This window comes from Adiantum capillus-veneris, chromosome 16 (assembly GCF_014529385.1).
Source record: "Adiantum capillus-veneris isolate H3 chromosome 16, ASM1452938v2, whole genome shotgun sequence".
Taxonomy (NCBI): domain Eukaryota; kingdom Viridiplantae; phylum Streptophyta; class Polypodiopsida; order Polypodiales; family Pteridaceae; genus Adiantum; species Adiantum capillus-veneris.
Window position 1 is genome coordinate 66726358 of NC_140946.1, and position 66645 is coordinate 66793002.

Here is a 66645-nt window from a genome sequence, read left to right on the forward strand (position 1 = left end):
TCCATGCGGCAAGTCCTTCAGAAGATGCAAAAGGTAGCAATGCATTACTTAAGAATACTACCATTCCTGAGTTTCACAATGAAGAGCGTGATCGCAACAAGGATGCGGTCTCTACATTCTTACACAAATGGAATGATATTCATAGACTGTGACACACCCCAGATATTAAGATAGTGGTGGAAACAAGTCTATCTCTTAAAGGCAAGGCCTATAAGTGGTGGATGACATTTCCAGTAGATGCTCGTCCTCCATCTTGGGCCGCGTTTTGAGCTTCTTTTTTTAAAGAATTTTTGGACTCCAATGAAGAGGATAAGAATTTGGTTAGCATGGGATGCATGCCGCATGTCTGGGGCTTTCTCACTCAGTATCTTTCTAAGTATCAAGAAATCATATTAAAACTAGAAGGTCTAGATGAATTCCAAAAGATATGGGGTTTTAATAGGGATATTGATAAAGACTATCGTCTTCATGTCAAGACCCAACATCCTAAAACTTTTGAAGAAGCCATCGGTCATGCCCAAAGGTATTTTGATGACCAAGAAAGGAAGGGAAATGTTCCCTACTCTAAGAATACTTTTTCTAAGAGCAATCTGGCTTAGAGCCAACGGCAAGGAAGATTTTTCACATGTTCCAAGAGGAACAATAGATAAGAGGATAAGATTCTTAAGCAGTCCCGAGATACTCTAGGTGGATCTCTCACCACTCTTGATTTTGAGCGTGCAAAGAACATAATTTGTGTTTCAGATGTCTTTCGGACCAGCATAACAAGAAGGATTGTCCTCTTTTGCCAGGCAAAGAGAAGGCCATGAACATGGTGCAACACCTCACATTAGATTCATCTCCTAAATATTGTGTTGTAAGGATCTTCATATGGAAGAAAAGCACAAGTGTTGTGTGTCTGCTTCAATGTGGCAGCCCACCTTTGGCCCCCATGAGTTGATTTTCATGCATGACACTATTAACAGACAATGTGTTCGTATTTTAGTGGATGATGGTGCAACTCATAACTTCTTGAACTATAAGCTAGTCAAGAAATTGAAGCTTACACAGACTCCTTGCTCCCACAAGTATGTGGTAGAGTAGATGTCTGGAGACGATAAAGAAGTATGGGACATGGTAGTTCAAGGGGTTGAGCTTATTGTTCAAGATCATACAATGACCCTTGACTTTCAAGTTATGAATATGTACCATCTTGATATAGTTTTAATACATGAGTGGCTCCATGGATTAGGAAACACATTGCACACTAGTTATGAACACAACTCCTTATCCTTTATGGCCAATGGTAGATATGTGCTTTTGTTTGGTGAGAAAAATATACCATCTGCACCTCTTATATGTACAGTTGAGCTTTCTACTTTACAGAAAGCAGATTTAATAGATGAAGTCTTTTTGTCTTACTTATAGTCTCCAAGTCTTGTGAATTCTCAAGAGAAAGGTGTTGTGGATTCTAGTAATGGTATGCAAAGTGTAATGAAAAGAAAATTTCTAACAATTCTAAAGGCAAAGTGCTCTTAATTGTAATTCTATTGAGCAACGTGCAACTATTGTAAAAAAAATATTAAAGGAACTACAAGATTCTCCATCCTAGCATAACTCTAGTTTACTTTCTCCTTTTGCATGAAAAAAGTTGATTCATTTACTCACGGAGTATAGTGATGTATTCTCAAATGATTTATTGTCGGGTTTATCCCCTACACGTGATGTGCATCATGGCATAGATGTCCTGCCGGACACTAAACCGGTGAGTAAACCACCTTATCGTATGAGTGGCAGTGAGACCAAGGAGGTTGACAGTCAATTGACTGACTACCTCACTCGTGGTTTCATTAGACCTAGCACATCTCCTTGGGCATCGACGATTCTATTGGTAAAAAAGAAAGATGGTACTATGCACATGTGCATAGATTATCGTGGATTAAACACCATAACCATCAAGAACAAGTATCCTCTGCCTCAAGTGGATGAGTTGTTTGATCAACTCCATGGGGCAAGATACTATATAAAGATAGACCTTCGTTTTGGATACCACCAAGTGCGTATCCTTTATAAAGATATCTTATATTTCCTTTAAAACATGGTTTGGGCATTTTGAATTTTTTGGTTATTTCTTTTGGTTTAATTAATGCTCCAACTGCATTTATGACACTCATGGATAGTGTCTTACGTCCCTATCTTGGAAAATTTTCTTTTCCTTGATGATATTCTCATTTACAGTAAGAACGAAGATGAACACATAGAATACTTATGATTAGTGTTTGAACAAACAGATACAAACTCACGCCCTATATGCTAAGCCAAGCAAGTGCAATTTCTTTAAAATAGAGATACATTAACTCAATCATGTGATCTCTTATTCTAGTATCAAGATGGACACTGACAATGTCGCTTCCAGTCTTTGATGGCGATATCCGAAGATGGTTGAGGAGCTTGAAATAGTTTTAGGAATGGCTAGAGTTTATCGACAATACATGATTATGCCAAAATTGTTGCTCCTACGATGGATCAACTTCAAGAAAAAGGTAAGACCTTTTCTTGGAAAGAAGCCCAACAACACAATTTTGAACAACTCAAGGTAGTTGTAGCCATTGCTCCCATCCTAGCAATCATTGACCCACTTAAGCCGTTTGTGGTAGAGACCGATGCAAGTGATAGAGAAATTGGTGTGCTCTTGGTGTGATAGTTCTCCAGGAGGGAAGACCTATAACCTTTGAAAGTAAAAAGTTGGATAGAGCTCAACATAATTATTTTGTCTATGAGAGGGAGCTCTATGCCATAGTTCATGCTTTACAAAAGTGGCGACAATATTTATATGATGCCGACATTGAAATAGTTTTTGACCATAAGAGTATAAAATGGTTTACTACTTAAATGGACTTCAAGGGTCATAAAGCTAGATGGGTAGAGATCCTTCAAGATTATGATTGTAAGCTACAATCTCGCAAGGGGGGGTGATATAATGTTGTAGCAGATGCACTAAGCCGGATGCCTCAAATTAATTCACTTGCTTTCAGGGAAATAAACCATAAATTTTTGGAGTCATTACATGGCAGGTGTGCACAAGATCAACTATATGCTTGTTAAGTGAGTCAACGTCAGTTAACAGAAGCTACTAAAGACTGAAGACGTACAAATGCACATCGAAGATCAACAGGAAGGAGCAGTAAAGATTGGAGTTATGCATTTTCCACATTTTTCCAAAATGCTCATGTATTGTAAATTTCCAATTTGTGATATTTTAATGTGTTACGGGCTTAATGGGAGTTCCAAGATGTAAATAACAGGTCAGTTAGTGTGCCTTTCAGTAAGTGGTGGAGCCCTAAAGGCCTTGGGTGCCCGAACATTGCATATTTTTACCCTAGGTATATAAGGCAGTGTGTACAAGAAATTAGGGTTCTCAAGCTCATTTGTTGAGAGCACTCTTTGGTGAGAGCTCTTGAGTTGTGTGGCTATGGAGTCCTTGAGATTCTCCTTGCTCGTGAGACTTGTTTAACACTAATCAATGATTCATTCTCTTTCACTATGCCTCTGTCATGCTTCTTATGATTGCCTATGATGCTTAGATTAGTTAGATCGTAACTAATTAGTTGTTCATTCCTCTCTAATCTTGTGTGATTTCCCTCTTTTGCTTGTGTGTGCATGTAGGTTTGATTGGAGTGTGGTGCTCGATATCTCTATGTGTGTGTGCTTGCGATTAGTGTGTTGCATGATAGAAATAGTGTTGTGTGCGTCTCCTTACAATCGTTAGTGTGTGTGGCTGGGTTGATTAGAGGTGAAGAGAAGTGGATGTGGATATTGCCCTTCATTGCGGCTTAGCTCCTCCATAGGCCAAGAAGCTCACCTCATAGAGTTAACCATTCGTGTTGCCATGATTAGCTCACTAACCGTGTGAGTGTTGGCATGCCCTAGCCGGGTAGCTCATCCCTCTAGATTGATAATTATGTTGGTCATTGGAGCTATGCAATGATGGTTCCCCCAAAATTGGTGCCGCTTCCGGGGATAATGGCCTACGCTAAGTGTAATTGGGGCATAATTGAATGTACTACCTCACTAATTTCACATGTGTGTTTATGTGTTTGTGGATTTTGGATGTGTGTACATGAAGCAATATGTTCATAATTTCCTAATTTTTCATGGTGTCTACCAATTGTGTGTTTACACACTCTAATTTCACACTAACCCCTTGCTAATTTCACTAATTTTTCTAACCTACACACTAATTTGCTTCTACGGATTGGAGCATTCAACCATTCAATCGATTTTCAATGGAAAGGTAATCAAGGTGGTATTCTCAATCTCCGTAGAATCTAAAGATGTGTCGAATTGTGTAGAGACTCCACAACGATGCAATGTTGATGCTATGTTAGATTGAAATTTTTTGGATTGTTCGTTTTCATGCCGTCGTAATGCCGAAATTTTTAAGATTTGGTGGCGTATGAATTTAACAAGTTTAATTGCTAATTGGTGATTGCAAATTGCTAATTGGGTGCCTAATTGAGTTAATTGCATGCTTGGATGGTCAATTGCAAGTGTCAGTGCACTAAAATCAAGTGTCTGTGCATTCTAATTGAGTGTGTGTATGCCTAATTTTAGGTGTGTGTGCACTATTTTGCCCATGTTTCTGCACCTTAAAATCAATGTGTGCTTAATGATTTTTCAATTGTGAGGATTGATTTGTGTTGTGGTATTTCCAATTAATGATTTGTGAAATCACATTGCAATTTAGACAAGGTTAACCTTTTTGTGTGCGCACCTAAAGATTGATAAAAACTGCCAATTATTAGTGTGTGTGCCCCTAAAAAGTGTTTAATTTGCATGATTGATTCAATTTTTAATTGCATATTTGATATGTGTAATGGTTAATTGCTGTGTTTTTTAGCTCAAAACAGGGATTTACACACTTCAATTGCATCAAATTTTCACCTAATTTTGTCGCTAATTTTGCCGGTTTAATTGCCTAGTCTTGATTTTATTGATGAAATTGTGTGGTCATTTAATTCATGTGATTTTTGTTATTCTATTTTTTTGCACTAATCCCCTATGTTTGAAGAATTTTTAGAATATTTTTTGGATAATTTTTGTAATTTTTTGGCATTATTCTGCTAATTTCTGCATTAATTTTTGCTTAGTTCCATAAAAATTTGATTTCTTGCAATCTTTACAAGATGTTTTTTGTGCGTGTTTACAGCTTGATTTCAAATGCATTTGGCCAAGCTTTTGCTTGCCAAATTTTGGGCGTTCTACTATTTTCGGGGTCGGGGTGATGATTTTGTCGAGTCTGGCATTTTCGGTAAAAACTATTATTTTTGGTGTGCTTTTGCATGTTGAAAGTGTTTGATTGTAATTGCGGATGATTTTTAAAATTTTTTGGAAATTTTTTTACAATGTTTCGGATTTTTTGGATTTTCGAGTGATTTTTGGTCTATTTTTTGCATTTTTGGCATTTTTGGAAATAAAGAATAATAATAAAAGGCCGGTTTTGAGTTCAATGTCCGTCATTTGCAGCGCGTAATATTCCTCGATGGATAGATCTTTACGGTCTGCTGGATAATTCTCGCCGACATTAAAATTCTCTTCTTGTTCTTCCCTCTCCATGTGAACCCACCCCAACACACTCTAACTCATCTCCCTCTCTTCTCTTACTCTCTCTCCTCCCCCTGCCAAAACTTCGATTATTAACATTATCTCACCTCCCCCTCACTCTCTCACTAACTCCTTTCTCTCTCCTCGTTGACACTCTCTCTCCCCCTTTTTTTCTTCCTACCACGCCTGACCACTCTTTCTCTTCTCTCTCTCGTTGTTTCGCTGCTGCACGCATGTACCTTCACTCTTTCTCTGCCACCTCTACCCGTGATTGGAGGCGCTTCCTTGTCCTTTTCCACACTCCACTCCACTTGCCCGCTGGCTGCGTCCCACGCGTGTGTACGCACTCACACACAGACACACACACACACACATGTGTCTCTCTGTCCTCCTGGCGCTATCAAGGTGACTACCCACCATGCCCGCATTCACTCTCTCTCTCTCCAGCGCACGAGGCAGCACGTCAGTGTATCACTCTCGCTTTGAGTCTCTACCCGCTGTGAACGCCTCCTCTCTTCGTCTTCTCTCGTCTACCACATGGCACGCAGTGCGTTGCTTGAATCAGGCCACAGTCAAAACTCAACGTCAGCCCCACCATCTCCATCCCCCTGCAGGTAAGTCCAGGTTAAATATTTATTTATTTATTTATTTATTGTTTTTTATTATTCTATTTAATTTAGATGTTTATTTATTAAAAACATATAAAAATCATTCAAAACCATAAAAATTTAAAAATATCAATCACAAAATCCAATAAAAAATCAAAAAAGAGTTTAAAAATTCTTTAACGAAAAAAATCACAGAAAAATAGAAAAAAAAGCTCACAAAAAACTCAATAAAAAGTCCAAAAAAAGAATAAAAATTTACAAAACAATAGAAAAAACCTCATAAAATTTTCATAAAAAGGATCAAAGTTCATGAAAAATTCACAAAAAAATAAAAATTCATCAAAAACTTTTAAACAAAATCATAGGTGAGTTTTAGAAATAGTAGAAAATTCCTAAAGCACAAAACAAATCCACTAAAAAGCAAAAAGTGTCCAAAAAAATCAAAATAAATCACAAAAAATTCAAAAAATCTTTAAAAACCCAATTTTTTTTAACAATACACAATAAATTTTTTTTAAATCAAAACTTTTCTCAAAAAATCACAAAAAATACTAATGTTTTCCAAGAAAATTCAAAATTCCACAAAAAAAAAATAAAAAATTAAAAAGAAAGTCGTAGAAAGTGCCAAAAATACCCAGAAAAGCAAAAAGCAAAGCTGGGAAGTGTACCGCACACCGAACAAACGGTGAAAAAGCCAGAAGAGCAGTAACTCGAGCAAATTGTGCAAAAGTGAATCAGATCAATCGAACAAAGTGAGAAAACAGTCAACTCAAAGCCGTGAGCGGCAAAAAAAATTTAAATTTGTCAAAATCAAGCATGTAAATTAGCTTCCAATTGGATGAACAGGGGCACAACTCACATGTGATTTATAGATTAAGCTATTCAAGGCCCAGGTTTTCATCATTTCAAAAGATTGCAATTAATTTTCAAACTGTCAAGCTAGAGTTAATCAACTATTGTGAGTCTGAAGAGCAATCAACTGCAAAAGTGCTTTGGCTAAAGCAGTTCAATCAAAATCAAGCAGCAAAAATTTTGCTAATCAACACCAAAATCTGCTAGGAAACAGTTTTTACAGAAACAATTGACATGGACTCAAATCAAGCCGAGAATTCAAGTACAGCAGAGCAAGTCAGTAGTAGTGGCAACACAAGTACAACTGCAACAGACCAAATTTTACAGCTATATGGCTGCAATGGGGGTAAATTTTTGTACACAAATTCAGAAGGCTATAGATACTTGATGAGCAGTAAAAGCAGCTCTGGAGCCAAGATCCTATTGATCATATTAAAGCCAGATCTAGAGAACTCCCAAATGTTCACAGACTGCTTCAGTGGAGCCAGGTATTGCAAGCTCAAAGATGAGGTGCAGGTAGAAGTTCAAAAACTCAACCCAAGTTTTTATCTAGAAATCTACACAAGCCAGCCAAACATACAATTGGAGAAGCACCAGTAAAAGCACTGCAAATTCAAAATGAGCATAAAGATGCACTGACACCTGAAAAGCTTAAAATTGATTCTTTGAACAACAAATTCTTGCATAAATTTGGTCAAGGTGTCCCGATATCGTCGAAGGTTGAAAAGAATGTTAGGTTTGCAAATAATTTTGCATCCACTACCACAAGTGTGCAATCATTCACGAGTCTAAGGGACACATCAAAAAGAATGATGTTAGCATTGTATGGCACACATAATTCATATGCACACTATGTAGACAAAAAAGGGCAACTGTACAAAAAGAATCAACAAGCGTTTGAACGGCCCACATACCAGCTCATAGAAGTACGTCCAGTGATAGATCAGAAAGCATGGTTCATTTCAGAAGAAAGAATCTATTTAGCCCATCCTCTCTAGAGCTGAAGGATATTACCCAAGTGAACCCAAAAATCTGTTTAGAGCCAAACTCTCCTCCATCGGAAATCAAGCTTCGATGTTGTGACCAAACGAGCATATACTTTGATCAAAACAATCGTAGATATAGATGAGAGTCTAGCATCTATTACGCCTTGGGTCCTGAAACCACGGAAGTTCATATCATAGGAGACCCATGTAATAGACAATATCAAGGAAAAGATAATGCTATTTATAGTTATAGCTTGACTTGGGGAATAATTTGTCATGTTTTAAGGAGATACATAGGAAACTATGCAGAAGGTTTGCAGATGCCAAATATCAACAATGCTACCCAAAGTGTGACTTCACATCCCCAAAAGGTGAGACTAAACCGGAGCCAAACAATTTTGAGCTCTTACAATGAAGCAGGCTGTAGTGATCACCCTATGAAGGGGGGAGCTATAAATCCAACTAGCTCAGCTTATGTATCAGGAAATGCTGCACCAGTTAGAAGCCCTAGAGCCTCTAGCCAACAGACATCTTCAAAGCAGAAACCATTGAAAGATCATATGGTTGTTGGAGGTTTCCAATTGACCCAGATTCTCTCAGAATTTGCAGACAAATGCTTCTATGAAGATAATCAGGGACAAAAGTTTCTGCTGATCTCCACAAGTCAAAGCCAGAAGTCGATAAATCCAACAGTGTTCAAGCAGTTACATGTGATCAAGCTCACATATGCATATCAAGATGCACATGGTAAAGAGTATCAGCAAAATCAAGACCTTGTACAAACCCATATGGATGGTACGGCTGATGTCAAAGACTATCTGAACAAGAGAAGTAAAGCTGGATTCTTCAGCTAGAAAAGAACCTCATTGAAGGAGTACGAGCGGAAGTGTGACGCGAGAGAGAGTGCAAGAAGAAGAGCACGACGATATGGTGAACTCGCTCTACTGTAATGTGTAGAGCATAGTGAGTTCTTATTAGGTTTTTACAAAAGAATATGTGTACATAGCTCGCGGCCCGCCCACTTACTGGGCGAGCACATTGGGCTTTATACCCCAACACTCATGTCTTTTCTCACTTGGAAAAGATGTAGCCAACCACAATTGGGAGATGCTCCTGAATTTGTGAGCATATCAGGAGACAAATGAGTAGAATGCTGGGGAATCATCTCCACCATCATTGTGGTAAGTTCACAGATCATCATAGCTCAATTCCATGTAATGACAACAAAAGATCTTACAGATAACATCATAATGGGAATGTCAATGGCTCAGAAGATGTCAGCGATACAAAATACAAACAAAATGCAGTCTTGAGAGACAACAAAGAATGAAGACCAAGATTTGTCACTCACCGACGACAGCACAAGGTCCTCAAGCACAATTCAAATGGAAGACCTTGTTGAAGATAATTCATAATGCTAATACTCTCTTTTCAAAGAGGTAGCAAGCAACAATTACAGGTACCATTAATGTTGGAATCAAAGTTGCAAAAGTTTCACATGAATTTAAGACAAATCTTGCAGACAAAGGTAAAGCTAAAGTGCAACCTCCATTGATCAGCAAAGAAGGTGTTACAGCATATGCCTCTACATCTAAGAACCCCCATGGATCAACTTTTTCAAGCAAGTCAAGCTTTCAAAACTTCAAGTCAATTGCTAACCCAACTAAAACCTCTAAGGAGACACCCAAAAAAGCAAAGATATTTCAGCCAAAGTACTCAAGAAAGCAAAGGAAAGTCAAGCAAGTGTTTGTTTCGAGCAGTTTAGTCAAAATCAATGATCCGGTTTGGATTAAAGACAGGAAATCAACACAGAAAGAGAAACACATGGGATGGATAGCATCACAATGGAGCTTAAAATAACAAAAGTACTATGGAGGTAACAGACAAATATGGGTACCAAAACCGCATGTTAGAGCATACGAAGTGGTCAGGACCCTCCCAAGAAAGAAGGCCCACAAGGTATCAACCTCGACAATATCCTAGGCTACCTAAGAAGCAGGTATACAACAGAACAACATTGAAAGATGCTAAAGTCTATCACAACTCACAAGAGGATACAGAATAGAGACAGATCTCAAAGAACCTTCCGCTTAGTCAAGGATTCGACACAAATTATACAAAGATTTGACTACCAATAAACCACAAGCCAACTGTAACTACACTAGACCTGCATGAAGATCTCAAGAACTCAACAAGACCTCGAGCTAAGCAAAGTCACAATGGAGATACAAAGGTCCTCAAAAGATTTGGATTCCGAAGTCTTCCAATGCTCCTAGTCAAAAGACAAATGCCGACATTGAACAGAGGCCTACAACAACATCAAAGTTTTCTTACAACATGCCTAATTGGAGAATCAAACAGATAATGGAGTCTTCACAGTCAAAGAAGGACAACCCAACCAACGCAAATGCAGATTCGAAGAATATAAAACAAGTATGGCAAAAGAAACCTTTAATGACAACTTGGTCCTTCACTAATCCTCTTTTTGAGGATTCAAGCTTACTTCTACATGAAGAAATGTTTGTAGTAAGCACAAGAATGTAAAAAATCAAGTCGCCAAGGTGCAAAAAACGCTCTTTGGCATAGTCAAAGTCGGGCTGCTGAGCCATAAAATGAGCAAAGTATTAGTCCCAAAGCTTCAAGTCATATTAAACTCTCTGCTAAGAGTCGTAGTTATTAGGCTTATGCTAAGGCTGGAAGAGTTGAGAATATCTAAGTCGTGTCGTTCATGCTGGATGAGATGAGCATAAGAGTCGAAGTCTATTAACTTACAATTGGTGGAGTGTTGTAGAGTCCAACACTCATGCACAATGCACAGTAATATGAGAGCACATATCCTTGTCAACGAAAACCATTGTGAAGAACCCCTCAAAATATTTCTTGCACATCATATTTTTTTCCATGCATTTCTGTGTATGCATAAATAAGATGTTGCACCATTAGACATATGCATTAGACACTCTTTTTTGCTTCCACCTATGCACCTTGAGTGGACTACAACATGCAAACCAATGTTTCATCATGCTACCATTTCATATTTGCTGTTTTTTTAATTTCACGTCTATCAGCAAATAATCCCTTGAGTAATTTATTAATATTTTCAATGCTAATAAGTACCCCAATAATGTGTGTATACCAAAGGCACTTTTTTTCCCACTAGGTTTTGTCCCTTTGGTCATCCAGTTATTAGACCCTATTTAGAACCTCATCATTCTACTTCCTTGTACATACTTTTCATAAATAAACAGAAGCGTCATCATTAAGCTATTACAATGGACAAATGCAACATCATCTCTCACATCATATATGTTCAAACCAGTCAAAATGCTGTATCAAATTGAACCTCATCAACAAATTCAACTACAAATGAAGACAATCAGCCCATCAACAACCAATCAAAACCTTCCCTTGCCTCCACGGACACTTTTCAACAGTGCCCGAGGACGGGCACTAAAATCGTAAGGGGGGAATATTAAATGAGTCAACCTCAGTTAACAGAAGCTGCTAAAGACTGAAGACGTGTACGGATGCACATTGAAGATCAACATGAAGAAGCAGTAAAGATTGGAGCTACACATTTTCCACATTTTTCCAAAATGGTTACGTATTGTAAATTCCCGATTTCTTTCAAGCCATTGTAATATTTTAATGTGTTACGGGCTCAATGGGAGTTCCAAGATATAAAGAACAAGTCGGTTAGTGTGCCTAACTAGTAGATTCAGTAAGTGGTGGAGCCCTAAAGGCCTTGGACGCCTGGACATTACATATTTTTACCCTAGGTATATAAGGCAATGTGTAAAAGAAATTAAGGTTCTCAAGCTCATTTGTTGAGAGCATTCTTTGGTGAGAGCTCTTGAGGTGTGTGGCTATGGATTCCTTGAGCTTCTCTTTGCTCATGAGACTTGATTAACACTAATCAATGATTCATTCTCTTTCATTATGTCTCTCTTATGCTTCTTATGATTGTCTATGATGCTTAGATTAGCTAGATCGTAACTAATTAGTTGTTAATCCCTCTCTAATCTTGTGTAATTTCCCTCTTTTGCTTATGTATGCATGTAGGTTTTATTGAAGTGTGGTGCTCGATAGATATATGTGTGTGCTTGCGATTCGTGTGTTGCATGATAGGATTATTGTTAAGTGTGTCTTGCAATCGTTAACGTGTGTGATTAAGCTGATTAGAGGTGAAGAGAAGTGGATGTGGAGATTGCCCTTCATTGTGGCTTAGCTCCTCCATAGGCGGAGAAGCTCACCTCATAGAGTTAACCATTCGTGTTGCCATGATTAGCTCACTAACCATGTGAGTGTTTTCATGCTCTAGCCAGGTAGCTCATCCCTCCAGATTGATAATTATGTTGATCATTGGAATTGTGCAACGATGGAACCCCCAACAATGCTAAAGTGTGGTGTGCAGTTTTAAGAAGGGATCCCTCACACTCACATGTTTGTGCACGGCCATATCAACATGTTTTTGATGAGTAGATAAAAACTCCAACACACAGAGCTCCACCCCTACTCAGAAAGAGCTTAAGCGATGGAAGATTTTTTCCATTGAATATGGATACTTACTCCACAAGGGTAGAGTATGTGTGCCAAAGAACTCAGGCACTAGGCGCCAAATATTTTTTGAATGTCACCATAGTCCAAGTGTTGGGCATTGAGGTATTCACAAGACGTATGTCTTAGTTTGATGGCAATTTTATTGGCCAAGCTTACATCATGATATTCAAAAGTACGTACTAAACTACCAATAGTGCCAAGTTAATAAGGTAGAGCGCCTGAAGGTAGTTGGCCTTTTACATCCTTTAGATATTCCACAAGGTAAGTGGGAAAGTATCTCTATGGATTTTATAGTAGAACTACCTAATACAAATTGTGAACATACCTAACTGTGAACATACCTAACTGTGAAAAGTGTGTGCAGAAATGTATGCGTGCTTGGCATGCTTTGCAAGTAAGGAGAACGCAAAGAGTCTGGGTGGAGTACTCAGTGAGGATTGGAACACCTCACTAATCCTATAGTAGTATAGTCAGTGATGGGTGTCTGGCTAGTTGGCCTGAACCCTCACAGTTAATACCTCCCTCTATGAAATTTCTAAATGCTTCTTGACACTAGAGGAAACAGGAAAAAGACCACCTGGAACTAGATGCAATTAAAGTGTACATTTTAATAAAAACTATACAGATTTTGGAAATTTCCTCCTTGGCAAAGTATAAAAAGGGAATTTTCTTTCTAATGCATTACTTTTAGTCATCATAACATGTAGTGAAAACACTTGTAAGTGGCATTACTTTTGGGGGTCCCATCATTGCAATAGCTCCAATGACCAACAAAATTATCAATACAGAGGGATGAGCTACCCGGCCAAGGCATGAAACGGTTAGTGAGCTAATCATGGCAACACAAATCATTAACTCTACAAGGTGAGCTTCTTGGCCTATGGAGGAGCTAAGCCACAATGAAGGGCAATCTCCACATCCACTTCTCTTCACCTGTAATCAGCCCAATCACACACACTAAAGATTGCAAGATGCACACAACACTAGTCCTATCATGCAACACACTAATTGCAATTACACACACATAGATCTATCAAGAACCACACTCCAATAAAACCTACATGCACACACAAGCAAGAGAGGAAAATCACACAAGATTAGAGAGGATTAACCACTAATTAGTTAAGATCTAGCTAGTCTAAGCATCATAGGCAATCATAAGAAGCATGAGAGAAGCATAATGAAAGAGAATGAGTGATTGATTAGTGCTAATCAAGTCTCATGAGCAAGGAGAAGCTCAAGGACTCCATAGCCACACACTTCAAGAGCTCTCACCAAGGAGTGCTCTCAACAAATGAGCTTGAGAACCCTAATTTCTTTTACACACTGCCATATATACCTAGGGTAAGAATATGCAATGTCCGGGCTCCCAAGGCCTTTAGGGATCCACCACTTACTGAATTTGTAACCTAGGCACACTAACTGACCTATTCTTTACAGCTTGGAACTCCCATTGAGCTCGTAACACATTAGAAATATTACAATGGCTTGAAATACATCGGGAATTTACAACACGTGACCATTTTTTAAAAACATGGAAAATGTGTAACTTCGATATTTATTGCTTCTTCATGTTGATCTTTAATGTGCAGTCGTACGTCTTTGGTCTTTAGCAGCTTCTGTTAACTGGCGTTGACTCAGTTAACATTCCCCCCTTCCGATTTTACTGCCCGTTCTTGGGCACTGTTGAAAAGTGTCCGTCAAGGATGTGAAAGGTTTTGATTGGTTGTTGATGGGCTGATCGTCTTCATTTGTCATTGAATTTGTTGATGAGGTTGAAGTTGCTGCAGCATCTTCATCGGTCGAAATATGTCTGTTGTGAGAGATGATGTTGCATTTGTCCATTTTGTAATAGCATAATGATGAAGCTATTGTTTATTTATAAAAAATATGTACAAGGGAAGTAGAATGATGAGGTCCTAAATTAGGGTCGAATACCTGGATGACGAAAGGGAAAAAACCCAGCCTTTCAAGGAAACATACATTATTGGAGTACTTATTAGCATGGAAAATGTGAATAAAGTACTCAAGGGATTATTTGCTGATAGATATGGAATTAAAAAAGGTAGCAAATATGAAAGGGTAGCATGATGGAACATGGGTTTGCCTCTTGTGGTCCACTCAAGGTGCATAGGTGGAAGCAAAAAAGAGTGTCTAATGCATATGTCCAATGATGGGACATCCTATTTATGCATACACAAAAAATGCATGGAAAACAATATGCTGTGCAAGAAAGATTTTGAGGGGTTATCCAAAAATATAGTGTAGCTATAAAATCATATGACATGTTCTTGCAAGCTGGCACCCCTTTAAGAATGGTTTTTGTTGACAAGGATATGTGCTCTCATCCTACTGTGCACTGTGTGTGAGTTTTGGACCCTACGACACTCCACCAATTGTAAGTTAATAGACTTTGACTCTTATGCTCATCTCATTCAGCATGAGCAACATACTTAGATATGCTCAACTCTTTCAGCTTGAGCGTAAGCCTAATAACTATGACTCTTAGCAAAAAGTTTAGTATGACTTGAAGCTTTGGGTCTAATGCTTTGCTCATTTTATGGCTCAGCAGCCTGACTCTGACTATGCCAAAGAGTGTTTTTTGCACCCTAGCAACTTGACTTTTTACATTCTTGTGCTTACTACAAACATTTCTTCCGGTAAAAGTAAGCTTGAATCCTCAAAAAGAGGATTAGTGAAGGACCAAGTTGGCATTGAAGGTTTCTTTTGCCATACCTATTTTATCTTCTTTGAATCTGCATTCACGTTGCTTGGGTGGTCCGTCTTTGTCTATGAAGACTCAAGTATTTGTTTGATTCTCTAGTTACGCCTGTTGATAGGACTCTTTGTTGTTGTTGTAAGCGTCTATTGGCTTGGAGCATTGGAAGACTTAGGAATCCAAATCTTTTGGTTGAGGACCTTTGTAACTCCTTTGTTGACTTTGCCTCGTTCTAGGTCTTGTTGAGTTCTTGAGAACTTCATGCAAGTTTTTTGTAGTTGCAATTGGCTTGTGTTGACTCGTAGCCAAATCTTTGTATAACCTGTGTAGAATCTTTGTCTAAGAGGAAGATTCTTTGAATGCGTCTTTGTTCTGTATCCTCTTGAAAGTTGTGGTTGACTTTAGTACTTTTTGCTCTTGTTCTGTTGTAGACCTGCTTCTTAGGTATCCTAGGATATTGTCAAGGTTGATATCTTGTGGGCCTTCTTTCTTGGGAGGGAGTTGACATTACTTCATATGCTCTAACGTGCAGTTTTGGTACCCATATCTGTCTATTACCTCCATAGTACTCCTATTCTTTTAAGCTCCATTGTGATGCTATCCATCCCATGTGTGTCTTCTTGTGTTGATTTCTCATCCTTACTACAAACCGGATCATTGACTTTGACTAAACTGCTCGGAACAAACATCCTTTGCTTTTTGATATGTCTTTGCTTTCCTAGGTGGCTCCTTAGAGGTTTCAATTGTGTCAGCAATTGACTTGAAGTTTTGAAACCGTGGTGGTCAACCGTGGCGGTGGCGTAAAGAAGCGAAGAAGAAGAAGAAGACCAGCGGTCATTTTTTCCACAATCTACACAAGGGTGAGTTCAAGCTTCTTCAAAGCTTCACCATCTCAATGATTCTCTTTTAATTCACCCCTCTTCCTTCATCAAATCAACTCATCCTACCCATTGTAAATGTATCACTAACAATTCTAGTGATTATTACCACTAACAACTAACTTCTCTTGTAAAAATGCACCCACACTATCAACATATGGAGTAGGCAACTGCACAAGTAAACCAAATTCACTCACTCCCATGGAAGCTTCTCTCCTTTCACCACATCAATAATTCTCTTACTTGAGCCCACATCCATGTGACTCAAGAGATAAGAGAGACCCCATTCTCATTTGAAATTCATAAAAATTCATAATCCTTGATCTTTCCTAATAAAATTGATTAGGCTTAATTCTAATCAAGGCTTCTAAAACCTATAAATAGAACCCATTCCTCCTTGTAAAAGACATCACTATACCATTGCACACTAGATTGAGCATACCACACGCCAGTTCTATCGTGGTTGTAAAGAGAGAGTAAGCTTTTTATACACCATCACCTTGGTGCATAGAAAAGCTTGAGCTAGTTTGAGTGAGTGCGAGTAGAAGATATCCTTCCTACCATTGTTGTATCTACCCCAACATCAATGAATTGGTAGTTTTGGGTGCAATTCATGTCCAAAGGCTCACGCTTCTCCTCCAATTTGGCTTGGCAAACTCATTCAACTTCATAAGGTGACTTGTTTCATTGAAGGTTGTTGTTTTGTTGCTTGTGATTCATTGGCTATTGTTTGGCTACCATTGTAAGAGGGTGGATGGTGAGAGGGCTCCCATAACCCTAAGACAATGTGCTAGTGATGCTATAACCAAATCTTGTCACTTGATTCCGCAAGCTCTAAGTTCCTTTTTGTGCAAAATATAAAGTTGAAGCTAAGTTGTACACCATCTCGCTCTCTCTCTCTCTCTCTCTCTCTCTCTCTCTCTCTCTCTCGTGTTTTAGTGTGTGAGAGTGTTCCATTGGTGTTAGGGTTAGTGTAAATTCCTTGCTTGTTTGTGGGTTGCTCTAACGATTATCCTCTTTTGCGTCCTAGTTCGCTCTTAAACTAGGTGGTGCCCCTTGTGTAGTTGGGATTTGGCTGTGGGTTTATTGTTTTGGTTTGGGTTGTGTTGTGCCCCAGCCCCATTGAGCAGCACGGGAGCCTTGAAGGGTGTCTAGAGGTTTCTCTTCTTGTTGCCCGCCCCGGACCGCCTCAATTTTGGTGCCCCCACTGAGGAACAGGCTTGTGTATGTTTTGTGAAGGCTCAACCTTTAGCATAATCAAGTAGCTTGCATGAATCACGAGAATTTGTATGATCCCTTCATTCCCATTGCAAGGCAAAAGGTACACAGAATTGTTAGTACTAAGTTGCAATTTCAGCGAGTAATTCGTAGAATTTTAGGTCCTCTTAGGTTGGTAGAGATAAACGCATCAGTAAATCCTTTTATTTTTCCTCTTATTAGGTACGACCTTAGTTTGGACGTCTATATTTTTGTTTTGTTTTAAGAATTAGGTCATGCATAGACCATGGATAATGGCCCAGGAATACAGGTTTTTCCCTTTCATTTCACTCCACACATTAGAGTAAACATTGCAATTAGTAGAAAAATCCATTTTCAACAACGTATGGTATTCATGTTTGGTGCCCAAAGAGTAGGAGAAATTCTCGCGTCACCAAACCCTGTCATTCTACCTCTTATTGATTATCATAGGTCATTTGATGTGAATATTTTTATTTTGTTGTAGAATAGATTGCAATTTAGAAAATATTATTGTGTAAATCTTTTAAAGAAAGAAAAAACAAAAACGCGTCACTTTGAAATCAATTCAATGGAGAGCCAACGCCAAATGTCTGGATATCCTCTTTTGTTTGGAGAGCCTGGAGAGGATGCAGAATTATTTCTAGCGAATTTCAAGATGTCTTGCCGTATCAAGAGGATAGTAACTGATCAAGAACGTGTAGAAATGTTTGAGGTGGTCCTTAGGAAAGATGCTAGCACTTGGTTTGACTCTTTGCCTGAGGAAGTTAAAGGGAATTACACGGAAGTTTTGAATCATTTCAAGAAATACTTCTTTGATCCCCAAAACACTCAGAAATTATGGCAAGACATTGTTTCTCATAAGCAAAAAGACTTAGATGACTACTACTTGTACAAGCAAGAGTTCCTACGTCTTTGGGCTTAATGGATACGAAATGTTGCTAACCCTGGTGATGGTGCAGAATTTCTAAAGAAGGAGAGGTTCATAGCCGGACTCTTTCCTGACCTTAAGGTAAAAGTTGAGGCGGGTGCACCTGCTACCTTTGATGCAGCTGAAACTAGGGCTGCTGAGAAATATAGGAAACTCAAGTGCTTAAGGGGGGAGGTTCCAATAGAAGGTCTTAGACCCAAAGGTAAGTCACGAGCATCAACATGTAAGGAGCTTCCTGAGGTAACGACGGAAGTGATTGAGAAGTTAAATGAATCTTTAAGCAGCTTGTCAATTCACCTTGCACAAGCTGTAGGTCCAAAGGGACAAGCAAAGAAGTCTGAAGAGCGAGACCCACGACCTAGGAGAGTCTTGCAATGTTGGAATTGCGGTGAGTCTGGACATGGGATGTATAATTGTCCTTGGCCCCGTGGGGAGCCAGGGAGACCTAACTTGAATTACCCAGTGATGAATGCAGGTGAAGGAACTAGTCAGCAACCACGGCTTATACAAAGGCCAAATGGAGCAAGACCACCTCCACAAGGAGTGGAAGGAGTTCCACCTTTGCCAGACCCAAACGTGCATGTGGTAGAGGTGACAAATTCAAGAGAGGTTGACATGGAAGCAAATGGCATTAAGCGTGGCCGAGGGAAAGGTAAGGAGAAAGAAGGAGTTACATCACAAAGGGACCATGGACGAGAAAAGAAGGCAAAGGAGACCAAGGAAGCTAAGAGGACTCAACGTCGTATCAACCTCCAAGACTTTCCTCTTGGACATGGAATGGCTCCATACAACCTGTTGGAAGACATGAGAGGTAAGGGTCCTGATATCTCATGGCCTCAATTTCTTGCATTATGTCCACAAGTTAGGAGGGATTTAACAAGGGCAGTTAGCACTAGGAGAAAGGTAAAAGAGAGTGTGCCTGTTGTAAAAATTGCACAAGCTGAAATGAATGAGGACATTACACCTCTGCTAGATTGTTACATAAAAGGGAGATTGGTTAGGAAAGGTCTAGTGGATGGGGGTGCACAAATTTGCATCATGACAGAGGGACTAATGCAAAAACTAGGCATGCACATCCATGAGACACCTGAAATTAAGGTGAAGATGGCAAACAATAGCAAGGCTAGGTGCGTAGGCATTTGTAAAAATGGTTTTGTGGAGGCCTTTGGCATTAAGAAGGCAGTGGATTTCTATGTCATGTCTACCAAAGGAAATGGTTACCCATTTATCCTAGGGAGACCATGGCTAATGAAAATGCGAGCTTTGCAGGATTGGGAGAGTGGAAAGCTAATTTGTAGGAACGACAATCATAAGAAGGTTGTCTTTGACATGAAGGAGCAACGCCAAGAGGAGCTCCATGAAGAATCATCTCAAAGTGAGATGGAAGAAGGTTGGACCGATAACACTTCAGAAGAAGAAAGTAGGGGCAGCATTACTGAAGAGGAGTCTTCCATCGAAGTCATGGGGGTAAGGTTTAAGCCAACCAACCAAGAGACCTCTTGTCAAGGTTTGGAGGAGGTAGGTTCCCAAGAGAACCAAAAAGTGGAAGATGAAAGAATGCTAGAAGGTATGCTATCTACAACACTTACAAAGGATGAAAGAGAGGAGATCAAATGTGTGCTAAGGAAATTTCCTAGGCTTTTCGCTAAAGAATACACCGATGTGCGTGGAGTAGATGCTGTTCAACACAAAATTGAGTTGAAGCCAGAGGCCACACCTAAGGCTCAGAAGCTACGAAGGCTAGGAGTCATCAAGGAGCAGGCTTTACTCAAGGAGGTAAGAAAGCTTCTAGCAGCAGGTTTCATTTATCCAGTGGAGAATTCAGAGTGGGTCTCTCCCGTTGTTGTCACTCCTAAGAAAAACGGAAAGTGGAGGGTGTGTGTGGATTACCGTCCACTCAATGAGGCAACAAAAAGAGATCAATTTCCCCTCCCATTTCAGGATGAGATACTAAATGAGGTAGCTGGTCATGAGAAGTACACTGTGTGTGATGGCTACTCAGGCTACTTTCAAATAGGTATCGCATTGGAAGATCAATTGAAAACAACCTTTATCACTCCTTGGGGTTGTTATGCTTTTAGAGTCATGCCATTTGGTTTGACAAATGCTCCTGCAACATTCCAACGTTTCATGAACATGGTGTTTCAAGCATTCTTTGGAAAGTCAATTAGGGTGTTCATTGATGATTTCTGCATTTATAGCGCAAAATCATTGCATCTACAAAGGATAGAAGAAGGTTTAAAGAAGCTCTACGACATGGGAGGTCAACTCAACCCCGACAAGTGCCACATAGGTGAGGATGAAGTGATCTTGCTCGGTCACAAGGTTTCCTATAAAGGCATTGACGTGGATCCTTCAAAGGCAAAGGCTCTTATTGAGCTCCCATCACCGAAGAGTCTTAAGGAGGTCATCTCTTTCATTCAGAAGGTGAAGTATATGTCACGCTTCATTCACTTAGCCTCGAAGTTGCTTCGTCCTTTGCAAAAGTTGACACAACAAGTAGAATTTGCATGGTCTGATGAGCTTGAAGAGTATTTTTGTAACATTAAAGTCATTTTGTCAGAGCTACCAACACTCATGCCTCCTTGTTGGGAGTATACATTCTTTGTTAGCTCTAGTGCTGGAAGGGAAAAAATTGGTGTTGTGTTGCTACAACAAGATCCCCACAGTACAAGGATGCGACCCATCTACTTTGCTAGTAGGGTCATGAATGCTTTGGAGAGAGACTACACAGAAGCAGAACTCATGATGCTTTCTCTCATGTTTACGGTGAGAAAGTTTAGATCCTACCTGCTACCAAAACCTTTTGTAATTCTCACTGCAGAAAATTTGTTCCCTTGGGTGTCATCTCAATTGAATCTTAGTACTAGGATCTCAAAGTGGATTATGGAGTTGCAAGAGTTCCAATACTCTTTCAAGTTAGAAGATAGTGTGCGTGCACAATTGGCAGGGATTCTCACTTATAGGGTACATGAGAAGGAAATTAAGGTGCCTCAAGTAAAGACCCCACCATTGCCACCACCAACAGTATTCCCAATGCTTTTACCTTGTTCTTTGATGGAGCTTTTCGACGAGCCACAGGGAAAGCAGGGGGAGGGCTAGTGTTGCTCAACCCAAGTGGAGAGGTGGTCATGAAAGAGAAGGTCAATCTACCAGGTTCAACTAGCAACAATGAAGCAGAATACGACACACTACTTCATGGTTTGAAGATGTGCATTGGCCAAGGGATAAAACGTCTCATGGTAAAGGGAGATGCACTTCTCATTGTTAAACAGATTTTAGGCATTTTGGCATGCAAGAATGAAAGCTTAAGGACAAAATTTCATGCCATTCGTAGGATGTTTAATCATTTTGAAGAAGTGCACCTATATCATATTCCGAGGAAACAAAATGAAGATGCCGATTTACTTGCACAACAAGCAGTTACATGTGTTGAGAGAGAAGTGCAGGTCATCATGGTGGCAGCAGCTGTCAAGCAACCGAGATACCAGGGATTGGAGTCATTGGCTCCCATTATTGGCTACATTTTGGAGGGTGAGTTTCCACAAGACTTCACGAAGGCTCAGAAGAGGAGACTCATGAAGAAGGCAAGTTTCTATCTCTTCCTAGAAGGCTCCCTCTATCAAAAAGGGAAGGATCAAGTGTGCAGAAGAGTACCAACTATCGAGGAAATTCCAGCCATTCTAAAAGGTTTGCATGAAGAGGCATGTGGTGGTCATTTTGCCCAAGAATCAACTGTGAAGAAGATTTTGCTTGCGGGGTATGTTTGGCCAAGCTTGCATGTGGACGTTCAACATTGGTGTAAAAGCTGTCACAATTGTAAGATAAATGGAAATAGAAGGTTGGTGCATGGCCCGAGGCAAATAGTTCTTGCAAATGGACCCTTTGAAAAGTGGGGCATTGATGCTATGGGTCCTCTGCCTAGGACAAAAAATGGTAAACTCTACATTCTAGTGGCTGTAGACTATATGACTAGGTGGGTGGAAGCTCAAAGTGTGGCAAGAGTGAATGAGAGGACAGTTAGCAAGTTTGCGTACAATCACATTTGTTGCAGATTTGGCACACCTTTGGAGATTGTTTCTGATAATGGTCTAGGGTTTAGGAAGGGCTTGCTCACAGAAATTTGTGAAGAGCTTCACATTCTACATCGTCATAGCACACCATACTACCCACAGTCAAATGGTTTGGTGGAGAAGGCTAATGGTGTCATTGCAGGAATCATTAGAAAGATGGTGCAAAACAAGACAAAATTATGGGATGACTTCTTGGATGGTGCCTTGTGGGCATATCGAACCACATATAGGGAAGCCACGGAGTTCACACCATTTCACTTGGTCTATGGTCAAGAGGCTTTGCAGCCTATCGAGCTCAACATTCCAACAATGCGACTTCATGGCAAAGGAGCACAAGATGATCAAGAGGTATGGATGGATCGACTTCTTACGTTAGTGGAGCTTGAGTGGAAAAGAGAAGCAGCATATGAGTGCTACAAGAGGAAAGCCACACAAGCGAAAGAAACGCACGACAAGAAACTGAAGGACAAAGGCATCAAGGAAGGAGAGCTTGTGCTAAGGTATGACAATCGACTTGACAATCGTTTTGATGCCAAGTTTGAAACTAGATGGCAAGGTCCATACATAGTCAAGAAGGCTTTCAATTCTAGTTACTATCAGCTTATGGACTTGAATGGTAAAGAGCACTCCAGGAAGGTAAACGGGTATCGCTTGAAGCCCTATTTGAGTCGCCTTCTACCAAAGGATCTACCAAAGATCTGTCCAAAGGCCGCTGTCTCATGTAAGTATTGTTACATGAAGCATGAGTGTAACTCCAGCCAAAATTCTGAGGGGCCAAACAATGAAGATCTCGTCAAGGACTCTGAAGCACTCTCTTTGGAAAAGATGCTCTATGATGGTACATGAACATACCATCATCCTGGGGGAGGGCTAATGATAGCCGTTTTTCGGCTCTCCATAATTGCCATAGTAAGTTACTCCACCCTACCAAATTCACCCAAACGCTATGGCTATCCCTACCATTTCACTGTACATAGGCGTGTGTGAGTTAGGGGGCTTTTTCCATATCTTCTTAAAAACCCTCAGCTAGCTAGTCACTGGGCTAGTTGAGCCAAAAAAATAAAAAAAATAAAAAAATAAAAGTATATTATGGCCTCTTTGTGTGTAAATATTTCATTGTATATATGGCCTAAATATAGGGATTTTTTATAATTATTTTGGTATTTTATTTAAATATTTCTACTTAGGTGTGTGTTTTATTAAACCTATGTACACCTTCTTTCATCCTCTTACACCATAATTATATTTTTTTGCCAATATGTACATACTCTAACCTCATATTTTTTCTTTATACAAATCACTCCCACATTTTCACCCTCACCCTCGTGAAAACAAAAAATTGATTTCTACTCATTGGTTACGTTTATTATATTATTTACTTGCATACCTTTTCCTCTTTCACCCAAAATAATTCAAGGAGGGACCATATCATATGATTCCAATATCTTTCCATATCCATAACTCCTCCATATTTTTATTATTATTTTTACTCATTATTCTAACACCATGTGCTCATTGAGCTAAAGTCCATGAATAGTCCATACACTAGTCCCACCATGTATATATTTCTTTATTCACCAATAATCCTCCTCCATGCATGGGTCAAGCGTAACTTGGATGCTTTGTATTATAATATGACAAAGGAGGGGCTCACTCTTGGATGCATTGTACAAATTCAACAAAGGAGGGGGCCACTAAAAGACTTTTGCAGGCATAAAAACAGGCTTTTTGGTGAGAATTTTGACACCTATCTCCACTTCGCATTTGGAGCGGTGGTCAAAAGAGAAAATGTAGCCCACTCTCTGAATAATCACCTCAAATTTTTTCCATGATTTTTGGAGCTACCAGCGGTGAGCTATGATTTTTTGAGTGGACCCCAGTCTGCCCACTTTTCTCACAAGTAGCCCTTAGTCTTCTCTCACCCTTCCACACACCTACTCACTCTTACACATCCCTCCCTCTCCTTCCCTCACTCAAACCTGCAATTTCCATGGCTTCTCCCACCCTCTTCACCATTACCCTTCTCTCTCATCCCTATAGTTCTTTTATGCACCTCTACATACATACACCCTCTCCATGTCTATCTCTATTGCTTCTATGTTACAATTTCATTTACCTCTCCTAAAAATATCTAAAATTCAGCATCTTAACCATGATAACTTCTGCAAATTGAGGATTTTTCATCAACAAATCCTCTTTTCATCGTGGTGGTCAACCGTGGCGGCGGCGTAAAGAAGCGAAGAAGACCAGCGGTCATTTTTTCCACAATCTACACAAGGGTGAGTTCAAGCTTCTTCAAAGCTTCACCATCTCAATGATTCTCTTTTAATTCACCCCTCTTCCTTCATCAAATCAACTCATCCTACCCATTGTAAATGTATCACTAACAATTCTAGTGATTATTACCACTAACAACTAACTTCTCTTGTAAAAATGCACCCACACTATCAACATATGGAGTAGGCAACTGCACAAGTAAACCAAATTCACTCACTCCCATGGAAGCTTCTCTCCTTTCACCACATCAATAATTCTCTTACTTGAGCCCACATCCATGTGACTCAAGAGATAAGAGAGATCCCATTCTCATTTGAAATTCATAAAAATTCATAATCCTTGATCTTTCCTAATAAAATTGATTAGGCTTAATTCTAATCAAGGCTTCTAAAACCTATAAATAGAACCCATTCCTCCTTGTAAAAGACATCACTATACTATTGCACACTAGATTGAGCATACCACACGCCAGTTCTATCTTGGTTGTAAAGAGAGAGTAAGCTTTCTATACACCATCACCTTGGTGCATAGAAAAGCTTGAGCTAGTTTGAGTGAGTGCGAGTAGAAGATATTCTTCCTACCATTGTTGTATCTACCCCAACATCAATGAATTGGTAGTTTTGGGTGCAATTCATGTCCAAAGGCTCACGCTTCTCCTCCAATTTGGCTTGGCAAACTCATTCAGCTTCATAAGGTGACTTGTTTCATTGAAGGTTGTTGTTTTGTTGCTTGTGATTCATTGGCTATTGTTTGGCTACCATTGTAAGAGGGTGGATGGTGAGAGGGCTCCCATAACCCTAAGACAATGTGCTAGTGATGCTATAACCAAATCTTGTCACTTGATTCTGCAAGCTCTAAGTTCCTTTTTGTGCAAAATATAAAGTTGAAGCTAAGTTGTACACCATCTCGCTCTCTCTCTCTCTCTCTCTCTCTCTCTCTCTCTCTCTCTCTCTCTCGTGTTTTAGTGTGTGAGAGTGTTCCATTCGTGTTAGGGTTAGTGTAAATTCCTTGCTTGTTTGTGGGTTGCTCTAACGATTCTCCTCTTTTGCGTCCTAGTTCGCTCTTAAACTAGGTGGTGCCCCTTGTGTAGTTGGGATTTGGCTGTGGGTTTATTGTTTTGGTTTGGGTTGTGTTGTGCCCCAGCCCCATTGAGCAGCACGGGAGCCTTGAAGGGTGTTTAGAGGTTTCTCTTCTTGTTGCCCGCCCCGGACCGCCTCACTATGTATTTCCGTGAAACATGACAAATTATTCCCCAAGTCAAGCTATAGATAGCATTATCTTTGCCATGATATTGTCTATCCCATGGGTCTCGTCTGATATGAGCTTCCGTGGTTTCACGACCCAAGTCATCATCAATGCTAGACTCTCGTCTATATCTACAATTGTTTTGATCAAAGTATGTGCTCGTTTGGTCACAACGTTGAAGCTTGATTTTCAATGGAGGAGAGTTTGGCTCTGAATAGATTTATGGGTTTACTCGTGTAACATCCTTCAGCTCTAGAGAGGATGGGCTATAATAGATTCCTTCCTGTGAAATGAGCATCATTTTTTATCTATCACTGATGCACTTCTATGAGTTGGTATGTGGGTCGTTCAAACATTGGTTGATCCTTTTTGTACAGTTTCTCTTTTTGATCCATATAGCGTGCATATGAATTATGTGTACCATACAAAGCTAACATCATTTTGTTTGATGTGTCCCTTAGAATCGTGAATGATTGCACACTTGTGGAAGTGGATGCAAAATCATTTGAACAGTCTTTTCAACCTTCGGTGATAACTCGACACCTTGACCAAATTCATGGAGGAATTTGTTGTTCAAAGAATCAATTTTAAGCTTTTCAGGTGCCTGTGCATCTTTATGCTGATTTTAAATTTGCAGTGCTTTTAGTGGTGCTTCTAATAGTAATGCAGAATCTTCTGATTGCATTAAAAGTGACGAGTTAAATGCACTTACATCGAGATTTGCATTTCCAATTTTCTATGTACCTTGCTTGGCAATGTATGTATTCCTGTTGTCAAGATTTCTTGGACAATCTATCGTAGGCAATCATAAGAAGCATGAGAGAGGCATAGTGAAAGAGAATGAATCATTGATTAGTGTTAATCAAGTCTCATGAGCAAGGGGAATCTCAAGGACTCCATCGCCACACACCTCAAGAGATCTCATCAAAGAGTGCTCTCAGCAAATGAGCTTGAGAACCTAATTACTTTTACACATTGCCTTATATACCTAAGGTAAAAATATGCAATGTCCGAGCACCCAAGGCCTTTAGGGCTCCACCACTTAGTGAATCTGCAACGTAGGCACACTAACTGATCTGTTCTTTACAGCTTGGAACTCCCATTGAGCTCGTAACACATTAGAAATATTACAATGGTTTGAAATAAATCGGGAATTTACAATATGTGACCATTTTGGAAAATGTGAAAAATGTGTATCTCCAATCTTTACTGCTTCTTCCTGTTGATCTTCGATGTGCTTTCGTACGTCTTCGGTCTTTAGCAGCTTCTGTTAACTCACGTTGACTCAATTAACAACTACACAAGAGAAATTTTATGGAAAAATGATTTTGAAACATTGAGGACACACAAGCTATATATTCTATCTATATGCCTATACATGCGATATAAGTACTTGTATATATGTCTACAAGGAGCTCCCTCTTAATTGGAGCCTACTTTTCCCACAAATGGTGCCCACTACAACATGTAATTAGTGTGAACACGCAAGTCCACTCTCAATAATCTAGATCATGAGCAAGGCTTTCTCAAAGGGAGCCTCCCACTCCCACATCACTGCTTCCCATTGAACCTTTGGGCCCATAATTCCTCAATCAGCTAATCAGATGGGAGCATGCATCCAATATGTATCACTCCTAGTTTCAAATGTGTTTATCTTTTAGGTGGAAGCTTGATGCCAACAATGAAAATAGGAAGAGACAATGTCCCTTGCACAACAAGATGACTTGAGATGTTTTGTTAAAGATCAACTGATATTTCGTAGGGTTTGATATTTTGTAGGGTTTGGCTAAGGAGGTAGCTCAAGGTTTACATGAATATTCCATAAAGTACAATTAAGGTAACACTAATCATAACCTAATTACCAAGTGATAGCAAAAGTAGATGAAAAATGAATAGGGCTAGCATTGCATTGATTCGGCTAGAAAATGCTCGTACAAAATGTGCTCTTATATGAGCTCGTGAGAAGAGGAGGTGTTGATTTTATGCATGGTGTCAAAGGGAGGAAGCTTCAATTTTCTAGTGTTTTGTAGATACTCTTTGTCCATGCCTTTCTCACTTTAGAGTGAGTGATTCTTCTCTTCGTTGTTGCTTGGTCATGTGCTATGTGAACAGCAATATGTGTTATACCATGCCTCATGCTCTTCTTTATTACTTAGTCATGTGCTATGTGCTTGGTCACATAAAAAATGTCAAGTTAAATCTTGAGGGTCCATTTTGTAAGAAGAGTAAAAAATAAAAATGGAAATCATCATTAAAAAAAATCATATTCTCAGGTGAGAGATAACACTTGGGTTTGAAAGCACCGTATATGTACAAACATGGTAGAAAACCACACAATTGCATTAGGGTAAAAAAATATAGCTGCAAGTTTTCATTTTAGAGTAAAAATGGCAGGTAACTTTTTTCTTCTCAATTGGTAGCAAAGAACTAGGATTTTCATTGAGGTGGCACATAGCAAAGAAGTACATTCAACCGATGAAAGGCACTTTGAAGCCATACATACTATGCATCTATAAGATAAATGTAGATTTTCATACAATGCATACTCCTCAATTAGAAACCAAAATAGACACACATATATAACAATCTCAAAATACACAAACATGAAATAGTGGCTTTAAGATAAATCTAAAGTTTCATACCATTCATACTCCTCAATTAGAAACAAAAATGGACACATATATATTACACAAAAATGAAATAGTCCCTCAAATCAAAAAAGATCTGAAAGTATGAGAGGTAATATGTATCGTTGGATAACAACACCTCCTTCAAGATTATTTTTTTTTCATTGGTGGTTGTATGCCATTTATTATACCAAAGGTAAGGAACAATGTACAGTGCTTGTGTTGCATCTCTCTCTCTCTCTCTCTCTCTCTCTCTCTCTCTCTCTCTCTCTCTCTCTCTCTGTGTGTGTGTGTGTGTGTGTGTGTGTGTGTGTGTGTGTGTGGGGGGGGGGGGGGGGGGGGGGGGGGGGGGGGGGGGGGGCGGCGGGGCGGACTAGGGGGACTCCACAAAAGGCCCTCCTATAATGGCAAAAATTTTCACAAATAATAGTTAGAATGCCTTATGTGATCTCAAAATGGTATTGGAGGATTGAATAGAATATACTTTGTGGGTAAGTCCATTGCTCAGCCAAGTGGGAGGGATTGTGATAGAATCGACCCTCCCAAGTTGTACACTTATCACTACAAAAACACCCTGCTCCAATACAAAACAACCAAAATGATGAAGCAAAACAATATCACTTGAAGAGTTGATATACAATACAAACTCCTTCAATTTTGAACATGGCAGTTAAGGTAGTGCAATTCTCCTCGGTATCAAATATGAGGAAGGCGTCTAAACACCATGACCACCATCAATAGATATTGAGCCTAAAAGAAATAACACGGCACAAAGATCCTCTCTGAAAAAGCACATATAGAGCGCAAACTTTGCAAATAGATGACCAAAAAAGCACCCATAGGATTACAAGAAGCACAATTGAGACGAACTACACCAATGCTCATGATCTCCTACCAAAGTGAACATCATCAAAGCTACTGGTGTGTAGTAGAAATATTGTGAAAACTATGGAAGTTACATCTTTCCCATAATAAAAAGGACAAGGTGAGTACTCCCGAAGCATTCATAGGATTAAGCGAGCATAATCAAGGCAGATTGTAGCAACAATAGCGATGACCTCACTATCGTAACAAGCAACATCCAAGCAGCCATTAACAATGCTGTGTAAAATAGGATAGCTAGCCTCTCTGACACTTTTCAAAAAATGGTAAAACTAGCAGTCAAGTGGGCTTCATCAAGAACATTTGGCTATAGTGAAAGAAACTAGAGTACATTAGACCAGTATGTTCTCAACTGCGCTATTGGGAAAATGTATGGTAGAGCAATGCCCTTGAGTTCTGGTCCATTAGGGCACCAATAAGTGCTCTTTATTACTAGTTCTTGATCCTTTGCATGAGCCTAGCAACACTTTATCTATTGATTCTATTCCATGACTAGTGAAACCTAGAATTTGTGAGACTAACAAGGCTCTATCTGCAACTGATTCAAAGCTTGCATGTTCATATGTTGGACATGATGCCCTACCCCAACCTCATATTTGTTTCATCTCTCGTTGATACAATCTAAAAAACATTTATATCAAGCATAACTTCCTCGAACCATTCTCTACATCAAACATAACTTCTTCGAACCCTGAGCTTTCCGATTGTCACATTAAAAGCATAATTAGTTTTACATCTAAACCTTTTACAAAGCACTAAAACTAGTATCAGGTTTACATTGCATGTCTTACACAAGAAGATTTAGAATTTTTCTCATGTAGGAAAACGGAGTCTTTTCCAGTGTTTTTCATACAATGAATAACATCATGCGCTTCGGTTCGAGAGGCACCACATGCCTAGCTAGGTACGATTGTGGGCAGGGGACCCCCGGTCTGGATCCCTGGCCCCCCCACCGGGCCGACGGTCCCCTGTCCCCAACCGTACCTAGCTAGGCATGCGGTGCCTCCCTCACAGAAGCTCATGATGTTGAGGTAAGTCACAATGTGGGAATTATTGTGAGAATTTGTCCAAAACTTAATTAGGAGTTAGGAGAAATGTATGTGTACTCACCATGAATAGAAAGAAAAAAGTGAAGTCATCACCGTAAGCTTTGCCCTTCCCGCAAGCCAAAAAAGACAATGTAATTAGGAACCAAGAGAGCAACCAATGGAGAATATAACACAATAAATCAACCGATTCTTGAACAGAAACGATTACGAAGATACCACAATAAGTCCAGGCTTAACTTGTCTCTGGGCATAGTTGGATTAGAAAAGCCGTAAGAACTGATCAGGACGTCCTTCTTGGGTAAAATGTCAATGGAAATGGTTAATTAGGATGGCCGGCGGCAGTTGCATGGGTGGCGATTTGGGCGAGGAGGTGCTGTCTGGCACGAACTCTTGCTGCCCCTCCAGCATCTGCATGCATTCATCAGCACAGATGTAGTCCGGCCGCGCCAATGCCTTCCTCACATGATCAACCTTCGCATCACTATCTGCAGCATGTACACCGTAAAGGCCAAATTACTTCAGTCGTGACAGAACAAACGCTGCCGCCATTGATCAAGCGCGCGCGCGCGCGCGTGTGTGTGTGTGTGTAACGGAGGGAGAGAGAGAGAGAGAGAGAGAGACATACATACCTAGTGCAGTAATTCCCGGACGTGTGGCCTCCACACGCACACTCACAATCGTCATCATGTAAGGGACTGCCAGCATCAGCAGCAGCAGGGCCGTCACTCCCCTTTCGCTAATAATATTCCTGGCAATTGCCATGATTACTTGAAGCAACTGTAGCTTAAGCACTAAAAACGCAGCAGTGAAACAGAACTTATTAACACTATCTTCTGTTTCTACTACTGGCTCCACTTTTATTGTATTCATTACTTCTGAAGATGCTCTCTGAGATTCCTTCTCTCTCCTCTCAAACTACCCTTACAAAAGAGTTATTCATATTCGAATCCCCACCAACCCAGTAAACGCCCTATCAATCCTCTTGTAACCACTTTCGTGCCTAGGTGACGTTGCTCCATGGAGCTCGACGTATAATTTAATAAAAAACAAATCTTGCGTTCACATCTGCATGTCGGCTCCCCTTCTATCTCCTCTGAGTGCTACCATACTCTCCCGTTCTCTCTCCTCTGCACGTTGTAATCAGGATACCCTTGTGCACTGCAATCGAGACCTTGACGACGCTACTCTTACTTCTCTGCGCATTTGACAACTGCCAACCCCTGTCACGTCTTGCATTAAAAGCAGTACCGCATGCAGGACGCCCACCTTATCTGACGGCGCGAACTCAGGTTCTAGCGGGCGAACTGACATTGATCTGGCGACGGACGGCAATTTCCACTTAGCAAAGCTGCAGGAGAATCGCCCTTGATTCCCCATGATTCTCCTCTTAATTTCCTTTCAATAAATTGAATCACCTACTTGCGCTTTTATATTTTCCTTTCTTCGCAGTTGCCAGACGCCCCTCCTCGTCACTAAATGACACCTCCTTTTGGGAGGTGGGATCAATGGTTCACGATCAGTGATTGATTGTGACCGTTGGATTGCTTAGGGAATGCAAAATATTCCCACTTTTCTGGTTCCAAAGCTTGAACCAGCTATCCTCTTCTCCTTGGCATTGACTCTATCCACTAAGCTATCGGCAACGCGTCCGTTGAAAGGTAGGTGTGAGTTTATAGATCACGACGTCACAGCCTAGTTCACATTGAGTTCACATTGAGTTCACATGAAATTTGGCGTGGTATGTATACCCTCCCAAGTTCACACCAAGATCACACTTAGTTCACGTCGAGTTCACACCAAATTCGGTCTACCTCCCAAGTTCACTCTCAGTTCACACCTAGTTCAAAGGGGATTGGACGACCCGGATTGCACCCGCCTCACGACGCCTAGTGTGGGTCATTGATCCCACCTCCCTAGGTCTATGTCAATTAGTGACGAGGCCTCTCGTCCCTCATTCTGCAGGCTTTCAGGTTTAACTATGATAAATGCACACACACTACTTATATGCCCCAACATGAGAGGGGGTTAGGAGTTCTTTGTCAAACCCCCAAAACCCCCTATCGTGAGCTGCTCACAGGAGTAATTATCCCCTCCCTCTCAGAACACAGCCACGTGTAGGGTTATAAAAAATTAAAAATTTTGAAATTTAAAATATTATGGAAATTCTTGTGCACTCGTATCTCTATTAAGTATTGTCGTGCTCGTTTGAGGACTCCAAATAGACTCATAGAGCAAGGCTCACGTCCTTAGAAGGTTAAATTTCAATAAAAAAGGTCAAGAAAGGAGTTTCTTACTAGGTGCCACTATTGCATGCAGCATGTGTGTGTGTGTGAGTGAGAGAGAGAGAGAGAGAGAGAGAGAGAGAGAGAGAGAGAGAGAGAGAGAGAGCAAGGGATGGCGAGCTTGATGCTAGGGTTTGGGAACTCTGCAATGTCGTAGTGCTCGTCGTCTTGCATTCCTTCTTGCGTTCTAGTACTATGGATTTTACCCCCCCTGCTTTTCAACTAGACCCTCTTACTGCCGTGGGGCACTATGTGTTGGGTAAGAGGTCGGATGATTATATGATCCTCAAGTCATGGCTAACCTATTGAAGGATGTCCTCACCCCACAACCTGAGATCAAGGGGGAACAATAGGTTTGCCTAAACTCATCCATTGTGTGGTCTCACCTTTGTGTTTTTTGCAAAAGGGCTTTGTTCCTCACTTTTTTACCCAGTGTCTCACCTCGCTGCTATCGTATATGAGACAGACGCATGCTTTGAACGTCCTATGGTTGATAATAAATTCTTCTCAGGGTTTGGCTTGTTTGAGGTTTTGTTCTTTAAAGCCGAGGAAAAAGGAGGTCTGTTGAGTGCTTTTACTGTGATCTTGTGTGGGCAAGCCATCCATATCATTCCATGGCAGCGGATAAAGGTGATTAAGGATGAATTGTTAACCAAGTTCCTAGTTCGAGTGGAGCTTGTGGATTCCAACATTCTCGTGGCCATGCATAGGCAGACTAGCAGCCTCATTGGGCAAGGTACTGTTTTCCACAACCATCCGTTGTCCTAATAGAATCAATAAAGCCTGTGTGTTATGGCAAACTGACTAGAAGTTTCCTAGAACTTTGAAAATCGATTTTGATACAGTTGGGAAGCTTGTCATGTATCTTAAAATGGGGCAAACTCGCTGGAGCCTGCTTACTCTATGGGATTCTAAGGCACTTTTCCAAAAATTGTCCTTTGGTGAACAAGGTGGTGAACCTTATCCCCTCATACCCTGGCAACAAAACGTTGGTGCCTAAGGAGAACATTTATGGTACAACTCTAGGGAAAGGAGAACCTTTAGGCTCTCATAACACTCCCAATGTTAACCACCCTATCCCATCTAACTTAAGGAAAATTCTTTGGGAATGGCTAGATTATGTGCATCTGTAGTCAAGTCTTGTTGGAGGATATTTCAATTTGGTGTGTTCTGCTAGGGACACCACTTCCTGCTACTGTTATGTCCCACTCAGTGTTAAGTATGGAGCCTGATTTACCCTTGTAATTTTCTGTGGTAAAAACGCACATTTGTAAGGCCCCCATTATGAGGAGAAGCCATCGTGCGTGAAGAAAAATCACTCACCGGAAACCAAAATTTTCATGGACAAGAATCAGGGGCAACTTTAAAGGCCTCGGGGGCGGAGGCCCCCGAGACTTTTTTTCGCCGGAATATTCTTTTTCGCCGGATTATTATGGCCAGACGGCGGCCGGAAAGTGGTCGGAAAACAACCGGTCGGTTGGCCGGTGGCCGGTAGTCAATGGCCGGTGGCCGGTGGTCGGAAGTCAATGGCCGGTGGCCGGTGGCCGAATTCAAAAGCGGACTTGTCTTCTCAAGGGAGGCCACACATGGGCGGATTGGAGGGTCCGATTTGGACTTATTCGCACAAGGGCGGCTACACATGGCTGTCTCTCATAAGAGAGGGCAACCCTTTTGGCCTATAAAAGGAGGCCATTTCTACACACATTTCATAGTGTGAAGTTGATGCAACAAGGTGAGTGTGAGGTGGTGAGAGTGAAGCAAGGAGGGAGCTCCATTAAGGGTATAATCCCTTTGTAAACTACTTCTTGTTTTGAAGTACTAAAGCCATTGAGTGGCTGCTTTCCCGTGGACGTAGCCCACATTGGGTGAACCACGTATATCGTGTGTACTCTCTCTCTCTCTCTCTCTCTCTCTCTCTCTCTCTCTCTCTCTCTCTCTACTCTATAATCTCGTGTATATAAATCTGTCTCTCTCCATTAAGTAATCTACTCAATTATCTATTTAGCTACGTCTTATTTCCTAACAACTGGTATCAGAGCAAGGTTTGCTCGTAGCTAAATTATCTCAAGGAAAGGATTCCTTGAAGTGAGTGGGAGTTATGGCGGAGGAAGGGAAGCTCAAGATTGAGAAGTTCAACGGCAAAAACTACCAACATTGGAAGATGCAGATTGAAGACTATCTCTACCAGAAGGACCTCTATTTGCCACTAGGCGGTCTTGCGAAGCCCGCAACAATGGCAGATGAAGCATGGATTGTCCTTGATCGAAAGGCACTGGGAACAATCCGGTTAAGCTTGGCGTCAACAGTGGCCTTTAATGTTTCGGAGATGAAGACCACGGAGGACTTGATGAAGTCACTTGACGACTTCTACGAGAAACCATCGGCATCCAATAAGGTATTTCTTATGAAGCGCTTGTTCAATCTAAAGATGGCAGAGAATGGTTCAGTTGCAAAACACCTAAATGACTTTAACACAAACATAAGTCAACTTCGATCAGTGAAAATCAATTTCGATGACGAAGTGCGAGCTCTCCTTATACTATCATCTCTACCGGATAGTTGGGACAGCCTTGTGATGGCTGTAAGTAATTCTATCTCTGGCACAAATACTATTAAGTTTGATGATGTTGTGGGTGTTCTCCTAAGCGAGGAAATGCGAAGGAGAAGCACAGGAGAATCATCAAGTGCTGCACTATCAGTGGAAACAAGAGGAAGGCTTAAGGAGAGGTTCAAAAACCAAAAGGGTCGTGATCGCTCAAGGCGGAGCAAGTCACGCACAAAGTCAGTTCTTGAATGTTGGAACTGCGGAAAGAAGGGCCACGTCAAGAAGGATTGTTGGTCCAAGAAGAAGAAGGAGACAGAGTCTCAAGACAACAAGCCAACATCGGAGGCCAATGTGGCAGGTAAAGTAGAGCAAGATGCTCTAATTCTCTCATTAGACAATGTGTCTAATTCCTGGATAGTAGATTCCGGGGCTTCATTCCATGCGACACCATACAAGCAACATTTCCAAGACTACACCAAAGGTAATTTTGGGTATGTATACTTGGGAGATGATGAAGCTTGTGAGATTGTCGGCAAAGGTACAGTTTCTGTCAAAACTGCTAACGGAAATGAATGGAAGCTTAAAGATGTTAGGCATGTTCCTTCTCTTCGCAAAAATTTGATCTCTACAGGACAATTGGACGATGAAGGTCACAACATTGCATTCGGAAACAAACGGTGGAAGATCTCAAAGGGATCTTTGGTGGTTGCCAAGGGTGAAAAAGTCGGTACACTTTACTTGTGTACTGTTAGCACGCAACCTTCAGCTTGTGCAGCAACTACAGAAGTTGACAGTGCGGTGTGGCACTACCGACTTGGGCATATGAGTGCCAAAGGAATGCAAATCCTTCAAACAAAGAAGCTTCTACCAGGTTTGAAAGAAGTGGACTTAGAGTTCTATGAAGATTGTGTTTATGGTAAACAAAAGAGGGTAAAATTTCAAAAATCAGGAAATGAAAGAAAAAATAAAAAACTTGAGTTGGTTCATTCTGATGTTTGGGGTCCTGCAAGTACACCATCACTTGGTGGCTCATTGTACTATGTAACATTCATAGACGATGCGACTAGAAAAACATGGGTTTATGTCATGAAGAATAAATCCGATGTATTTTCCATATTTCAAAGGTGGAAAGCCTTTGTGGAGAATGAAACAGGTACCAAGGTTAAATGCCTCAGATCCGACAATGGAGGCGAATATTGCAGCCAAGCTTTTGAAAGCTTTTGTGCTAGCAATGGCATTCGGAGGCAAAGGACAACCCCAAGGACACCTCAACAAAATGGGATTTCGGAAAGGATGAACAGGACAATCATAGAACGAGCACGAAGCATGCGGCTACATGCAGGCCTACCGCTTGAGCTTTGGGCGAAAGCTGTAAGTACGTCTGTGTACTTAATCAATCGGTCACCCTCAACGGCATTGGATGGGGGAGTTTCAGAAGAGGCATGGACAGGTAAACCGGTGAATTATGCATTTCTCAAAGTGTTTGGGTGTGAGGCTTTCATGCACATAGATAGAAGCCTAAGATCAAAGTTAGATGCAAAGTCCAAAAAGTGTTTCTTCATTGGCTATGGAGAAGGAGACTTTGGGTATCGCCTATGGAATCCTGAAGATGGTAAAATCTTAAGGAGTAGGGATGTAATTTTTAACAAACAAAATATGTACAAAGATTACTTGGAAAGAAAACAAACAAAAGAAACAGGTGATGAGTACATGGAGCTTGAGGACGGTGAAGACTCAAGGACTGCAAACGGTGACAATGTGCAACAACGTCAACCAAATGACGAGCCTCAACCTATTCCCCGAAGATCTACAAGAGCAAGTAGACCTCCAGAAAGGTTTGTTCCTTCCTTCAACCATCTCTTGATCTCAGATTCTGGAGAGCCGGAATCATATGAAGAAGCTATGCAACATGAATCCAAAGAAGAATGGACGAAGAGCATGCAAGTGGAGATGGACTCACTACATCACAACCAAACATGGGAGTTGGTTGAGTTGCCTAAAGGTAAGCGGGCACTTCAAAACAAATGGGTGTACAAGCTAAAGGAAGAAGAAGGTGGGAAGAAAAGGTACAAGTCTAGGCTTGTGGTAAAAGGTTTTTCTCAAAAGAAAGGTATTGACTTCAATGAAATATTTTCTCCTGTTGTAAAAATGAACTCAATTAGGCTTGTCTTAAGCCTTGTGGCTGCTCATGATCTAAATCTCGAGCAAATGGATGTAAATACGGCATTCCCTCATGGTGACTTAGAGGAGGAAATCTACATGCTTCAACCAAAGGGGTATGAAGTAAAAGGTAAGGAGAAAATGGTTTGCAGATTAAAGAAGAGCTTGTATGGTTTAAAGCAAGCATCAAGACAATGGTACTTGAAGTTTGATCGATGGATGTTGGATCATGGATTCACAAGATGCAACTCGGATCACAGCGTCTACACGAAGAATTTGGGAGATGGGAAATTCATCATCCTAATGTTGTATGTTGATGACATGTTGATTGCAAGTGCTAACATGCAAGACATCAAAGACCTAAAAGAGGAGCTGTCCAAATCTTTTTCAATGAAAGATTTAGGTGCTGCAAAGAGGATACTTGGTATGAAAATATCAAGGGACAGAACGAAGAAGACAATAAAGCTATCTCAAGAAGATTACATCAAGAAGGTACTAGAAAGGTTTGCAATGCAAAATGCAAAACCAGTTTCTACACCTTTGGCTGGTCATTTTAAACTAACGAAGGATATGTGTCCAAAGACACAAGAAGAGATAGCCTATATGTCTAAAGTTCCATATACTGCAGCGGTAGGTTCTCTAATGTATGCTATGGTCTGGACAAGGCCAGACATTGCACATGCAGTGGGAGTTGTGAGTAGGTTCATGGACAACCCAGGTAAAGAGCATTGGCAAGCTGTGAAGTGGATACTTAGGTATCTAAAAGGGACAACAACAAATGCTTTGTATTTTGGAGGAACTGATATTTTTCTAGAAGGGTATGCTGATGCAGATATGGCAGGTGACAAAGATACTCGAAGGAGCACTACTGGCTATGTGTTCACGGTTGGAGGCACAGCAGTAAGCTGGGCTTCAAAGTTGCAGAAAGTGGTTTCACTTTCTACCACGGAAGCAGAGTATGTAGCAATGACAGAGGCAAGCAAAGAAATTATGTGGCTTCACAGATTCTTAGAAGAGCTTGGATTCAAACAAGACAATTGTGTCTTGTACAGTGATAGCCAAAGCGCTATCCATCTTGCGAAGAACTCAGCCTTTCATTCAAGGACAAAGCACATTGAGGTGAGATATCACTTCATACGCACTCTTTTGGAAGAGGGACAACTAAAGCTAGGAAAAGTGCATACAAGTGAAAATCCTGCAGACATGTTTACAAAGGTGGTCGGAAAGTGGTCGGAAAACAACCGGTCGGTTGGCCGGTGGCCGGTAGTCAATGGCCGGTGGCCGGTGGTCGGAAGTCAATGGCCGGTGGCCGGTGGCCGTATTCAAAAGCGGACTTGTCTTCTCAAGGGAGGCCACACATGGGCGGATTGGAGGGTCCGATTTGGACTTATTCGCACAAGGGCGGCTACACATGGCTGTCTCTCATAAGAGAGGGCAACCCTTTTGGCCTATAAAAGGAGGCCATTTCTACACACATTTCATAGTGTGAAGTTGATGCAACAAGGTGAGTGTGAGGTGGTGAGAGTGAAGCAAGGAGGGAGCTCCATTAAGGGTATAATCCCTTTGTAAACTACTTCTTGTTTTGAAGTACTAAAGCCATTGAGTGGCTGCTTTCCCGTGGACGTAGCCCACATTGGGTGAACCACGTATATCGTGTGTACTCTCTCTCTCTCTCTCTACTCTATAATCTCGTGTATATAAATCTGTCTCTCTCCATTAAGTAATCTACTCAATTATCTATTTAGCTACGTCTTATTTCCTAACACTCAGAAGCCCCCAGCTAGGATGATTTAACCTCTGGTAATCAGAATGACGCATGGCTTACTCATGGGCATCTACATAATGGATACACATTTCATTCTCAATCCCATAAATCTTCATGGTCTAGACTTGATAGATTGTATTTTATTGAAACTGATTGGGTACCAACTTTTTCTTATTTGAATGTTGAAATTCAAGTGTCTCTCTTTGACCACTTTACTTTGGTTCTAAGCCTGAATAATGTTGATATGCAATCTTTTCATATTGTGGGGTCTAGTAGGCCTCCTATGATTAATAATACATTGTTGCAGAACCATGGTTTTAAACATGCAGTGTGCCATGCATTAGAAATTTCTTTAGTACAATATGGTATGCAGGAACCAATGCAGACTTGGCTACAATTCTGTGCGAAGATGCAACATTGCCTTAGACTTACTAGGAAGAGGGTAGCCAAAGAAAAAACTAGGGATGTAAAATATGCTGCAAAAAATGTAAGATCAATTATGGCTCAAGATGTAAAACAGTTGAGTGATAGGGACATTGATGTGCTTAGGGATGCTAGACAGAAGCTTAAACAATTTGAGGCATAGAGAGCAGCTAGAGCAAGGCTTCTATGCAGGCAGCATGAGCTCAAGGATACATTGCTCATCTAAAACTTTTTTCAAAAAGCTATAGACTAAGCATGCTAAGGAATGCATTGAAAACTTCATCACTGAGGATGGGAGATCCATCTCTGAATCAATCAACATTATGGAGGAATGCAAAACCAATAGACAAGCTATCTGAAAGAGAGCAGGCTATTGAGTTCTTGATTTTTGTAGTGGATCAATGCATTGAAGAATGTAATGCTAAGAGATTGGAAGAACCCTTTGAGGTGAAGGAAATTCTATGGGCCCTTAAAAAATTGGGCAATGATAAAACACCAGGGATCTGTGGTCATACCAAGGAATTTATATTGGAATTTTGGGAACAATGGAATCCATGAATAATGGAAGTCACAAATAAGATATGGCGGTCTCAATGCATGGATCCATTGGTGAAACAAGGGTTCATCAAGCTGTTTCCTAAGAAAAGCTTTCCTACAGCTTTATCAAACTAGAGACCCATAAGAATGATAGGACTTTTGTATAAAATAATGGCCAATGCCATAGCAATCAGGATCTCCCCATTTCTCAAGAAACATTTTCATGAGGCTCAAATAGGGTTCATTAGGGGTAGATCTATCTTTGATAACATCTTAACTGTGATGTTGGGAATTTGAGGCATGTCAAAAATTCAACCAGAAAGTGGTTATGATGCAACTGGATTTCGCCAAAGAATCTTACTCTATTCTTTGGAACTTTGTAGTTAAAGTTATGGCAAAATTTGGATTTGGGGAGAAAAATTGCATCTTGCATTGTGTTACTTGGGGAGGGATCCACTTATAACATCTTGGTTAATGGCATATTGTCCCATTAGGAAAATTATGAACCCTCTAGGGACCCTTTGGGGTTAAGGTTAGAGGCCAGCCAATGAGAAGAGGGTGGTGGACACACTTTATGCCCTCAAAAATGTAGGGGGACAAAGTAGTCTTACACTTCTTAATGGGCTCTTACCTAATGAGAAGGTATGGGGGGAGGGGGTGGGCCATATGGAACCTCCAACTTCTCTCCTTTTTTATCCGGTTCTGAAAAAATCCCAAAATTTTGAAATTTTCCAAAATTTTCAAAACTCAAATCTTACCTTCTTAAAACACCCCTAACTCTCTTTTATGGTCAAAAAAGCATTTTTTGACCTCAAAAAGTCAAAACGTGCACCTAAAAACCCTAAAAGTCAAATTAAAAAAAAATTGAACAATATTTTTTTACTATCCAGAGCCCCCCCAAAAGTAGTTCTTAAGAAAAAAGTGATTTTCTCTCTCTAGAATCCCTTTTCCAACCCCTCCTTGGTTGCAACCATCACACTCACCCTCTACTCCAACACACTCTCTCTAAACCATCTCCATTGCTTTAACAACGAAGCTCCTCTCTCCTCCCCTACCACATCCCATTGCCACACCAAGCAAGGGTTATCCACCTTCTCCTCCCATAATCCATTGCCACAACAAGCAAGGGTTAACCACCTTCTCCTATCACTTTATCCCACCTACATTGTAACAACAAGCAATGTCTTGCTCCTCCTCCTAATTTTCTTTGTTCAACCATGGCTAGCTCTACTTCTCAATGGGGGTGCCACAAGAGTTCACCAATGGTGCTTGGATATACATGCAACCATATGCTATTGGCCCTCATCGTGTGCGAAATTGTGCAAACTTGGATCATCATTGAAAAGGAATGCTCCTTGGCTTCAAGAACCGCAAAGACAAGGGGACCGTAGCCATTGTGCAACATGTTTTCTCAATGTCAAGCATGCAATTGCAACAACCACCTTGATTTACAACACATTGTAAGTACATGTTTTGAGAGTACAAAGCTAGGTGTGAAATCACAATGTAATGTTATTATGGATTCCTTAAGATTTTCCATGCATTTATAGTCATGTTTCCATCCACATTGGTGGAGGATCAGCCACTACATAGTCTCTCCGGCACATTCAATGCTATACATGTGAATTGGAGCAACAATGTTCGCACATCTTTGCCCAACCAAACTGGTTCAAAGAAGGGTTTTCTTCTATTCTCACTCCTATATTGTGTCTACTTCTACACAAGATTTTGGAATGCTTGAACCCATCAAAGTAACTTCCTTATTAAGTATGGAGTGGCCGGTGCCAGATTTGTGGTCGGTAGCATCTTTCAAGCAAAAGATGATAATAGATGTCCAAAACTCTTTGAAATACTCTAAAGCTTCTAGGTTTGTGGGCTTGAGTTGGTGTTTGCCTATTCATTATTTTGTGCACATTTTTTAAGAGTTTGGATTTGTGGAGACTACCACAATGCTTGTATGTAAAGATGTGCATTATGAGGAATTAGAAAGGCTCTAGAAGAGCACGGGCATGCACAATGGAGACCGGTACCGTTGTAAGGTTGGAGCTTCAGGTATTGGAATGCGCTATTTGAAATCCCACACCTCCTTGTACATACAATTCCACTATGATCGTTGGATGTGCAAGCTTGGAGTGTGGACTCCCTTACAGAGTGTAGACGGCGCTATTGCAAGCTTTGAGATTGCAGTGAGGATGCCCAATGATGCTTTGGAGGCAGTCCAAGTGAATAAGCACTGGACTCTCAGTAATGTGGAGAAATTTGGTTATTATGGGTTTTGAGGCCCTTCAACAAGCGCATTTGTTTACAAGGTCACAAGGTGAGAATCCTTCCACCACATTTTCAATACATCATAGTTTGTCGATCATTGGATGATTATTGTAATGAGTGTCCGTAGATTGGGAAGAGAATGGAAGACAAATTGAAGGTCGAGAAAGAGTGGGGCATGGACGGAACTATGCTATCGCTCTTATAACTTTGTAACTCTTGCAATTTTGAAAACAATACCCAATGTAATCAACATGATTTGCTTCGGCAAATCATGTCTTTGAATATAATTTTTCACATTGAGATGAGCGATCATTTTTTCGTGAAAGTGTCTTTTTTTTAATGAAAAAAATTCTTTAAAAAAGGGACCATTATAAAAGAGGGGCCGCATAACTCATTCACACTTTTCACTTTTGCAACTCTTGAGCTCCTCCACTCTCTATCTGCACCCCAAGCTAGACATGGACGCCTCCACAGCCTCTGCATCTGCACCCACATCCACCCCTTTGTCACGCTTCCTCCTCTTCCTTGAGGACACCAAATACAAAGGGAAGTTGAACCTCCACACCTTCTTTACTCGTCTCCTTGACCTTGACGCTGTTCGAAGTTTTTTGGTTTGATGTTTGCCAGCCCATGTATATATGGTTTTTTGGTTTGATGTTTGCCAGCCCATGTATATATGGTGTGCTTGATTTTCCCACTTTTGAGTGTGCTAAGGATGCTTGTACAGTGCTAGGCAATGTTAGTCTCTGATGCATGCTCTTGGCTCTCATCATCACAAGAACCATGGAGCCTCTCTTTTCTTCCCCCACCATCCTCATGCCTATAGACGACCCCTGCAAGGTTATCTTCGAAAGTGTGCCGCCAAAAGCATGCCAAAAAGAGACCCTATCTTTAGTGCTGTTCCGATTTCACATTACTTGTGATATGGTTTCTCACATGCAGGTTCGTGCCAGAATTTAATCTTTGATGCTCCTTTTTCTGAATAGCCTTACGGTAGTTCGGCCATCAATCCTATACCTTCTCCTGGAGCAAATTACAAAAGCTTTGGTGAGAGGTGACCTAGCACGAGTTGAATTGTAATGTTAGAATTTGGCAAGTGGCGGGTAATGATGGGCAGTATGGGCCTGCATGTGCAGAAGCCTCAAAGGAGAAAGGGGGTGAGAGAGAGCATACAGAGTGTAGGCGAGGACTCAGGAGATAGAAAAAGCCCGGAATCCGTACACTACAGAAGGGGAGTTGATTGAAGAGGCAGGAGAGTGTGCGCTCAGAGGGGTCGCGATGCTCAGCACATAAAGAGGGAGCTTCAACCAGGGGGAGGGCGACCAACTGAGAAAGTAGCGCACAGAAAAATCCTTGAGATCGCAGGCAACCCACCTCGGATGATCAACTGAAGGAGTGGCAATTACTGCAAGAGAGACTGAGGGCCCTGCAGATAGGGACACCCGTGAGAAGGTCTTGAAGGCGAGTGAAAGCCAAGCAGAAAATGGGTGCCAAGGGTTGGCGCTACCAAGAAATCAGACAAGGCTTTGAAGGAGAGCGTTAAGGGTTGGGGGACCTCCATATGTAGGGGATGTCAGCTTGGAGCATGGGGACAATTCTGTAAATGGAGAGTACTGAGAGCACAGATTCAGAGGGTGGGCGCTAATTGCCTGTGCTTGTAGCAAGGTCTATCAAGTTGGAAAGCCAAGAAGCAAAAGAGCTCGCCATGAGCAAGAAGGAAAGCTAGCACCAGGGGCTGGATGATCTGTAGAGAGAGGGTGGAAGAAGCCGAGAGTAGCTCAGAGAGAAGGGAGCGGGCTAGGGCTTGCAAGCTGCTCAGAGAAGTCAAACCAGAGAGCTAAAGGGAGAGCTCCAAATCGAGATAAATATCTCTTCTTGGTGTATTATTCGAGCGCTTGCAGGGTTGTTTGCCTATACACCTCTCGCCTTGTCATAGAAAGATTTGCAATGTACACCTTGTCTATAGTATTCTCTAGCCCGTAAGTGTTGGATTTGATTACCCATTCAAGAGCCTTGTGTTGTTGGTGTATGAAAGAGACTATAGAGATGAAAGGTTCATTATCTATTTTGGTCAACCACAAGTGAGTACATAATTGTTTCGTGGTTTAGTGGAGCACCTAGGCTTGGGTTGACAGCATGATATGGTCTTCACAGTGGTAGTTGTAGGGTTTGAGCAGATAGATTTGTGATCCCGGATTGGCAGAGGGGCCAAGCTATAGAGGTGTTTTTCTCCGGCATTCTCCTGTCATGTTTTTGGTGCCCCGCCACTGAGGAGCTAGTTTAAGTACCTTCAGATAGATATTTGGGAGGTGGTTACATATTCAAAAGCGCAAAGGTTGATCAAGATTTCGAATGGATGCAAGTGAGGTCTATCATGTATATTGCTTTTGTGGAAAGAAAATTGAAGATGTACAGTCATGGGTGGCTTTAAATGATGATTTACTTTTGGAGCTTGGCATGTATGATGATGAGGAAAAGGCTGATTTTATGTATCAGGGCTTGTGCGAAGATGCTTTGCGGTTTTACAAAAGTCTTCCTAGACATGTGCAATACAATTGGCAATTGATGAAGGTGGCTTTGCTAAAGCGTTATGTAGAGCTCAAGGTGCCGGTCATGCATTCTCGATACTTTTATGGTACAAATGAGGAATGCATAAAGTCTTGGATTGCACAAGTGGAAGAAGAAATGACACATCTTCACATAGTAGATTGATGAGGCAAGAGCAGATTTTTCTTCCCAGGACTTGTCTAGTGATGCTTTCGTCTTTATCCATATGCTTCCTGATGATTAGCACCATAATTGGTTGGCTTTGAAGTTTTCATTGCTAATGCGTTATTGGAGGCTGCCAAAGCCCAAGGATCCAACAGAGAGTTCTCTTGTCGCTACTTTTCAATTATTGCAAAATGAGTTTTGGAGAATGTTGCAGAGTCCATTTGATGTTGATGCATATTGTGATGATAATGCGTATCATCTATCAGATTTGCATGTAGATAGAGGTTTACAAGTGGTTGATGAGGCTTCAGTCAAGTTGTTTGATGGTGATAATTTATCTGAGAGTGGCTATTGTAGCAATTTGGAATCTAATGATTATAGTGCAAGCTTGTTCTCTGTTGCTGGCAAGTCTATGGATTGTATTCCAATTGATGGAGCATTTACTGATGAGGGGTATTCTTGTGATGACTCTACAATATTTGACCTCTCTCCATACACGAGAAGCATCAGATCAGGATGTCTAGATGAGGCTCGTAATGCTAAAGAAGGAATTCAGGCTTTGGAATCCTTTGATGTGAGGGAAGATTCATGTAGGGAAACTTATCATAAATATAATGCATGTGACCCTTCCTGTGATGCTTGTCATCTTACAAGTTCTTTGCCTCTTGCTATTGACGCTGATGACTGTGAGGAAAGCGATGATGCTCCTGATGCATACTCTAAGTACAATGTAGTGTTTGTAGATGATCGACCTTTGTCTCATGACGAAGAGGCTTCTGATCGAGGTTCTAGCCATCCTGCTTTTATGTATAGAGATGTGGATACTCATGATGTGGGTTCATCTCAAACCCCTAGTGTGGATACATTTGCTGATGATAAAGCACATTGGGGTTTTGATTTACCTGTTTTGGAAATGGATGCAGATATGACCAGCTATGTCGAGAAGGCTTCTGAGAGATTGCAAATTTTAAGAGGAACTGATCAGACATATAATTGTGGGATGTTGAATACACTGTTTTTCCACGAAGTTGAGGGTGCTGGTAGCAATAAAGAAGAGTCTAATGGTCAGCAAATTTATGATGAATTTGGTAGTGATGTGCTTCCGAATAGGGTGGATTTGGTGGTTGAATTTGGTCATGTATGCTCCGACATGGTGAGCTGGTCTGAGACCGATAGCAAGAATAGTCAAAAGGGGCAGTCAAATGAATCTACGTATGTACGAGCGCTTAAGGCTAAATTCAATATGATGTTACAAGAACTGCCAGATGTTTGTCAGCATCAGTCATCCCGGGTGAAAAGTCTGTATATGAGTTGTATCCATATAATTCTTTTGGTCATGAAGACAAACTGCAAACACAAAAATTCATTTTATGCAATAGTGCTGATGTTTATGAAACTACACCTGCATCGCTGCTCTATGAAGATTTTTGTCTTCCTTTGATTATGTGGGATTTGCCTACCTTTGTGTGGGATCCAGGTGGAAGGTTATGAGCATCTGCTATTGTTCCTGCTGAGCATGAATGCTCTAGCAGGCTAGAGGGGTTGGCAAACTATGTTCGGAGTTTTTTGGTTTGATGTTTGCCAGCCCATGTATATATGGTGTGCTTGACTTTCCCACTTTTGAGTGTGCTAAGGCTGCTTGTATAGTGCTATGTAATGTTAGTCTCTGATGCGTGCTCTTGGCTCTCATCATCAGAGGAACCATGGAGCCTCTCTTTTCTTTCCCCACCATCTTCATGCCTATAGATGACCCCTGTAAGGTTATCTTCGAAAGTGTGCTTCCAAAAGCATGTTAGAAAGTGACCCTATCTTCAGTGCTGTTCCGAGTTCACATTACTTGTGATATGATTTCTCACATGCAGGTTCGTGCCTGAATTCAATCTTTGATGCTCCTTTTTCTGAATAGCCTTATGGTAGTTCGGCCATCAATCCTAGACCTTTCCCTTGGAGAAAATTACAAAAGCTTTGGTGAGAGGTGACTTAGCACAAGTTGAATTGTAATGTTAGAATTTGGCAAGTGGTGGTAATGATGGGCAGTATGGGCATGCAAGTGCAGAAGCTGCCAAGGAGAAAGGGGGCGAGAGAGAGCATACAGAGCGTGGGCTAGGACTCAGGAAATAGAAAAAGCCCGGAATCTGTACACTACAGAAGGGGACTTGATTGAAGAGGGAGGAGAGTGTGCGCTCAGAGGGGTCGCGATGCTCAGCGCATAAAGAGGGAGCTTCAACCAAGGGGAGGGCGACCAACTGAGAAAGTAGCGCACAGAAAAAGCCTTGAGATCACAGGCAACCCACCTCGGATGATCAACTGAAGGAGTGGCAATTACTGCAAGAGAGACTGAGGGCCCTGTAGATAGGGACACCCATGAGCAGGTCTTGAAGGCGAGTGAAGGACAAGCAGAGAAGGGGTGCCAAGGGCTGGCGCTACCAAGAAATCAGACAAGTCTTTGAAGGAGAGCGTTAAGGGTTGGGGGGCCTCCATATGCAGGGCATGTCAGCTTGGAGCATGGGGACAATTCTATAAATGGAGAGTACTGAGAGCACAAATTCAGAGGGTGGCCGCTAATTGCATGTGCTTGTAACAAGGTCTATCAAGCTGGAAATCCAAGAAGCAAAAGAGCTCGCCGTGAGCAAGAAGGAAAGATAGCACCAGGGGCTCGATGATCCGTAGAGAGAGGGTGGAAGTCAAACCAGAGAGCTAAAGGGAGAGCTCCAGAGCGAGATAGATATCTTTTCTTGGTGTATTATTCGAGCACTTGCAGGGTTGTTTGCCTATACACCTCTTGCCTTGTCATAGAAAGATTTGCAGTGTACACCTTGTCTATAGTATTCTCTTGCCCGTTAAGTGTTGGATTTGATTACCCATTCAAGAGCCTTGTGTTGTTGGTGTATGAAAGAGACTATAGAGATGAAAGGTTCATTATCTGTTTTGGTCAACCACAAGTGATTACATAACTGTTTCGTGGTTTAGTGGAGCACCTAGGCTTGGGTTGACAGCATGATATGGTCTTCACATTGGTAGTTGTAGGGTTTGAGCAGATAGATTTGTGGTCCCAAATTGGCAGAGAGGCCAAGTTATAGATGTGTTTTTCTCCAGCATTCTCTTGTCAATGCCACAATTGCCCTTTATATGGATGGATTTGCCGAGATTTTTATGTTCATGGAGGAGCACATCATGAAATATTCCGTATCTATCTCCCCATATGCAGGGATCTAGGTGTTTGCGATTTTTTGCGCTCCATACACAAAGGTGATCGCCCATTCTCCAAGCGGTTCCTAAGGTTCCTAGAAATTGTCGTCGATGCAGACAATTTCTTGGACGAGCAAGCCCCAGGGGTATCAGCGCTCAAGAAGTGCAAGGTGGGGGTGGAGTACCTTTCTTGGTTGGCAACATTCATCTTCTTGGTGAGCGAGGAACCTGATATGGAGGAGCTCCATCTACCACACCTTCAGGTTGGGTACTTCATCAAGGACACCAAGCAGTAGGTGATTGACCCCATGAACCTTGAATCAGAAGGACAAACACTTCAGCTTGAGTACCCCAAGGGGCTCAAGGAGGTGGTAGAGAAATCCATCGTCGTGACTGATCCTAGTGACATTATAGTTCCACTACCATCGATGGATGAGGCTATCCCAGATGTGTAAATAAGCCACTTCTCCTCAGTGATACTGGATGGGGAGGAGTATGTGTTTATGCATGATTTAGAGAAAGCATTTGGCATGTTCATGGATGGATGCTTGAGCGTGCTATGCAACAGCACCAAATTTCCCTTAGACAACATGTTAGATGCCCTTGAAAGCAATCTCTTGCTACTTGGGGACTCTGTTGCTGACACTATTGCAGTTGTGTGTGTGGAGATCCTAGTAGCAGAGCGGTTGCATGTAGTTGAGGAAGAATTCCAAGTCACGTAAGCCAATGTTGAGGTAGCTAGGATTCCTATGCCACTACGCAACCCCCCATCTGATGATCCAAAGCTCGTAGCTACGCTGCATGGGAGCATTGACTTGGATGGAAAGGGCAACAAGGAGGAGGACGACAAGGAGGAGGAGGTAAACTCTATCCTAATTTTCATGTTATTTTTTTATCCTTCATTGTCTTTTTTCTCAGCCTTGATTGGTTTATGACAAGACGTCATGGAGGTTGATGATTATGCAGCAAGGACGAGTGGCAAGCGAACGGGCTTTGGACTTCAGTCTTTCCTTGCGCATTACCTATGACAAATCCCCCTGGCGATGTCGCCATTGTCTATAATGAATTTACTCCCCAAGGTCATTTTATGACGTGGTCGTTGAAAACTTTGAGCAAGGTTTTGTGTTTGAGCACCATTACTCAAACTGTGCATCTTGTGTTTCTAGTGTGTAGATCTCTTGTATGCACAGATTTGGAACTGGCTTCCGTGGTAAAGTGCTTGCCCAGATAGGGATACATGCTTCCATTAGCTCAACTGAACAAAAGGCCATAGCAAAGTCTCTCTTGATTGGAGATTTTCCTTACTACGTGCAAGAGAGGCGCCAGGAAATGGTCAAGAAAATTATGAACTCCTCAGATGTATGATGTAAAATCAACTTTTTGGAAGTAATAAAAAATATTTCGAATCGTCTCTCTATCTTGTAAATTCTTCTAAATGTGATCTGTCAATCTTGAAAATTGTTGTGATTGGTGATATGTTTCAATAAGTTGTGTCTTTTGTGCTTGAAGTAACAACGCAGCGGAAGTTGGATGCACGTGGTACTCCTTTCAACTTACCTTAATTCTAGGAAAAGTATAAAACACATCTGAGTGAAAAGAAGTGGTATCTCTATAATAATGCTGCAAAAACAATTTCTTTCACTTATTCTATATTTTTTAAGTATCCTGGTGGGCATTGAAGCCTACCAAGTGCAAAAAAAAAGGGTGGCCACAAGGGCGCGCAAATGGCCCATCCATCAGTTTGGATGGCCATTTTGCGTGCCCTTGTGGCCACTCTTTTTTTTGCATATAAAACCTATGTTTGCACTCAAGGACACTAGAAAAGGTGAGACTAACTCAAAATTTAAGTTTTCAAGCATACTATCACCTCCTTCAACTCTACCTAATAGTTCCGTGCACTAAATGGCCCAATTACATTGGACAGTTGAAAAATCTAGTTTAATGTTGCATAAACACTTGGTTTCACTATATGTTAACTTTTTTGGTATCCTATGGGGTAAACAAAGCTAGAAAGTGCAAAAAAAATGGTGGCCACAAGAGCGTGCAAATAGATAATCTAAAACTGATGGATGGGCCATTTGTGCGTCCTTGTGGCCACCATTTTTTTTGCACTTTCTAGGCTTGTCTGCCCCATAGGATACCCAAAAAGTTAATATTTGATTTATATTTAACTCTTCATGTTTAGAAGCAATAAACTCAGAACACATGGATAATAGACACAGTAACACAATTGTTAATCATTTTGTCATTGCAAAGTCATCTCATTACAAAGATAAGGGTGTGCAATACAAAAAGAGGGGTAACTTCAGCTATTTCTTGAAGTCCCATCGCAATCGACGTGCTAGCTGCATATCTTTTGGCTGTATTGTCACTCGCTTTGCATGAATGGTGCGTAGGTTGGTATCTTCAAACACCGAAATGATGTGTGTCTCCACAGCTTCTTGAATAGCCTCTATCGCTATTGCTTGCATTTTGTACTGATTTCCTTAGCTTTGAAGCACCTTCTTCACTATGCGAGCAAAGGGGGCGTGTCAAATTAAAAGCTCTGTAGTCTTCTGGTAGTGCCGGATTTTTGCAAATACACTTGCTATTTTTCGGTGCCATTGAGGTTGTCTTGGGGGAACTTGCATATTTGGTTGCTGGTGGAATTTAGGCTTCTTGAAAGACTTTGAATTGCACCTGTTTTCCTGCTTAGGGGCTGGATTTGCAGCCTCTTTTGATTCATCCTCTTCCCTTGGCTCCCGATCTTGTGCTGTGGGGAGAGCTCCCTGGCCTTGAGGCAGTGTCTGGCCCCCAACAGGCCCCCGGTGTGTGCGCGGTATATCAGCTTGCTGCCATGGTGGCTCTGTCTCTGATTCAATGTCTGTATGGACCACCTGAGTCCTAGATGGTCCTGCTTGTGGTTTGTGGCACGACAGCTCCTCCCTATCGGACTCTGGTGTTTGCTGGGCCTCTTCTTCTCTCCAGTGTTGGGCATGTTGCTTCACTCTTCATCTAGGTGTTTCTTCTTGTGGACGTAAAGATTCTTCATCCCTTGATGACTCTTATGCCCTACTACCATGCCCACTGCTAGAAGAGTGCCTACAACGGCCAGGTGTTCTTGGCCGTTTTCTTGTGCCTTTAAGCTATGCCGGCTTCTCCCATCCTTAAAGGGTGTTTTTGTTGGCAAGCGGATGCTCTTTTACGGTCTGTTTGGTGCACGCCATTTGGTATGGTAAGAGCTCACCTGTGCTTAAGAAATCAGTGGTTTATGAGAGCATGCAATATTTATCATGGCCCATTTAAAAAGGGCTCTGTTCACACTAATTTTGGAAAAAAACCATTATTTTTAAATGAACATGTTGTTAAGAGTTGGACCTTGCGTTCACGTGTAGTCATTAGCGTAGAATCCACTTTGACCCTTGTCACACTCTGCATTGACACCATGCAGCATGCTTGGCGGGGCCTTGCGACATTTGCCACTTGCTCCTATGGTCTTGATGACTCCATTTCCGCACTTCAATAGAAATCTTGGATTGTCGTGCACGCTCCATTGTGAGCTTACAAGCAAATGTTGTGCAAAAAAACCAGTTGAACATCTCCTCCAAATAATTGGATTGCATCATTCCACCACCATGTCGAGTATTTTTTAAGTATATCCCCCTTCCTCGATAATGGGACTTCTCCAGGCCGAGTGCTAAAAATTTCAAGCGATCCATATTTGTGCATAAAAATGCACCAATGCACAAATAAGATATGTTGTTCACATGAGTAAATGATCCACATTATTTAATGAAAACATTCGTTCACCATGTAACGTGGCTTACCATGTAATGTGTGATTTTATTTTCACCCCAAGAAAAGGTGAAGACCTTGGTAAAATCCACCAAGACTTCTTGAAATGATTGGTGTTGTTCTTTGTTGTGTTGTTAAGGCCCATAAGCTTGACCATTTTATCAAAATGTGCCCAAACTTGCTTGCACTTGTTTGCAAGCTCGCCATTTGAATCATTGTCAGTAGTAGCTTTGCATAACCCCTTCCAAAGCTCCCAAAGGTTACCTGCCTGCTAGTTGAAGCTGTTTTGAGTAGCATATCGACCTGGCTTTCCTTGGGAAACTTTCTTCAAAAAGTGTATGGATTTTTGTCCACTCATTGACTATTGTTGAGCAACTACATGGGCCTCCCCTGTGTTCTTTGTAGCAACGATAGACACATTTCCATCGTGACAACCAATGGAATTCAAGAGTGCTTCCACTCTTTCGATCACTTTTTGGGACTTTTCCAATGGTTTCATTGTGAAAGCATAGTCAATGTGGAGCTTCAATAGCCTATCAAAAATGTGCATGAATGCGTGTAATGTACAAAAATGTACATGCAATAGAGAAAATGGAAAGATTGGATTCCAAGCGTGGTCCTTTTGAGCACGGTCTGGGGCATTGAGCATGGGACATCTTAGAATAGACGCTTCCCATTCTCTACCTTCATCTCCAACATCACAAAAATCCAACCCTTGTTCTCCATGCCCTTTCCATGGAAGCATGGAACCAACCTTTGTAGTGCTCTTGTGTGATTTTTGTTTGTTAGGTTTGTACCCTCGAGTGAAAAATGGACAAGGTATGAAAGAAGAAGCCCCTTGTTTGCAGCCAAGCAAACACTATATGGTCTTCAAGTTCCCACCTAAGTGCCACTCCACATCATAGCTACCAAAACCCTCAACCTCTAACTTCTAACCTGCAATTTAGGAGTGTATTACTTCTGTGATCCATGGAGTTCTCTCAAAAATCCATGAAAGTACTCCATTGGTCTCTTTGGACAGCTCAATAGAGGGCCTCATTCATTAGAGTGACTTAGCCTCTCTAACCTTCGACCTTTCAGTATTTGACATCAAGTTTCAACACAAAGGCGACCTTTGTGCCAAGCAATGCAAAATAAATAGTGCTAAAACCTTATACTTCAAAGTCTATGATAAGAACACAACCAAAAGAAAAAAGTATAGTGTGTCACCTTCTTTAGGTAATCCGTAAAATCTATTGTTGAAGTCTTCTAAAGTCCACAAAAATATTGTTCCACATTGTGTAAGGGAAACCCTTCTCCAAAGGTCTTATGGATTGTATCTTACCTTTCCCCCTTGCTTTTGTTGTGCACGAAGCATAAAGGGAAGTTGGCATTGTGTCCTCAATGTGTAGGTATGTCCCAATGCGGGAGAGCACATCTTTGTTTGTGGCCTTCTTTGCGAGGTTGGCCTTGTGCGGAATAGGAAATAGGTTTTTCACAATGCCATGCTCTTTGAGGGCATCCTTTAGGAATTGGAAAATAGTGTGATAGGCTTTGGTGTTGATTTCAGCTTCATCACAAGCTTGTTGGACGTCATCATCTCACTAACCACATTTATCAACTTACGCATAAGGTCCTTGGTGACTGCATCCTTAATGTGCTTACCTCCAGGTGATTGTAAGATAGAAATCACATCCTGGATATTAAGACAACTAGTGAGAAGGTTGACTCAATCATCTTGGCTTGTTCCATCGCATGCCTCCTGGATAAAGTTTCTAGAAACTAATAAAAATAAATGTTAGAAAATAGTGTGAAGTAAGAATGCATTATGCAAGTAAAGACCAAATCACCTTGTGGATTGTCACTCATCATTTGCGTGCTCCACCTAAATGTGCAAGAGTTTCCATGGATGAATACGTGTGTTTGTATTCGCTTGCACCAAGGGATGTTTCTTTCAAGTATGTGATGGTGTTGGCAAGCTTCATAATGTGGGATTCCTTTTCCTGCATTTGTTGTTAAAGAGTTTCAACCACCCTCTCTGAAGAGACAATACTCTCTTGTTTTGCCCCCGTCTTGAGGTGAAGAGCTTGACATTTGTGCATCCACATATGCAAAGAAGCACCTGCACCCATACACAACCGCTTGCAATAGCCTAACAAGCCTGCTTCTCCTATCCCAAGATATTGAAGAAATGTTGAAAGTCTATCAAAGGATGGATGGAAGCGTCTTATAAGATCGTAAGGGTACAAATGGCCATCCACACAAATGTCAACATTGGTCTCACCACAGCGGCGCGACGTTCTTGTGATGGCCTTTCATCATCCTCACATGCGGCCTTCGGTGCAAACGTCATGGGTAAGTGAATATAAATGCTTTTGGTGTGTGGAGTACGTGGTGGTGGAAGGAAACATTTGTGATGTTCGTGAACACCAGGGCAGTTGTTTCGTGAGGAAGCAAAGGATGAAAAGATAGAGGGGGAGGGGGAGGGAGAGGAAGAGGGAGAAAAATGGGAGGAGAGAAGGGGGGAGGGGTGGGGAGGGATAGAAGAGGGAGAGGAGAGGGAGAGATGAGGGAGGAGAGGAGAGAACAAAGCGTTTTTTACTTTCTGGGGGATTTGTTTTTGAAAAAATGGACTTTCTAGGCTTGTGGGTAAAAAAAAGAGCCAAAAAATTATTTTTGGATATATATATATATATGTTGGGAGGGAGTTTTAAGTAAAAAATAAGTAAAAATGAGTTTTTTTCTAAAGTCAAATTTTGACTCTTAGTGACCCACGTTTTTGCTGATGTGGTCACACCCCTATACTTCCTTCACTTTAGCTAGAGAGAGAAAGTAACCCCTTAGGTCCACATCCTACATTTCACTAAAAAAAAGGCTAGAAAAGCCTACTCAAAACTACCTTCTTCAATGCCATTGTCCCCTTAACCGCATACAACATTAGCCTTAATCCCTAAAAATTAGGATTCCTTACAAGGCCCATACAAGGTCCATATTTCTCCTAATGTAGTAAAGTTTCCATAGGAAGATCAATCAAACAGGGTTGTCCCCTCATCCCTTGTTTTTCTTTTTATCTGCTCCAGTTCATGCTGGTAATTCAAAAGGCCTACATGTGGGGCATGATAAAGTGGTGGCCCTAGGGTTTCCTGATGATACCTTGATCTTTCTCCAAGCTGAAAATGTTAACATTGGTAAATGCATGACCTACTTGAGTGTGTAATCTCTAGCTGATGGTCTTGAAATTAACTAGGGTAAATCCAATATTATTGATGTCTTCGTTTTGTTTTTTTACTCTCTCATATGGAAACAGCAAAGGATACCTAGAGGCACCATCTTTAGGCATCTAGGGTGTCCCATTGGTGTTGATGTATCATCTAAACAACACATTGCATGGGTAGAAGTCAAAATTCATACTAAGGTTGCTAAATGGTATTGTGATGAATGGCCTTTTCATGTTAGAGTCAAAATTTTGCAGTCAATAATGATTCCCTATGTTTTGTATTTCTTGCCTTTGTTGGACTGGTCTGACAAGGCTCTACTCACAATCAAATCTTTGTTCGTTACATTTCTATGGGGTGCATCACATACTACCTGGCTTGCTTGGGATTGTTTTGTCTTGCCTTCCTCCTTGGGAGGCCTTGGGATTATGAATATGAAAATACACATACTGGCAAGAAGGGCAACTTATATCAAGCACATTCTCAACTCAGATAAATGATGGTCTAGGATATTGTGGTTTCTGATTGGTAAAACCATAATTTCTTTTCATGGATCATGGGATATGTGTCACTGCGTTAAATTATTCACTACAACATCATTGAAATTGTGCAGGCAAACTAGTAATATGCTTATGCTTTCTTGGAAGAATGTTCTTGCTAAATTGGTGTAGGTAGGTCGAGCCAGGTACACGGGGAGCTCCATGGGGGTGGAATCTTGTTTTGAAGTTTGTTTCTTTTAAAGCCTCTTGCTTTGTTGATGGAGAGAAAATATCTTGTTCTTTTTAAAAGAGGTGTCAATGCCACTGAACAAGTTGTGGACTCTAACAACAACCAACTGGTGGCTTTTTTGGTTGCTAGGAGACTGTACATATTGGGGAATGGGTTGAGTATTCCATGGGGATTGCTTGTTGTCTATGTCTTCAACCTTTAGATTCCTTGTAACCAAAACTCAACCAAAAGGTTCAAAGACTGGAAACTACCACACTCTTTAGCAAACTAGTGGACGTTGGTGCAGCTAAAGTTGGTCGAACCTAAGAGGTGGTCTATGCCAGGAAAAGGGTGCAGTCGAGTGCAGTGCAGAAGACTAGGGCAGGTACCAAGGCCCTTAGCAGCCAAAGGATAGCGGGAATGTATGCTTAAAGCGGTTTTCTAGGCCAAAAGTGCAGCAGGATAATCTAGATGGGGTGGAAGATGAAGATGTCCAAAATTCCAAGTCAAAGCTCTAGAATGTAGAGTTCAGTGTGTTCTAGAAGCCGGTCCAGACGGCTCGTCAAACAGAGCCGTGGTGCTCAAGATATTGCAGTTTAAAGAAAGAGTATGTTGCAGATCCCCGACAGACAGGGCAGCTGGGCACAGGTGGCCTGGGCTGATGTCAGTGTATATGTGTGTATTTCTTGAGTTGTGGAGCATGCCTGTCTTTTCGGATTGCGAATCGGAGCTTTGGATAGCAAGATATGGTCATTTGAAGACTTTTCGGGGGCCAGGTCTGTGCTCATTTGATTGCACGGGGAAATGTGCCATCTAGAGTGTTTTGAGCCTCGCCAAGATTCTCGGTGAAAGGGTGTACCATATGGAGCTAGTCGGAATCGACTACACGTCAATCGGATGCTCGGTCGGTTAGATACAGCGAGATGAAGTCGGGAGCCTTGGGCAGTAAAAAGCTTGCAAGTAAATTTTCCATTTTTTGGCGGCCCCGGACGACGAACCTAAAGAATTCAAAGGGCGATGAATTTTGCATGGCATTGGCCCGATACAGTGAAAACCCGGTCTGGCGCAGCAGCTTGTGGTTCCGACCTTCGGGCATGTATGGGAGCCTGGGAGAAGAAGGCCACAAGAGTGGTTTTTTTATATATATATGAAGGTTTTTTTAGAACATTGAGGGCCTTGGAAGGCGAGGTTGCCACGTGGCACCCATAGAAACCCCACATGCGCAGTGCGGCCGTTCGGTTGTAGGGTATATAAGCAAGGGCGTGCGCCCACTTGTAGGTATGTGAAGCGAAGGCTTTGGAGCTCGTGGCTATGACAAGCTCGCTGGCGGCACTGTGTTGGCTGAACGCGGCCCTGCGGGGTGGTTCCGCGGTGGTTTTTGGCGCGGGCCTGGTAGCACGCGTCCGCGTGACGGCGTAGTGGCCCGCGCGGGAGTTGGCGGTAATGATGTGGCACCCGGCATTGGGCGGTTCCCACGGCCCGTGGGGCCCAGAAATTTTGAGAAGGAGAGAGGGGGCAATAGCGACATCGCTATTGCCTCCCCCCTCATGTAAGGGAAAGGTCCCACAGCAGCGGGTAACGGTCAGAGAGAGAGAAAGAGAGTCGGAGCTCGAGGGTAGTCAAGTGGCCGGACAAAGAAGGACAAACCAAGGGCAGAGCCAAGAAGGCCAAGGCCAAAGGAGGGATTGAAGAGAGAGAGAGAAAGGTGCAAAGCCAAGCCAAATGCAAGGCCAAAAGAGGACAAAAAGAGCCGGACAGGTGGAGTTAAAGTCAAAATTTGAGTAGTGCAAGGCTAAGCCCAGAGAGGGTAAAAAATTGAAGGATAAAAATAAAGAATAAAAAATGCCAAGGGCAATAGCGACATCGCTAATGCCCCCCCTCCCAAGTGCAAAGAGTGAAGAAGAAAGAGAGAGCAAAGCGGTGCCCTCTTTCCCAAAAGATACCAGTTCAAGATTCCAGGTGGACCTATTGAATTGTAAATTCCCAAATTAAAGGCCCCCCCTATAAAAGTCAAAAAAGGATCAAATTTGGGGCTTTTTTTTGGCCTTTTGAGGTGCCGTTTGAAGCCTGCAAAGTGGAGTCCTCTAGCAAGCTAGCCCCTTTGTAACTTTTGCTTGAAAATGGCCATGGTGATGGCAGTGCAAGCCGGTGTATATGTTTTTTGAAGTGCAATCAAGACACAGTTGCCTCCCGTGCTGTTGTTTCCCCTTCCCCCCTTCTCTTTCTCCTGCTTTCATGTCCCTCCTCGGTGCCGGCTGGGTGGAAGTGTGTGCCCCCCCAGACCGATGGTGTTTTGAGTGAGAGAGTGAGATTGAGTGGTTGTGTGCATGTGTAAGGGTGGAGACAGGCAGTGGGTAGTAGGTGGATCTTGTGTGGTGGTTTGTAGAGTGTGTGAGCAGTGGCAATTGAGCGGGTGGTGGTCTGCTAGTGTTAAGTGTTTCTTTGAAGGTGTTTTCTGAGAGGATAGGGGTGCTCTGAATACCCTGAGCTATAGAGAGGCCCTTTTGTTTGTGCTGGGCGTGTTCCCCATTCCCCCTCTCCATCTTCTGGTGCCCCCACTGAGGAGAACATTGATTGCTCCCAGTTGATCGAAAAGAAGTGGTTTTTCACGTTGGAAGTCATGGCAGCTAGAAGCTATGGACCGATTTTGACAGGAGAAGAGAGCCCTGACGAGTGGATGTCAGATTTCGAGCTGTACATGCTATCGTTGTGTATGCTAAATGAGGATAGCAAAATGTAGACTTTTCCTTTGGTGATGCGTGGTAGAGCTAAAGCATGGTACGACGCATTGGAAGGCGAGCCGAAGCAAGCATGGCCGGCTCTACGGGCGAGGTTTCTTCACGACTTCCGCAAGGAGACTTCCCCAGTCGAAATGGATGCAAAGCTGAAGGCGCTTAAGCAAGACGTAAGTGAAGAGTTCAATTTGTTTTGTGTCATTTTGAAGAGTGTTGCGCAGAATTAGCGGCAGCCATGCAGTTGGCTAATGGAGACTACTTCAAGCTGGACAAATTCATGGCGTGCCTGCACCCCAAAGTGAGAGAAAAATTCGATTTCGAGAGCCCAGAGAATTATAATGGTGCAGTAGCCATTGTACAATCGAAGAGCAGAAAGATAAAGAAGAAGATAGAGCAGGGCGTGTCAGGCTACGAGACGATGGCCCATGTTCAACCGCAGAGTCTGAGAGAGGCTACACATGAAGAAAATCAGGGAATTCGAGGTGTAGCTGTTGTGCCACAAAATTGGGTGCGCACAGTGCAAGATTTATCCGAGCAGATGCAGAAGTTGGGGCTGAGTGTCATGGATAGAGGACAGCCAAGAGGAGCAAGGGGCAGGGCACGGCCACTGCCAGGTAGGTGTTATAATTGTGGAGAAGATGGGCACTATGCACCCGATTGTCCTCAACCGCAGAGAGAAAGAGGAGGTATGTACCCGCTTTTTGGTAGAGTTCGAGGTCAAGGACAATACAATGGCCCAAGAGAGCAAGCGGTGGAGAATTCGGTGCAGCCAGCTCCGCAAAACGGAGGTGAAATTCCAAGAGTAAACATCATAGGGGTGGATAAGCAGGATGTTGAAGTTTTGGCCAATAAGAGGGCAAGAGTTGAGAGGGAGATAGAGGCAGAACGGGAAACTAGAGCTCGCAAGGGCAAAGAGAAGGTGTACGAAGGCAGAGCGCAACCTGAGCCTAGGAAGAGAAGGAGACGTCGCAAGATCAAGCAAGCGGATTTCCATCTAGGACGTGGCTATCCCGAGTACAATCTGGTAAGTGACGTTCAAAATCAAAAGGCAAATATTACGTTTGGTCAGTTGTTAGCTTTAAATCCAAAATTAAGAAGGCAATGGTCCACAAGTGTTAGCATCAGGCTGCCAAGAGCTAAGGGAAATGTGCAAGCAGTGCAAAACATGGCTTTGAGGGTAGGTAGCCCCACTGACGTTCTTCCGCTTGTGGATGCAATTATAGAGAAGAGGATGCAGATACAAGCTTACATAGATGGTGGAGCACAGGTTTGTGTCATGACGGAAGCAGCCATGAAAGAGACGGGAGTCAAGGCAGTAATCAGGTCAAATGTGCGCATGAGGATGGCCAACCATACTAAAGCCAGGTGTCTGGGTGTGGCGCAGGATGTGAAGGTCAAGGTGATGGGCATAGAGTGCCTAATCGAGTTTTTTGTGATGAAAGCACGGGATAATGCTTACCCTATCATTTTGGGTAGGCCATGGCTTTTGGCAATAGGTGCAAAGCAGGATTGGGAGAGCAAAGTGTTCACTTTGCCTGACAAAGAGAGAGGCATACAAATTGTGCTTGATTTGAAGACCAAAGAGAGCAGTTCTCGTCCAATGGCAATTAAGGATGAAGGTGACACGACGAGCTATGAGTATGAGACCGAGACGGGCTACGATGAAGGCTATACTAGCACAGAGGAAGAGGAGAGTGAGGATAACATGTTGAAGATAGATGTAGACTTATTTGGGGTCTCCACATACGACTCTCCACCTAAAGAAGAAGGTATGCAGTCTCAAGCTCATGGTTTAAGCCTAGAGGAGGTTTCAAGTATGATAAGTGAAGACCTTACCAAAGGGGAAAAGGAGGGCTATGTTCAACTGTGCGAATCCTATCCAAATCTATTTGCTATGGAGTACAAGCATTTGCGAGGTGCAAAAGGGGTGGAGCACAAGATTATTCTTAAGGAGGGGCATAAGCCTAAAGCACAGAAGCTAAGAAGACTAGGAGAAATTCAAAAGGAATCCCTTTGGCAGGAGATCAATAAGCTATTGGATGCAGGCATCATATATCTTGTGAAGGAGTCAGAGTGGGTCTCGCCAGTGGTCATAACCCCTAAGAAGAATGGGAAATGGAGAGTGTGTGTCAACTACAAGCCATTGAATTGCCACGACCAAGAGGAATCACTATCCCTTGCCATTTCAAGACGAAATCCTAAACCAGGTGGCTGGGCATGAGAGGTACTCGATTATGGATGGCTTTTCGGGGTACTTTCAGATAGGGATTGCACTTGAAGACCAGCTGAAGACCACATTCATATCGCCATGGGGTTGCTTCGCTTACCCCAGGATGCCGTTCGGTTTGGTGAATGCATATGCGACGTTCCAAGGTTGGATGAACAGGGTATTTGGTCCATACTTGGGCCGTTTTATTAGGGTCTTCATGGATGATATCGGATGCTACAGTTCAAGATTGGAGCACCTGTCGAAGCTCCAGTTATGCTTTCAAAGGCTTGATGAAGAAGGAGGTCAGTTGAACCCCAAAAAGTGCAAACTAGCACAGCCTCCAGCACAATTGTTAGGTCATATGGTGTCGCAAAATGGTATAGAGGCTGATTCCGAGAAGGTGAAGGAATTGGTGTTGATGGAGCCGCCATCAGACGCTCAAGGTTTGTCTTCATTTGTTCATAAGTTGAAGTATTTGTCACGTTTCTTTTGGATGCTGTCGCAATATGTGCATCCTCTTCAAAAAAGGCCTCAACAGATGCATGGCTATGAGTGGGATGAGGAAGCTCAGGAGGCTTTTGATAGAGTTAAAGAGATTTTGTGTCAGTTGCCGGTGGTGTGTCCTCCCAATCGAGAGGATGACTTCTATGTGTCTATGACAGTGGGCACAGTTGCTATTGGAGCGGTTCTATTGCAAAAGGTAGGGAGAAGCTACAAGCCGATATACTTCGAGAGCAGGGTGATTAGCCCAGGAGAGGCTACCTACACCGAGGCGGAGCAGTGGGTGATGGATCTAGTCTTCGCTTGCAGGAAGTTTAAAGTCCATTTGATCGTGCGTAAGTTTTTTGTGTTGACGGCTAATAATCTATTGCCAGAGGTAGTGCTACATTTGAAGCCAGGAAGGAGAATTATGAAGTGGGTGTTGGAGCTACAAGAGTTCGAGTTCGAGCTCAAGGTAGATCACACGAGTCGGTCTCACCTAGCAGACATTCTCGTCAGCAAGGCCATTGATTTGCCGGTCTATCCAAGAGTGGTACGAGATGAAGCCAAGGAGGAACCTGACTTGAAAGATGCTTTCACTATGTGGTTCGATGGAGCATATCGAAGGGTAGTGCGGAAAGCAGGAGGAGGTGTGGTGATACACGACCCACACGGAAAAACTATATTCTCAAAGGCGTATGATTTAGAAGATGTCCACACCAATAATGAGGCGGAGTATCTCACTCTGCATTTGGGTTTAAAGGAGTGCATAGAGTTCGGCATTTCAAGGCTGGTGGTGAAGGGAGATGCATTGCTAGTAATCAAGCAACTACTAGGCCAATGGCAGGTAAAGCGCGATTCTTTGAAGCATTAGTTTTTTTCCATCAAGAAGATGTTGAAGTCTTTTGAAGAAGTCCAATTCAAGCATGTGAGGAGAGAGCAAAATCAAGAGGCGGATCAGCTAGCTAGCAGCAAAGTGCAAGTACATGTTGCAGGTTTATATGTGGCCCGAGCCACTTATGCAGGTAGAGAGACTCTTAAGGAGATTGAAGGCTTTTTGAGTACAGGGAAATGTTCAGAGGGTTTGTCCAAGCTACAAAAGAGGAGAGTGGTGCAAAAGGCCTGCAAATTCACACTGGTAGGTGAAGATCTCATGAACTACGGGCGTGACAGAGTGCTTAGAAGGGTGTTGTACAAAGAAGAGATAGGGATGGTGCTGGAGAAATGCCATGAGGAGAGCGGACATCAGGGCAAAGATCAGGTTCTATTTCGAGTGCTTAGAGCAGGCTTTTGGTGGCCTTCTATTGTGAAGGACGTGCATTATTGGTGCAAGACGTGCCACGAGTGTCAGACTATAGGTGAAAGACGACTGGTAGCGGAGTCACAGTGCGCCATCATCGCACAAAGCACCTTCGAGAAATGGGGTTTGGATGCTATAGGACCTCTCCCAAAGTCTACAAGTGGTAAGAAGTACGTGGTGGTAGCCATTGACTACCTTACAAGGTGGGTCGAGGCCAAAGCAATGAAAGAAGTAAATGCTAGTGTTGTAGCTCAGTTCGTGTTTGATAATACATGTTACCGTTTTGGTGTTCCATGGGTGTTAATTTCCGATAGGGGTCAGGGGTTTAGAAGCAAGCTCATGAGCGCATTAGTGGAAAAGTTGAAGATTCAGCACAGGTTTTCCTCACCCTATCACCCCCAATGCAATGGTCTAGTCGAGAGTGCTAATGGTCAAATTGTCAAGATGTTAATGAAGTATGTGTACAAGCAGGAAGCTGAGTGGGAAGAAAATCTAGAGAAGTGTCTATGGGCATATAGAACGTCCTATAAAGTGTTGTCTATGGTAAGGAGGCAGTGTTGCCAGTGCATGCAGAACTAGGTGCTTTAAAGGGTATGTGGCGTGTCAGTGCCACTCAACAAGAGGTTCTACAGGATCGGATAGCCAACTTGGAGGCTTTGCAGATGGACAGAGAGGCATCCACAGACTACTATGTGAAGCAGAGAGAGAAGCGGGTTGCCAAGTTCAATCAAAACCTGCCAGACAAAAAAATAGAGGAAGGAGACCTGGTCATGAAGTATGAAAGCTACCTCGATTTCACATTCCAGAAGAAGTTCAAAAAGAAGTGGACAGGTCCGTATAAAGTGAAGAAGGCCTTTTCGAATGGGACATATCAACTGGTAAGAGCAAATGGCAAGCTTCTTAGGAATAGGGTGAATGGTGTGCGGCTCAAACTGTATTTTGAGAGGGATTTAGTGCCTAAAGTGCAGCAAATTATAGTCAAGGGAGGTGGTCAACCCACCTAGATCATGCAGCGTGCGAGAGAAAGAAGATGAAGCTTTTGTACATAGCCTGTACATACAGTTGTGTTTTGGTGAGTGTTTTCAATCATCAGTTTGGTGTGCCAGTTTTAAAGTTGTGTACATATGCTTTTGGTCAAACATAAATGTTCGACGAGGGGGTTGGGCAATGATGGTGGAGCTAAAGTTGGTCGAAGCTAAGAGGTGTTCTATGCCAGGCAAAGGGTGCAGTCGAGTGCAGTGCAGAAGGCTAGGGAAGGTACCAAGGCCCTTAGCAGCCAAAGGATAGCGGGAATGTATGCTTAAAGCGGTTTTCTAGGCCAAAAGTGCAGCAGGATAGTCCAGATGGGGTGGAAGATGAAGATGTTCGAAATGCCAAGTCAAAGCTCTAGAATGTAGAGTTCAGCATGCTCTAGAAGCCGGTCCAGACGGCTCGTCAAACGGAGCCTTGGTGCTCAAGATATTGCAGTTTAAAGAAAGAGTATGTTGCAGATCCCCGACGGACAGGGCAGCTGGGCACACGTGGCCTGGGCTGATGTCAGTGTATATGTGTGTAGTGCTCAAGTTGTGGAGCATGTCTGTCTTTTCGGATTGCGAATCGGAGCTTTGGATATCAAGATATGGTCAGTTGAGGATTTTTCGGGGGCCAGGTCTATGCTCATTTGATTGCACGGGGAAATGTGCCATCTGGCGTCTTTTGAGCCTCGTCAAGATTCTCGGTGAAAGGGTGTACCATATGGAGCTAGTCGGAATCGACTACACGTCAATCGGATGCTCGGTCGGTTAGATACAGCGAGATGAAGTCAGGAGCCTTGGGCAGTAAAAAGCTTGCAGGTAAATTTTCTGTTTTTTGGCGGCCCCGGACGACGAACCTAGAGAAGTCAAAGGGCGGTGAAGTTTGCATGGCATTGGCCTGATACAGTGAAAACCCGGTCTCGTGCAGCAGCTTGTGGTTCCGACCTTCTGGCAATGTATGGGAGCCTAGGAGAAGAAGGCCACAAGAGTGGTTTTTTTATATATATATATGAAGGTTTTTTTAGAACATTGAGGGCCTTGGAAGGCGAGGTTACCACGTGGCACCCACAAAAACCCCACATGCGCAGTGCGGCCATTCGGTTGCAGGGTATATAAGCAGGGGCATGCACCCTCTTGTAGGTATGTGAAGCGAAGGCTTTGGAGCTCGTGGCTACGGGGAGCTCGCTGGCGGCGCTGTGTTGGCTGAACGCAGCCCAGCGGGGTGGTTCCGCGGTGGTTTTTGGTGCGGGCCTGGTAGCGCGCATCCGCGTGACGGCGAGGAGGGGCGGCGCAGTGGCCCGCGCGGGAGTTGGCGGTAATGACATGGCACACGGCACTGGGCGGTTCCCATGGCCTGTGGGGCCCAGAAATTTTGAGAAGGAGAGAGGGGGCAATAGAGACATCGCTATTGCCTCCCCCCCTCCTGTAAGGGAAAGGTCCCACAGCAGCGGGCAAGGGTTAGAGAGAGAGAAAGAGAGTCGGAGCTCGAGGGTAGTCAAGTGGCCGGACAAAGAAGGACAAACCAAGGGCAGAGCCAAGAAGGCCAAGGCCAAAGGAGGGATTGAAGAGAGAGAGAGAGAGAGAGAGAGAGAGAGAGAGAGAGAGAGAGAGAGAGAGAGAGAGAGAGAGAGAGAGAGAGAGAGAGAGAGAGAGAGAGAAAGGTGCAAAGCCAAGCCAAATGCAAGGCCAAAAGAGGACAAAAAGAGCTGGACAGGTGGAGTTAAAGTCAAAATTTGAGTAGTGCAAGGCTAATCCTAGAGAGGGTAAAAAATTGAAGGATAAAAATAGAAAATAAAAAATGCCAAGAGCAATAGCGACATCGCTAATGCCCCCCCTCCCAAGTGCAAAGAGTGAAGAAGAAAGAGATAGAGCAAAGCGGTGCCCTCTTTCCCAAAAGATACCAATTCAAGATGCCAGGTGGACCTATTGAATTGTAAATTCCCAAATTAAAGGCCCCCCCTATAAAAGTCAAAAAAGGATCAAATTTGGGGCTTTTTGTTGGCCTTTTGAGGTGCCGTTTGAAGCCTGCAAAGTGGAGTCCTCTAGCAAGCTAGCCCCTTTGTAACTTTTTCTTGAAAATGGCCATGGTGATGGCAGTGCAAGCCGGTGTATATGTTTTTTGAAGTGCAATCAAGACACAGTTGCCTCCCGTGCTGTTGTTTCCCCTTCCCCCCTTCTCTTTCTCCTGCTTTCATGTCCCTCCTCGGTGCCGGCTGTGTGGAAGTGTGTGCCCCCCCGCACCAATGGTGTTTTGAGTGAGAGAGTGAGATTGAGTGGTTGTGTGCGTGTGTAAGGGTTGAGACAGGCAGTGGTAGTAGGTGTATCTTGTGTGGTGGTTTGTAGAGTGTGTGAGCAGTGGCAATTGAGCAGGTGGTGGTCTGCTAGTGTTAAGTGTTTCTTTGAAGGTGTTTTCTAAGAGGATAGGGATGCTGTGAATACCCTGAGCTATAGAGAGGCCCTTTTGTTTGTGCTAGGCGTGTTCCCCCATTCCCCCTCTCCAACGTCCCCTACCAGCACCTTCTATCACTTGTTATTGCGTGATTCTGCTATACATTTCCGATGTAAGAGAATATAGGGAATGAAAAAATGTGAGAAATAGTGGCTAGAGAGATTACATTATATCCAGAAAATTCATTGTACTTTCAAGCATAAGGTATTTTGGAGGGTCCTCGCCAAGGCATTACCTATTGAGGAAATTTTAGCTAGGAAAAATGTAATGAATGGCATGTGTACGAGGTGCAACAAAATGGAATCTATGCAACATTTTTTCTTTGATTGCAAAGTGGAAAAACATTGGTGGAAAACCTTGCAAGATTACTGCATGCTTTTTTGGCAGCCGAAGTTT

General features: G+C 42.2%; 1 long non-coding RNA gene and 2 pseudogenes across 2 annotated transcripts; 2 read left to right on the forward strand and 1 right to left on the reverse strand.

Annotated features, from left to right (window-relative positions):
* Nucleotides 1–30696: 30696 nt before the first annotated feature.
* LOC147439204 (uncharacterized) lies at nt 30697–31268 on the reverse strand (annotated as a pseudogene). Its single transcript, XR_015184463.1, has 2 exons — nt 31136–31268; nt 30697–30991 (listed from the first exon to the last, which is right to left on the reverse strand). The product of XR_015184463.1 is annotated as an uncharacterized LOC147439204 (transcript).
* Nucleotides 31269–43479: 12211 nt separating this feature from the next.
* On the forward strand, nt 43480–48069 carry LOC147439205 (uncharacterized; annotated as a pseudogene).
* A 274-nt stretch (nt 48070–48343) lies between these two features.
* On the forward strand, nt 48344–49780 carry LOC147439206 (uncharacterized). The gene is made up of 3 exons (XR_015184559.1): nt 48344–49247; nt 49354–49466; nt 49554–49780. It is a non-coding gene; the product is annotated as an uncharacterized LOC147439206 (long non-coding RNA).
* The last annotated feature ends 16865 nt before the right edge of the window (nt 49781–66645 follow it).